At 34.8% G+C, this 72,089-nt stretch overlaps 5 protein-coding genes across 7 annotated transcripts; 2 read left to right on the forward strand and 3 right to left on the reverse strand.

The window, feature by feature from the left end:
• Nucleotides 1-15,110: 15,110 nt before the first annotated feature.
• Nucleotides 15,111-33,683, forward strand: LOC106100163 (MAP kinase-interacting serine/threonine-protein kinase 1-like). Of its 2 annotated transcripts, none has more exons than XM_013278916.1 (7): nucleotides 15,111-15,491; nucleotides 23,639-23,827; nucleotides 26,273-26,514; nucleotides 29,226-29,495; nucleotides 29,886-30,107; nucleotides 30,424-30,623; nucleotides 30,895-33,683. In XM_013278916.1, exons 1-7 carry the CDS (start codon nucleotides 15,455-15,457, stop codon nucleotides 31,175-31,177), a joined length of 1,443 nt encoding a protein of 480 aa, XP_013134370.1. In that variant the 5' UTR covers nucleotides 15,111-15,454; the 3' UTR covers nucleotides 31,178-33,683. The 2 variants fall into 2 exon arrangements, with proteins under 2 accessions (XP_013134370.1, XP_013134372.1); XM_013278918.1 differs by lacking the exon at nucleotides 15,111-15,491 and adding an exon at nucleotides 23,091-23,166.
• Nucleotides 33,684-34,621: 938 nt separating this feature from the next.
• Nucleotides 34,622-47,872, forward strand: LOC106100157 (protein transport protein Sec24A). 2 transcript variants are annotated; one of them, XM_013278909.1, is made up of 16 exons: nucleotides 34,622-34,800; nucleotides 34,959-36,369; nucleotides 39,018-39,120; nucleotides 39,619-39,745; nucleotides 40,653-40,840; nucleotides 41,298-41,451; nucleotides 41,909-42,066; nucleotides 42,454-42,527; nucleotides 42,870-43,021; nucleotides 43,580-43,733; nucleotides 44,092-44,267; nucleotides 44,820-44,930; nucleotides 45,375-45,559; nucleotides 45,892-46,148; nucleotides 46,350-46,586; nucleotides 47,196-47,872. In XM_013278909.1, the coding sequence occupies exons 2-16, from the start codon at nucleotides 34,976-34,978 to the stop codon at nucleotides 47,305-47,307; spliced, it is 3,582 nt and encodes a 1,193-aa protein (XP_013134363.1). In that variant the 5' UTR covers nucleotides 34,622-34,800; nucleotides 34,959-34,975; the 3' UTR covers nucleotides 47,308-47,872. The 2 variants fall into 2 exon arrangements, with proteins under 2 accessions (XP_013134363.1, XP_013134362.1); XM_013278908.1 differs by having other exon boundaries at nucleotides 34,966-36,369.
• A 3,266-nt stretch (nucleotides 47,873-51,138) lies between these two features.
• On the reverse strand, nucleotides 51,139-52,194 carry LOC106100159 (UPF0728 protein C10orf53 homolog). Its single transcript, XM_013278911.1, has 3 exons — nucleotides 52,014-52,194; nucleotides 51,793-51,878; nucleotides 51,139-51,447 (listed from the first exon to the last, which is right to left on the reverse strand). The coding sequence occupies exons 1-3, from the start codon at nucleotides 52,102-52,104 to the stop codon at nucleotides 51,175-51,177; spliced, it is 450 nt and encodes a 149-aa protein (XP_013134365.1). The 5' UTR covers nucleotides 52,105-52,194; the 3' UTR covers nucleotides 51,139-51,174.
• A 228-nt stretch (nucleotides 52,195-52,422) lies between these two features.
• LOC106100158 (cytochrome P450 6B6-like) lies at nucleotides 52,423-55,221 on the reverse strand. The gene is made up of 2 exons (XM_013278910.1): nucleotides 53,781-55,221; nucleotides 52,423-53,019 (listed from the first exon to the last, which is right to left on the reverse strand). The coding sequence occupies exons 1-2, from the start codon at nucleotides 55,138-55,140 to the stop codon at nucleotides 52,835-52,837; spliced, it is 1,545 nt and encodes a 514-aa protein (XP_013134364.1). The 5' UTR covers nucleotides 55,141-55,221; the 3' UTR covers nucleotides 52,423-52,834.
• A 9,387-nt stretch (nucleotides 55,222-64,608) lies between these two features.
• On the reverse strand, nucleotides 64,609-67,924 carry LOC106100125 (dual specificity protein phosphatase 14-like). Its single transcript, XM_013278867.1, has 4 exons — nucleotides 67,702-67,924; nucleotides 65,896-66,124; nucleotides 65,492-65,628; nucleotides 64,609-65,289 (listed from the first exon to the last, which is right to left on the reverse strand). The coding sequence occupies exons 1-4, from the start codon at nucleotides 67,794-67,796 to the stop codon at nucleotides 65,100-65,102; spliced, it is 651 nt and encodes a 216-aa protein (XP_013134321.1). The 5' UTR covers nucleotides 67,797-67,924; the 3' UTR covers nucleotides 64,609-65,099.
• Between the last annotated feature and the right edge of the window lie 4,165 nt (nucleotides 67,925-72,089).

Below are 72,089 nucleotides of genomic sequence, written 5' to 3' on the forward strand. Positions count from 1 at the left end.
AAGAAATTTTTATTGCATTAGTAAGCATTTTAAACCTATGACACCCACTACTACATAACTAGGGATGAATAACATCCGTGGGTGTTAAGAAATGACGATATTAAAATCCTTTGTAAAATATCACATATTTATTTTTAACCCTGACGATATATTTTAATGATTTCAGAGCATTTGCGATAACCTATGTATTTATAACATACATAATATAGATTTTATATAAAAGTTCAGGTTAAAAGTTATCCAAATAGAGTCAAAAATAAAGAGTAAACATCCAGAATATTATGAGAATTGTATAGAATAGTGAGAAGGTACGAATTATACGTGACAAGCTTAGGAAGGAATGCATGGAAGTATAATGTAAGTATGAAGTATAATGCGTAAGGTGACGTGGTTAATGCAGTAACGACTAAAATGAAGATAGATATTACGAAAACCTGGTGCGTGTCTAGAATAAGATACAGGGGGATGATGAAAAGCGTAAAAAATAGTCACCAATTGGTAAAAGTTATTTCACAGATCACGTCATATTGCTTTAGTGGCAAGGAATGATGACTTTAATAATATTTTTGTACATTTTGTACAGCGTGAGTCAGACGTCTTGTATGACCGGCCTTCCTCGCGCTTTATGCATGTCTCGGTATGTGACAATTGCTCGTCTAGCTTTTACGCGGTCAATTATTTTATGTATTTGTAGAAAAATGTTAAATACATAGTGATAGAATTGACATGTAGAGAACAAGAGTACAGGTGTTGCCAATGTGTCAAATCTAGACGCAACTATCGAAAATATCTCATGCCTTATGAAAATAGACTTTTTTTGAAAAATAAGACGCAGTCCTATACAAGTGTTTCAACAATATAAATCCAGCATTAATCATATCATGTTTTGTACTAATACTAGCTATTGCTCGCGACTTTTCCCGCGTATAATTAAAAAAGAATAAAAATGGTATCCTATGTTACTTACAGACAACGCAGCTTTTAAATGGTGGATTTTTTTTAACTCGGCCCAGTAGTTTTTTAAGTTATTTAATAAAAACAAAATTACATATCTTTCCTCTCTATAATATTAGTAAAGATTATAAATCCTAACTTTGGATGTTTAATTGAATGATTCTCCAGAAAGGCTCAACGAAACTCAATAAAATTTACAACATAGTCTGGAAGAATACATAAGGAGGAGGCCCAACTTTAATCCCTTTTCCTTCCCACTCTTTTTCTTATATGAAAAGGATGGGAAGGGAACGTGGATTTGACGGTGGAGGAGACGCATAGAAAGGGGAAATATCCTCTTTATGTGCGCAACGCGTCCGCTATAACGAATGTCTATGGGCAGCGGTCGCATTGCCATTTTGGCGGATTCAGATGGCCGCTTGCTTGTTTGCCACGTTGTAATAAAAAAAGGCTATTTACTATTTTTTTTGCTCGGAGGAAATGAAGGTCAAAAGCTAGTATGACATAAATATTATCGCTCATCACGCTTACTTTATTAACATCGTGTTCATAACTGTTAAGTAATGTTTCTTTCACAATCGTATCCTTCACTGTCGCCATACATTTCCACAGATTAAATAATTGTATAAAAACATATTGTTGTCCCACTCATTCTGTTTGACTAAACAGAGATAGCAACATTCTACAGACGTCTCATTGTCATAAATGGAATCGCATCAACCGACTTCTTCAAGGTCAAGCAATGTTGGCCGACTTTTATTTTCCTTTTCTTTATCACTATCTATATTTACACTTTAATCTGCACTGTAAAATGTATTTTAGTAGCACAAACATGTAAGTACGGAAACAAAGAAATTGTATATACTTTCAAGAATATTCTTAAATTGAATTTGTAGCTTAAACGGCTGAACGGATCTCGCTGAAATTTGGCATAGACGTAGAGGATAGTCTGGAAGAACAGATAGGCTACTCCCTTTTGTATTTTTTAATAACACGCGGACGAAGTCGCGGGCAAAAACTAGTACAATTGTAACTAAATTTATTATTCGATTTATTGTAGTGTTAAAAGTAAAAATAATTTTAAGTCGGGCGTATCAATAAAAAGTGACATTGAGCGTCCCTTTGCGACTGACCCTGTGATATCAAAGCTGACTTTACGACTAGTTTATATTGAATAAGATTACTGCATTTAATCTACATTTCAGTTGGCACATCAGGAAGTAAAGCACTGTAACATTTTACGTGCCAACTCAATTCTCGAGACGTATCGTATGACGAAGATTGACGCAGGCACAACAAGCTAACTGGAAGCAGGTCACGGCTTGTAAATAAAATAACTAACGCTCAGAGCATGTTTGACGCATCATACAACTATGTACATAGTGAATATAAACATACATAGGTTAGTTATATACGATGTCGCATGAAACGTGACTCTGTAATAGTTCACCTTTAAGGGTCACCGATTTGTTAACAAACGATAAATTGTCAGTACAATCGTGATGATAATAAAGCTTTTACGATTGTTTATGGTGTATAAACACAATTTATTTGCTTGAACCTACTTTTCACATAACAGGCGATCATAGTAAATTCAATGTACACGCTTGTATCAAAATGTTTTATGCGATGTTTATTTCCAGTTTATCTAATAGAACATTCTGATAAAGTCATCTAAAGTCAATATGCATGTTATTCATTTGTTCTCGAATTATCTGTAAAGCAATACAAACGCTCAGTTTAGAACTGAAATATTTTTCACTAGAGTCTAACTGTTCAGTTACAATTGTGCGTTTATAGACAACATTTTAACTCTCAGTTGAATTGTGCAGTAATATTTTGCCCTCATACGCACAGTTTTAATTGTATATATTGACTCTTCAGTTATGTTAGCATTAAGCGTATGCAGCAGGCTTAACTCTTCTATAATTTGGAAGTCCAAATATTTGCTACGATTTGAATAAAAAAAAAGATGTGTTAGAATACTTAAATTTTCACTATGCTTTTATCTATTCATACTCATATTTCTCTATATGTTTAAAACGACCAACATTCCCACTAAATCAAATTAAAAGAACCATTAAAATGAAACGTAATTTCTTAAAATGTAAACAAGTAAGATATTTTTTTATCAACGTATGTTTGTAGCAACCGGTTCTGTTGAGTCCGGTACCCGTCCGACCTTCACCAGTATCGCGTACCGGCAAAACATCCACAGATAACGCACAATAATCTCACACAGGCATAGGCATGTTTTCACTAATTTTAAACACGTGATCGGATTATTAATGTTATGGAAAACATGACATTAGCCTAAAGAGCGAAAACAGAAAAAAGAAGCAGTAATAGCTTCATCTCAGTCGTCATTACCTTCTTGATCATGTCACCTTTCACGAAATCCAATTTTGCTTGTTACCTTTAATTTGATTTGTAACGACATTATTTGTAACTATCGACAAAAATATATTAATTTACCAATAATCGTTTACAATAACATGACAGCATTATTCTTGCATATTGTTCGAAATTCAAAAAGATGATTCGTTTGAAAATTGTTACGTAAACATGATGGTAGTGATTTCTACATTGTGTTCTTTATATCGACTGTTTATTGCCTTTATATTTAACTAGCTGTTCCCTTGCGGCGTCAGCCGCATAAAATTATATTTCACTGATTACATTTGTCAAATTATTAATAGCAAATGTCAAAAAGACATGACATGACAAATCTTAGCAGTCTTGCTTCCTTGATGTTGGCAGCAACTTATGGTCTCTTTCCCACATTAGAGTTTTTATCCAAATTATTTATCCCCTAAGTTTAATATTTAATAAAGCGTAAAAATATATAACCTAAAGCATGATGTAAGAGTAGGGCTTTTATTAAATAAAGCATTATTCAAAAATATGCTGTAATTGCTGACATCTTAGGCAACAAAGAAGTGTGTGTTTACGCTTTATTATAATAGTATAGATACATGCATTTTCTATCAAAGTATTACTTCCGTACATTAAGTAGAGCAATATTATAATTGTTTGTGTTCGTAGTAACATTTTTAATATTAAATTAGTCATCAAAGGTTATGTAATGCTTTAATTATATACTTAATTTTATTTCCGTTGTTGGATGCAAACCGGAAATTTGTAAAAATCCTCTCATTTCAGGTCACGTAATAAAAATAATTCTTATACGTAATCTGTAATATTACAGATAATGTATTCATTCAGTTATTTGCATAATTTAGTACAATATACAAGATATTTCAGATTTTGTTTTAATTTGTATCAGCGGTTGAACTATTTGTGAGGTATTCTGCTTCTTATAAGTGTGTATTATGTTGTATTAAGGAACTAAAATTGGGCCTCCGGTAGTTATAGAAGACATGTTATAACCAAGAGTTTTGACAATGAATCCTCTAAACTTTTAGATATATGAGTATATACGAACATTAAAGAAGCAAACCTTGTTTAAGTTATCGTTAATGTAATGAACATTTTATTCGTAACACATTTTGACAAATATTTAGTATACTGATGAACATAAGTGTTACTTCCTCTTAGTTTTACACGCGGAATTCAATGCTATATGAGATCATGCCAAGGGCAGTACTACGGTGCCCTTAGTACTTTAGTACTTATCACTTTATCGTGTTTTTTTTTTGATTAAAATGATGAGGCGTGTATTGGACCACGTATTGGATGGGTCCTTTGCATTAGAGTAGTATTTCGTTTAGTTTAAAACTAACTTAAAAGTTACAGGAAATAGATATGGATTGTTATAGATACAAAATCGTTATATCATCAGTATTATTATCTATTTCCTTATATTTTTTTAAAGTTTTGCTTAAATTCATTTTTTCCTTAGTAATTCGTATCTCTTGTTTACATTTTCGCTTCTATCAAATCCGGACTATCAGCAGACAATCAATCTTAAACGCTTGGAGCGTATAAATTTCATATAAAGGTCGATACAGACTAGCGGAAATTACTATTATTATTATTAACAAATTGTAAAAAAAACAATAAGGTTATTTAGTTATAACTTTGCATTTAAACTTTCCTAACAATGAAAATAACGTTAGTGGATTTTACAATTTTTTAAAGTAGTAACTAATTCGATATAATACTTGTTATAACTACATATTTAATGGCATCGTATGATTGAAATAAAATTTTTATTGAAGTAAAATATAAACATTTCGTATAAATTATTAAAATCATAGTGCATTCAGACCCTAAACTCAACTACGCGTTATTAATTCTCTTTTGGTCTGTTTGTTTTTTACAACGCAGATAGTTCCAAACCTGTTTGGTCTTATCCATTTACGTTGTGTTACCTAAGCTGTGTGTTTATTTGAGTAAGTTTTGTCGTACATCCATATATTTATTAAAAAAAAACTGCCATAAGAGACAATATCTGCTCAAGCATTATTTAATGCCACTTAACATGATGCGGCTAATTTTAGATTTGTAGATGTTCAATTATAATAATTATTTCTTACTAGTTTTAGCTTGCGACTTGGTCTTCGCAAAATTAAATAATTTAGTAAGGAGTCTAGTGTCCTTCTGACTATGCTATACATCTATACGACATTTTATGAAGATCGGTTCAGCAGTGTAGGAGACACCTTCTAACAAGCATCCATCCAAATATCGCATCTTTCGTGTTTATACCAAGTACGAAGTATGATAGCTATTTTTGTTTAACGTAGCATGAAAAATATTGCCATGTAAAGCGGAAGGAATGCAATTTAATGCTGGTTGTACAGAATTTCAGAGACAAAATTTCTTTCTTTTTCTATGACGTCACGAATCTTTTTACCGAAGCGGCAGAAGGAAGCGACAAGAGCAGCAACACTTACGATAATTACATTTACGAAGTAAACATGTTTTTGTTGCGAGGCAAAAAGTAAGTGCGTGCAAATTGTTCGGATCGCGGTCAGGGACGTTCGTCTTGTGCGTACGGACCAAAATAGTGGAACGGATTATTTGAACTTAATTGTAATCTTTTGTCCTATTGTAATAATTACATTGAAATATGTAATACTTAGAGCTCGCACACCTTTGACTAAACTATCGCATAACTATTTAGTCTCTTTCATTCCTATGAGTTTATATGCACACTACTTGATTTTTAGTTGTGCAAGTAAACATTTAAATTGGCTGAGAAACTGCTCTCAGCATAGCTATGTATAACATTCTAGCTGTTCCCGTGCGATTTCATTAGCATAAAATTATTTTATTGTTTACATGTGTCAAATTGTCAATTGAAAATGTCAAAATGACATGACATCACAAAACTTAGCAATCTTGCTTTCTTGATGTTGGCAGCAACTTATGGTCTCTTTCCCACATTAGAGTTTTTATCCAAAATATTTACCCCCTATGTTTTATGGCGTGAAAATATATAGCTTAAAGCGTGACGTAAGTGTAGGGCTTGTTATTAAAAAAAAAGAATTATTCAAAAATATGCTGTAATTGCTAACATCTTAGGCAATAAAGATGTGTGTGTTTACGCTTTATTATAATAGTATAGATAATGTTGGTATATTAGGAGACAAAGGATTGAAGACAAAAAACAATCAAGTGATACAACAATTAAAACCTGCAATCAGAACACTGCTTTGGATATAACTTGAAAGCTGATTGTACCAGTTGTCATTTATTAATATACTAAAGGCCAAATACAGAAAGGAATCTTAAATGGTTCAGTATTTAAACGCAAGTTATGATTTATTTGACGTCAAAGTAAGTAGTTTGTAGTTTGAGCGTGGCCTTAATTCATACGCTATTACATTTAAATGAGTTTCAGTATTCGGCCGTAAGTATATTCATTATACATGTTTGTATAGCTCACGCTACAACTGTCCTCGCTTTGTACAGCTTCCACACGTGTTTGACTGTAAGTAGCTTCTTAGTGATGCAGTTCCCATAAGAATATACACGTGCTTCTCTACTAAAGTGTTACGGAGAATTGCTATTGTAACACATTTATAATACTGTTATTGTTGTCTCTGTTCTTTTAATATAGTACAATAGGGATGGATTGTTGCAATACAAATGTATACAGTAAAGTTTGCATTGCCAAGTTTTTTAACTTATTAGTGAACTCTTATTGGAATGTATTACGATTTTTTTTATAGCTTTAATATAACGTAGATAGCAATTCTAGATAAGGAAAATAAATAAAGTTTACGTTATTTTGACTCGAAATAAATTACTTAACCTTAATTAATTTGACATAAAAAGTAAATTAATGTCACATATGAAATGGAGTTAATAAAAAAAAAGACCTTGAATTCTTCCTGAGCACAGACCAAGTACATACAGAGTAAATCTGAATACGGTTTAAGCCGAGTGTTTCGTTATGTAACCCCTATGCTCGTGACGTCACAGCCTTCGTATTAAATCTGGTTGGACCGGTTCCTATAAGCTGCTTACAGACGGGAGCGGGAACATCGTAACCTTTTTGTTATCTTTTACTCACTGGTCTTAGTCGATTTGTATTTATTTAGTTAACGCGCATCATTTATGTATTTAATGTGTGTTTACTGGTTACTAAGGAAGTCACTTATTGTAGATTTAGTGTGCGATGTACACTGAGACTATTTAAGTTTAACTCTGAGTATGAAATGAAGTAATCACTCTAAGAATACTTTAAAAACAGTTTCTGAACCTAAGCTTTGAATGCTCTTTGATTTTTGTTACTGTATTGTTATTTCTAAAGGAAACAATAATCGAGGTCGTTCATTTTATGAATCCCTAAAATATGTCAAGTAAATAGTTGGTACAAACGACTTCTAGATAAATAAACACGTAGCCACTGCCTTCGAAGACTGAAAAACATTAAACGAAACATGACAAGTAAATGTATTGTATTGACTTTCCGTAAACTATTTTTCACGGAAGAGTTCGAAGTACGTGTACCTTTTTTTCTTCCACAACAATACTTTTTGCTAAACTTATTTTCCGGTCACAGTGCTTAAATGTTAAAAAAAATCAATAACTTGCAAATCAAAATTAAATATATTTCGTTGTTTTCTTCCGCGATTCGTTTTGGTCCGCGGTCGCCGCATCACTTACGATGGTGTCAATGACCCCGATCTTTTATCACTAAGATTCCCCTCGTAAATAGAAATGGTAATGTTTTCGATGTATCTGAATTTCCGATTTTTATGTCCTTGACCAAGGAACGGCACGAGGAAGCTCGCAGGTGAAATAATAAAGCTCGTGTCAATATAGTTGGACAAACTTTTCTGGCCTGGTAAAACTTATAATAGCCCACTAGCGCCCCCTGTCAATGACAAAATTCTACGTGTAAGTTTTACGTTGTAATGTCTAACTCAACTAATATTGATGATCTGCAGGTCAGTTTATGGTTCACATATATGAAGCAGATCTTTGTACAGCCTCTTAGTTTAGTTAATTTGTAAAGCGGATCAAATCTGATTTCAAACGTCTAGTTTCGTGTATTTTTTAACGAAATACCCGCTATCGTTGGCCGGATTAGATTCATACCGGGCCGTATTAGTTTGTCGCACTATACTAGCTCCGGAACTATTTGTCACTGACAACACGCGAATGACAAACGTGACTGTTTTGTAATGCATTTATCTGACGTCATTGTTTTGTATTTCTAAGTAATTATTCTCAATAGAAATATCGAAATGCAATATACATCGCAGAGCGTATTGTAAAGCCCGACGCAGTTTCGGTTTTAGTAAGATTTTTTATTAATAAATTAACATCATTATGAACATAAATAAGCAAACAGGTCATCTAGTTCAAAGTATATTTACTGTAAATCACAACAGACATTTAAATAACCAAAACAAATTATTTTATAACCTATCTGGCTTATTTATTTACTTTTATAAGTGACATCATGAACTTTATATCAGTTGAAACTACATTATCACTATCACCAGAAGTTTGACGCAAATCACAAGGAAATATTTGATAAGCCTATAGGTATTCGAGTTGATGTGGACATCAGTATTGATTTAACTACGACCTCGTAGTTGTTTTTGTATGTAACTCTTTTAACCTCATACAGTTATCTTCAGACTTTGAAAATACTATTTTTTTAAATTATGTAACATATAACACTTTTATAGGACAAAAACCAGTTGAGGCACGCAATGACCACGGAATTCGAAGTGAATGTTTCTCAATGCAACTTGTACGAAGATTCTAGAAACATTGCAGACTAGTCGTAGCCTATTAGAGCATGGGTGTAAAAATCAATCTGGCGCACCTATAAGTATATTTACTACTAGCTCGTGTTCGCGACTTCGCCCGCGTGAAATTAAAAAAATAAATAATGTAGCCTATGTTACTCACTAATAACGTAGTTTTTGAATAATAAAAGAATTTAAAATCGGTCCAATAGTTTTTGAATTATTTCAATGCATAAAAAATACAAGTATTTTCTCTTTATTATATTAGTATGGATATAGATTGGCCCGGCACCGGAGCGCCTAAGCTGGCTCCTAACCCTGACTATTTTATAAAACCTCTGACCCTGTTATCTTTTCACTAATATTATAAATAGGAAAGATTCGTATATTATATATATTGAAAAACTACTGGGCCGATTTAAAAAAAATCACCTTTCAAAAGCTACGTTATCACTGAGTAACATAGGCTGTTTTTTTTTTAATTTCACGCAGTCGAAGTCGCGATCAACAGCTTGTATTTTATACTTAGCTTTTAAACAAAATGTTTTAATAAAGTACAAATACCGACAATGAATGTGTATGAATGCTATCATTGACAAGATGACAAATGTAGATATTAGCGTGCTTGTAGAGGTTGTCGGCTTGTACCGCTCCACCGAGCCCCATCGAGCCCCGCATGTATAATACATCGTAACCGAGGTACGGTCCGCGCAAAAAGTACAAATCACCAATGCAAATGTAGTTTTCCGTAACCTTGAATCCGGTGACCGAACGTTGGTACACTACGGGACAATAAAACTGGTATATGACATTGAAAATATAAAATTTAATTTTAAAATTTCTTAATATACTGTCATGCTGCTGAATACAATTTGAATTTCTTTTGGGAAAAGTGGATTTGACGGTGGAAAAGACGCATAGGAAGGGGAAATGTCCTCTTTATGTGCGTCTCCTCCTCCGTCAATTAAGGGTAGACAACGCATCTGCAATTTGGATGTTTATGGGCAGCGGTCGTTTCCTATTTCGGCCGCTTGCTAGTTTGCCATCTTATTATTATAAAAAAATATGGTTAGTTTTCTTTAAAAGCTTGTACCTATATTGTTTGTGCCCAATTCAATCTGATTTAATAGATTCAAATACAATACGTAAACATAGTAATAAAAATGATGTACGATTTTATGAACTTCAGTGTAATGCCTACATGAAGCAAAGCAGTGAAAAATAGACTCGTAATATATTAGAAACGAACCGCCTAGAGCCCGCTTAGCATATCATTTTGTAAACAATGAATGTCATTTCGAGGCTTACAGATTTATTCAATAGCATATTTACGAGGTGTTTTGTTATTAAAGACTAGCTGTTGCTCGCGACTTCGTCAGCGTCTAATTACGACAAATAATAAAAAGTATAACCTATGTTACTCACTGATAACGTAGCTTTTTAATGGTGTAAGTATTATGAAAGCCCTGTTGTTTTTGAGATATGTTATTACATACAAAAATACGAAAATACAAATCTATCCTTTTTATAATATTAGTATAGATAGTTTTTAAAAGCGTATAAATATGACTATGCTATAACAAATATGTTTCTATTTATTTGATAAATAAATCTTCTTTGATTTAGAATACCTTTAGAATACTCTACGTGAAGTGCGTATAGTGATGTTTATATAATTTTTATATGTAAATTGTTAAATAATTTTTGCACTAAGTAAATAAAGACAAAGACTTTACATTATCTAATATTAAATTAGACAGTAACCGAAAACAATGTTATCTCTAATTTAAGATTGTCACTATCAAGTAATCGGTCTGAGATAAAAAAAAATATGATTAGACGTTATAAAGAACTTAGTGACTGTAACATTTTTTTTATTCAATACTAGCTGTTGCTCGCGACTTCGCTCGTAACATAGTTTTTAATGTTACGAGCGAAGTCGCGCTTATAACATAGTTTTTTAATGGTGCAAGGATTTTTGAAATCGGTTTAGTAGTTTTTCAATTCTTCAATTCAATAGTTTTTCAAAAAAAATTCAAAAATGATAGATACAGATGACAGCTTAGTAACACACTTCACTAATTTCACTAACATTAGTAAGATTTTTGGATGGAAAAATAAAGTCTAAGCGAGCCTGTAGATTGTACAATTAAATTATTTTAATTATTAAATTATTTACTGATTTGCAAGCAAATAATTTGATTGTCCCAATTGTATGTTTGTCAATGAAATGTTGGTTTATCCTAGTAATAAAAAAAATAGTATGTAACAAGAACTATAATGAACCCATAGTCATTCATTATGTCATTCGTTCAACAGTATACTGCATATTAGTTGAAGTAAAACGTGACTTTGTTACAATAAGCAATACAAATACAATATTATTTACACTAAATATTCTTGTATTCTATTCATCTACGTTAACGTTCACATTCAAAATACTTAAACGGTTAGAAACAAGCAATGTACAGCAATAGTTTTAATTACATACTCGTGATGTGTGAATGATTATAATTCTCTACAATTATCATATGCATTGACGTCTTTGTTGAGCAAATAAAGCTTAAAAGTGATGTTAGAGAAGCAATGAAAAGGACCATTTACTATATTTGTCGAGTAGTCATTCAATTACAACTCGTGACTTCTTAAATGGTTCGCCTTTGGGCCTTGACTTCAATATTTCACAGATTAACTCTGAGCGTTTGCGATACTTGAGTTCGTTCATCTTTAGTTTTCATTTTCCCGACCTCTTGTAATAATTGGTGAAGTGTCAAGTTCAGTATTTCAGGCTGATGTGACGAGAATCCAAGGTGGCACATTGGTTCGCCATACTTTATAAAAAGATGTTGAGGAAATAAAAAAATAGCCAATGTTACTCTCAGAAAATGTAGCTTTTTAATTAGGAAGTAATTTGGACATCGGTCTAGTAGTTTTTGAGTTATTTCATTACATACAAAAACACAAATATTCCCTCTCTGTAATCTATAGCTATACTAATATTATAAAGAGGAAAGATTTATATTTTTGTATGTATTCGTTCAAACTCCACGCGGACAAAGTCGTGGGTAATATTAAGCATAGATGAGACCAATTCTAGTTCATTCGTTGTTACAGAAATTCTATTTACAAAATCACGTTGGAACAAGTTTGTTTCGTATGAATAGCATCCGAAATCTATTGATTTTTTTGCTAAAACTTGTTGCAACCCAAAAATCACCACAATGGATTACTTAAGACGAACATTCCTTAAGAGTCAGGTGTTCCGGATTGTATACGTGACCCCTCGCACACAAACCGAATCCAACACAAAGGAATACGAAAAATTGATCCAAGGGAATACCCCCACGCAAACCCCTAGCAGCCATAAACGTCTTTATTTTCCATCAATACAATCAAATACTAACTGTAATACATAAGTTTACAGTTGAAATTCAAATGTCACGGTTGTAGATATTTTTTTTTAAATATGGAACCCGCGTTCTCCGTCATTTTTAAAGGAGGCTATAATAACAATTTTGTTTTGGGTCGCTAATGTATATTAAAAAAAGCGAAGTGAAATAATATAAGTTGATAATTAAGTTAATTCATTCTATGATTACCAGTAAGCCTCTTTACCGTACGCTATCGCCTATTACATGACTAAAATATTAAATTAAAAACGTGATTACTGTTATTGGCTTTTAACATTGCTTTGTTTTTTTTTATTGCCTTTGTAGCGTTCAACCAACACAAAATATTTTCTAATTGTTTCGGGAATCCAAAAGAAAGATCAAACAGAGGAAGTCATAAGGACAAATATAGGTTAAAGATTTTTAACGCTTAATAAATGCGCGGTCAGCACATTTAGTGTACTCAAGTGTTACAAAGACGAAGTAGTAATATGCGGCAACATTCAGAATACCTTTTGTGAGTCCCTTTGTAACTTTATAACAAAGGTAAAGGGGAGAAATGTTTTGTTAACTTTTATAATTTAAAGCAAGCAGTTTAATAACTGTTTTATGTTTAATTTTTTTTTGTGTTTATAGTAGCAGTTGAGGGACATATTAGAGTACATATGTTTTCTTACGATAGAATGTTTAAAAAATACTTAAAAAGATAAAAAAGTGTCTTAGCCGTATCTACCCAAGAAATATAAGAACATAAGCTTTGTATGCTCTTACACTAATTAAGGTTAGCCGATGGGAGAGGCCGATAAAACTGTTTGCTAACAAAACATTTGCTGATCAAAATATGAACGATTATCGAAATTACGAACGTAATTCTTGATAAAAAGTAACAAAACAAAAACTCTTAAGTAGGTAGGTATAACACCTATCACCTGATATTAAAATTACTGACAGATTTATCACACGCAAAACACCTTTGTTCCCTCTACAGCTAAACATTTACGCAGGCATAGGTATTTGCAGACCATAAGAGACTTATACTCTTCGTCCATCCGATCCGAAGGTTTTCTCATTTACAACATAAATATCGTTACCCTTCTCAAAAAAAACTGTTAAAAGTGTATAATTAATCAAATTTAAGTAACATTGAGCCTATATAGAAAGTGGTAACAAAGGCAAAAAACAAAATAAACAATAAGACACAAAGTGTTGTTTAGTTTACCAATGGTTATGGTTAGATCCCAATGTAAACTTCTGGTTTATAGTATGGACAATGCATTGTTTTGTGGCTAAATAGCTATGGTTTGATAAGTTCTCGATAAAAACTAATAATACTAGTCAGTTTACTGCAAATATAGATATAGCAAAACCTCTCACTGCTCGATGAATAGAATTTCGATTTCAAATTGCAAAGTAGGGTCGAAATGAAAACGCCCAGTCATGTTTCGTTTAGCTTTATAAATATTAGTCTATGTATTTTTAAGTTTTAAATTAGATTGCGTTTATTTCTTATAAAACATGACTTTATCTACTATGTTGTTACTCGGAGATAAACTAACAAAATCACCTGATGTTTGAGTTCACTTCAGCTGATCTAATCGTGTGGGTGTAGTATAAAATAGCATAAACCGACTTATATGTACAAAGTAAACTGCCCTATTAAGTATGCTAACAACAGATCTTTGTGGAACTTGCTTCGAGTGCTATTGAATTTAAAATCATTCTGATTGTGGACAAATTGTATTTAGAAGCATACCGACCAGTTTTGTTGGGGTTATGTTATTGTCGGTCACGTAGGCATTAGAGCGAGAGATCCGAGGAATAAGAGAGATGTTTTGGTTCGTAGAGCAAAGCACACTAGCGAGAAAGAGACAGATGGGTGGCGTGACAACAAAGATGGCGGCGCCGGTTGCCGGTGGGCTGGTCGGCTCGGCCCGTACCACGTGCGTACTGCGTCGTACAGCGTACAGCAGCTCCCGAACAATGTTTGTCAACAAACGCCCTGTGAAGGTCATTCATAGAAGGGTTAGAGACAAAGGATCTAGTTACAAAATACAACAAGAAAAAAAAACAATAAAATTGTAGTTACCCTGTAAGATCCATTTTATCCTACTTAGGCGTAAGCAAGAAACAAGACTAAATACCTAAATTAATGAAGTAGGTATAATTTTGTATAGTAGACGGAATCTTTTATGTTTTTAATTCGATTCTTATCGAAAAATTGTCGAGTAAACATAGAAAGCAATTTTAGCACCGCTGATGCAATGATCAGTCCGTTGCTGTTGTATTACAGTGTCTGATGTTAGATATGTTATTTTGTGTGTGGGATATTTATCAAAAGGTTTTTGTTTTGAATTATGTGCGTGTATAGGTAAGTAAATTTTGATGCAGATGCAGTGATGGAGAGATGACGAGGCAACATCCATTGCCAGCCTAGCGACGTACACGAAGAGAAAAAAATAAACGACAAAAAATGTAAACACGTCAGCGTGCGAGAGAGTACGCATGCGCGGGCGGGAGACCACAACGACGCAGAGCTCGAAGGGGAAGCGCGGTGCGAGGGGCGCGGGGCAAAATGCGCCGCACCGCTGCTCCGAGCCGGCTGCGGCTGTTCATTTCGTCAGTTGGATTTCAGAACATCGAACGGGCGGGCGTGTGTAGGATGGATAGCTAAAGATACCTCAGTTTTTTTTTCATCCCGTCTTCTTACAGTGTTTGTTTAATACCTTCCGGCACACTATCCGTGAATCCTTCTCGACGGCGGTGCTTTTAAATTATTTTAGTATTTTGGCGTTAATTTTCTATATCTTGTCTCAACGCCTTTCCGATTTCACGTCGAGAAGGTGGCCGCACAAGTTTGAAAGCGGCTAAACAAGAGTACCAACACCCACTCGTTACATTATTGTCGCTGTATCTAAACATCAAGCAAACATCAGAATGGTTAAGAAGATATCTGAAGAAAGTGTAGATAGTGGTAAGTTACTTCTTTTTGATATCGAGTTTATAATTGCGAGTAACCGAGCAGGCGAGTGCGTTTCATAATTCACGACTATTGTGTAATTACTCCGTTAGCAGACAAGTTACGTGTAATTCCAGTTGGAACTCAATAAGATTGAAGCCAGTCTGGATGGAAATCGGTTCGTTTTCATTCGTTTATCTAGTTTTTTGTAATGTTATCAATCGATGACCCGTTTAGTGTTGGCCTATATAACTTTTGTTATTTAAATTCAGAAAATGATGGATTTATTAAGCTCATAAGCATCGGTTTGGATTGTATAAAACAAACATATTTAGTTTCTAAAGATTCAAAAAATATTATTTTGAAAAAACCAACCAAATAGGATAAAAATTGCAGTTTTGAGCAAATTATGTGAATAATAGGATAAAAATTGCAGTTTTGAGCATATTATTAAAAAGAAGTGAAACCGGCAATCCTCTATAGTTCTTCTAATCCAATAAAAGATGGGAATCTTCATCATTGCAGTTTACTACGTAATGTCGACGTTGCGATTCCTACCACATCGACAATTGGATTTATTTTATTACTAGCTAATGTATCAGCTTCTAATAATAAACAGCACCATAAAGTGCAGAAAAAAAATGATGCAAAATATCCATATGTTTGATTTTAACGCCGTCCTATTTTCATCCGTCGATATCGCTGACTTGGAAGAGGTCAATGATCTGTTAATCGCGCTAATTTGTCATCGCAAAGCGAGATTACCTAATTGAAAACGTATTTATACTTAGCAGACGTTCAATTAATTCATTCGTTTGTTTTTACATTTTTTAAATAATGGATTATGTCTTGTTGGAAGATATTCAACAGAGCAAATTCTAGCAGTCTCTAATGTCGGAGTTCATATGTTGTCCGGACGATGACCGTTCGCGGAACCCCGTTTGTTTCAAAATAAGGGTATTATTTCATAACTTGAATCCAGGATGTTTATATAAATATCTGTTGCCAAGAGTTTTTACGTCTATTTCAATGCTACTTTAGAGCACAAATGATTACAATAATCAATCAATAAATCGAACAAAATAAACGTTATTTATTTAGGTTTTACTACAATTTCCTTTTCCGTGTCTATGCTGGAAGTAAAGGCGGAACTTTAAATCTGATATTCGTTACCTTGTAAATAAAGGTTTGGGTGTTTTATTGTTGTTGGATTATACGTCAATTTTAACGAGAAATGTAGAAATGATTTACAGTACATAAATACAATCAGCGCGAATGACCCTGCTTTAATATTATCAACTGCACTCTTTATCTTCATTCATAACCTACAAATGATGTTTATATGGCCTTTTACAATCTTAGATGTTTGCCGGAAACTTTATGATTGTAGGAACAGTTTATTTTCAAGAATTCTAATAAGAAAATCGAAATAGAGTTAGGTTGATGAAAAACGAGAAATCCTACTTCTTAACTGAGGCCAAATGTCTTACTATCTTACTTCTTACTAATACTATAAATGCGAAAGTTTAGATGGATGGATGTTTATTAGAGTTTGTAGCCTAAACGGCTGAACGGATCTCGATGAAATTTGGTATAGATGTAGAGGATAGTCTGGAAGATCACAGCAATTTGTTTTTTATTCTTCGCGGACTACTACTACTAAAAAGCTAGTTATTTCTAAACTAGAGTAAATTAATATGGTGCGTTAGTATGCCCGGTTTGTAAAACGAAGATTTTTTTATAATATCCACACATGTGATCATATTTTTCTGCCACACATGTTTAAACCGGTAAATGCCGGAACAGCTGATGGTTCGCAGGATTCAAGCTGATATCTGAGTTAATTGATACCAAATGTTTTCATGCGTCACATCTTTGCTGGATTTTTTGTTAGGCATCTTATTTAGTTTAAATCCAGTTTGATGAATTATTAGTTCCTGTGCCTCTTTTATTTCAGCGTTGTAACTAATGTAATATATTTTGTACAAAATAATGCGGTAATAAGCGTCAAAGCTCAAGAGAAATTCCTTGTTTTTTGGAGAGTTTTATAACTGTTTCATATAAGAAAATTCCTTTCACATATTTCATGTCTAATCACGCGTTTTATAGGTGAATTCGTTTAATTTTCAATTATGGAATGCGTTTATAATTTGATAAAGTTTCATTATACTCGACGAAATGATTCCAACATGGCCGCTCGGGCGAGACGCCCCGCGTCTACGGCCAAGGTCACCTCCTAACACCGAACTGCGCACTCGACTTGCATTCACACAAGTACTATAAAAATGGAGTAAGTTGGTATATGACGTGGCATTCGATTGAGAGTATATTTAAGAAGTCAGTTTTTGAATGAGGGTTACGGATACGGTTTTGTTATCTACTGGTTTTTACTACATTTGTACTGTACGCCTTTTTAATATTTCAATAAATACGACATAAAATGCACATTAAATAATGATGGTTTGTTTATCAATATTCTCTAGTAAAATGTGAAAAAAAAAACTATTCTTTCACTTTTCATAAAGTCAATTTGCAAAATTATTAAGAAAACTGTACAGAATATTGGATTGTTTAGATTTGATTGCATCTGTGATGTTTTTATGGTCTGTGTGAATTCTGAGTCAATATATAGTGTGAAAAATGTTTATATGGAGAGTTTTTTAAACATGGAAATTCCTAATTGCATGCAGAATGTAAACTTGGTAATGTTATTATACATTTGTTTGTGTTATCGAATCGGAGTAACCTTGACCGTGACGGACTTAATGCCGCGTCATGCAGCCTCCCCGCGCACACCATACCCCGCCGGCGTACAGCGTTGCGTCTGGTTTGCGAATCGATTTCTTGTTATGCACCAAACCCCCTGACATTCCCCTCTCTTGTATCGCCTACGTACCAATACCTTTTGAAATACTTGAAAGTTATCGTTTATTTTTGAAACGAAGCCTCTTCAAAACAATATATAGTTAATACAACACGTAAACGGTTTATATCAAAAGTAAATTAAGATAGCGGCGTAAAAGTTGCTATGACGACTGCACATCGCGACATCTGCAAACTTGCGTGTTCTATTAGATTACTTACACTTTTCATATTCATAATTTTTGCCATTTGTTGCAATCAAATGAATCGGTGAAAGCGTAGGCAGAATCAAAAGTGCCCGTGATTGTTCCACAGATAACGGGGCGTGTTGACAATGCCAGACCTACTTGCCAATTAGTTCAGCTTTCGTTTCACGATCAGATAGACTTTAAATATTGAATATTTTATTCCTGCATACAATTTTGATGCATCTCGCTTGTCTGTTTGATTAATATCCTACTTTTCTATTCAATTGAAATAATCAATAGTTAGATATCTAAATGGATACATGTATATATGGTACATTCGTGCTTTTCTTTCAAATCTTTTGTGATATTACAGAAATTAAATTAATTTACTAAACTAGCTGTTCTCGTGCGGCTTCCTCCGCATGAAATTATGAAAGTTTTATTTTAATGTTTACATTTGTCAAATTATCAATAGCAAATGTCAAAATGACATGACATGACAAACCTTAGCAATCTTGCTTTCTTGATGTTGGCAGCAACTTATGGTCTCTTTCCCACATTAGGGTTTTTATCCAAAATATATACCCGCTAAGTTTAATGGCGTGAAAATATATAGCTTAAAGCGTGACGTAAGTGTAGGGCTTTTTATTAAAGAAAGAATAATTCATAAATATGCTGTAATTGCTGACATCTTAGGCAACAAAGAAGTGTGTGTTTACGCTTTATTATAACAGTATAGAAGTATAGATTGTAAAATGTTTCTACACTTTATATGTATGTGATTTATATGGACGTCTTAATTCTAAAGTTATTTAATACAGGATCCGTTACAGTAAGGGCATAAGTATGCAATTAGAAAGCCGTTGTACCGCCTTAGGGTATACAAAAGTATTGGGTTCGCGTCGATCGCTAAACGAGAGTGCATTCAAATGCCCGACAGATTAGAAAGTAGAAATTCAATACTCGAAGGCGCCATGTTGACAATTGGCGATTAAAAATATAAATACACTAGCTGTTGCTCGCGACCGTCCACGTGAAATAAAAAAAAACTAGTTACTTACAGAAAAATTAGCATTCTAACGGTGACAGAATGTAAAAAATCGGCCCAGTAGTTTTTCAGTTATTTAATACGTGCAAAAATACAAATCTTTGTAGTTCCTTGCATATTATGTTTTCACAAACGGAATAGCTTGCGGCATAAACTTCGTAGTATTCTTTTCTTGTATAAAATGCTGTGAAAGCATGGTCCTACAGCTATCGGCCAACAGTAATACTAATGCTTGGGTTTAGTTATAATATAGCTCTCTAATCACTAGAAAGTAATTGTCACTAGCTTTTTCCACTGATTTCACCTACAGCGCTTGTAAACAGCCTACTCGTTATTCATCCACAAAAAATATTTCAACGTATTAGATTTCCAAGTTTAAAAATATTTAAAAGAATTAATTGGTGTTCGATGTTTTTTAGCGTAAGTTAAATGACTTTTAAAACTATATCTTAGTCAGGTATTTTTATCATGATGTAGAATACGGTGCAGGGACAAAATTAGGTAACTTTCTGATTAGATAGAAATTAAGCGTTTCCATTTATTAAAGTATTTGTTACATACAGATGAGATTTGTATTTTAATTTATATTTTGAACCAATTTCTATTTATCTCATATGTTAATACTGCAAGAGTTAAGGATTTCGAAAGACTGTTGAATCGATTCGACATCTGTGTTGCGTAACCGCCACGTTGCCGGCGAGTTGCCTCGTTCCACCACGTGGCGCCACTGAGCTCACGCGCTGGCACACATGCCTCTTGTCTTTGCATAGATTTTTTTGTCCCAGTGTAATTAAATTATTTGTTAGTATGAGTATGTTTTTTGATTACTTCAATTATTATTTAAATTTGCATAGTACCATAATCGATTGAACGTTTTCGGTGCCTACAGAAATTGATCTGTAAGCACACATTGGAGTAAAGGAAGTCCACAACCACTAATTCACGTGGATTTTGTAAATAAACAGTGACTAAAGGTGGATTTCGTTTTACGTAATGGAAAGATATTTAACATGTTTATTTTTAATCGTACATTTTAGATAACATCGCTTTTATTCGCATTAAAATTGCCGAATTTATTCGTCACAACGGAAATGGACTAATTAAAAACAACTAAATTGTATGCTTCATTATAATTTGTCCTTGTTAGTTTGAAGTTTAAATGCGACATTTGTTTAATCGTGATCAAGTTAATGTGGGTGCGCCGTTCTTTGTTGAGCCACGATTTAGTTTTGTACAACAATGATCAGGAGTCATTTTATTATGGTTTTTAACGACTCTTTGTTATGGTTCGTTGAGTTCCGTTGGAAACAACCAAAACTAGTAGATATAGAGAGTTGCGTATTAGCAAAAATAAGGGCGTAATACACGAGCTACTAAAATATATATTTCTTTTAATTTACAGAGCGTTTAATTGTTAGTAATAACTTGTGTTTGTAGAGAAGACTTATTAACAATGCTATATTTAACGCAATGTGCCGTTCGTATAATTAATATAGGAATATAGAGCAATTTGTAAACAGGAAGTGTGCATATGAAACTGCCGATTGCGAGATAGTACCGCTGTTATTCAATTATTCATATGAATGTTTCTAATGTGCAAAAATACATTTCAATTCACATTTCAGATAAATATTAAAATCATCGTATTAATTTGTCCAATAGCAGTATTGAGGAATAAATGTTATCTCAATTGTGTTGTCCATTGTACCAACCAAGTTGATATTAGATAAGGTAGCCTTGGGAATCCGACTTAGTTACAGTAAAAAGTCAAGGATTTACATGAACTCGATTGTATTTTTATTTTAATATCTTACTAATATTGTAAATACAAAAGTTTAGATGGAGGGATGTTTGTTAGAGTGTGTAGCCTAAACTACTGAACCGATCTCAAAGAAATTTGGCATAAATATAGAGGATGATAGGCTTTTCACTTTAGTTTTTTTTTTAAATCCAGGCGGACGGAGTCGCGGGCAAAAGCTAGTAATTTTATATTTGTGTAGAATGGAAAATTTGTTGAATAAGATATTTTTAAGAATAATAAATACTACAGAGCGTTGGATATATATACAAGAACTGTATTTTTACCGCGTGGAAGTTATTGATAAACATGTTCGTTTTATTTTTATCTTTCCGTCGTTAGCATAGAGTATAATTTCGTATAACAATATATTTGTTGATAGCGTATATATGTCACGTATTCTTCAGATACTGACTTGTAAATTACATCTGTATTCAAAACATTAAGTAAAATGTAAGGAAGACGGTATTGTGCGTTAGCATTATACAAAGAGATACTTATATCGTACTCAGAGTAATTTATGTTAACTTAAACATCATTTAGTGTGCACTCGTAAATCCACACTAAGGATGACTTAGTAACCAATAAACGACTCTTGAGTGTTAATTCTATAAGTACTAGACATTCAGTGCCCCTGCTTTAGTGTTGTATGTAATGTAGGATGAACAGCGTAATTGTATGTATAAATGGTTGCTTTGTTTCACTAATTATACAAGTAGCAACTCTATTAGACTAACTATTGTTTAAGAATGGAAGTTACGCATATAAACATGGAAATTATTAATCGTTTATGTATAAAATTATCTTTTTTCTAAGATAAGTAAGATAGTAGATTATTATAATTATATCAGTATGGAATCTTTTCTTAACCTTGTAGTGTCTCAAAATCGCAGTTTTGAACAAATGTTTGTCTTACTATTTGTTTATCATGCATCTCTAACCCAATATCATGAATGAACTTTAAATTTATCCCAACATTAAATGTTACTACTGACTACTGACTAGTATAAAGTAGGTAGAATCCGAGACCTCGAGCGGGAATGGTACGTGGGCAGCGGCCGCTGGGTGCGCCGGTCACCGACCCCGCTTTGTTTGCCAACTCAGCTGCAGTCACGCCACGCCACTGTGACGTCACAATATCGTATTCACCGATTGACGACATGTGTACCCTTCGATAAAAACCTTTTTGTTCCTCAGCCAATACTATTTAATAATATACAAAACAGTTTATATTGTTACAAAAGCTTAAATTATAACGCAATCGTTATACAATGCATATGACGTTTTAAAAATAAAATAATACATTAGTCCACCAATGAGTATACGAATTTAGATCAGTTGTACAAGACCTACAAAGCGTCCAACTAACGGCTATTCTGTTACGGTGCATTCAGTCTACGTGCTGGTAAATGCGTATGGACAAAATATTTATTTAATTACATCTTGTCGAATGTAAATAAATATCTGTCGCAGTTATATTCAAATTTCGAATACAATGACATGCAAGCAACGGTTGCCATGGTGATAGAAGAGCACAACGACAAAAGAGTTGGTATTACAACGACTTTTTTTTGTTGTATCTGTGCAATTTTTACACAAATGCAAATTGACAGCAGCGTCAGCAGCATAAATGTTAATCAGTGAAATGTGAAATAAAAAATTACAATTTTTAAAAACAGTTTGTTATTAATTATAACGGAATTATTTAGATATGAGATGTAAATTAATTATCCAATTAAGTTTCTATAAACTAAAACAATTTGTAAAATAGGTGCCATAAAATGAGTATTCAAGGTAAATTTTTAGTGAAAGGTTAGAATAGAAATTTTACAAACCTATTCGCGAATACATTACTAAATTAGTCGACAAGAAACTTAAAGCCTACGAAGGCGGCTTGGATTTCTCGTTCGTCCTTACCATTATTCTAATTTAATGGCTATAACTGGAAACTAGTTTCTTCTAGAAGCTATTTGTTGATTTCGTGACTGTTCAATAACATGATTTTGTCTTAAACGACGAATACCTTTTAGTATAGTACCGACTATTGGATCAATTCATTTATTTCTTCTTCTTCTTGTCCTATGTCCTCGAAGTGGGGCAGAGGGCATCCACAGTGCGCTGCCTGCTCGCTCTATCCTGGGCTCTGCGTTTCATTTATTTGGTCCGTCTCAAGTCCGCTAAATTTTTATGCAATTAAAGAGCATCCTTTTTAATTTTTATTGGTTTGTTAAATTAGCAGCGTTAAACGGTGATATGTGTGTTTTAGGTGTGGGCCGCTGCAGCAGCCAGTCCGGTAGCGAGCGTGATTCGGACGGCGGCGGCGCACGCGCTGAGCCCTCCGCGCCCATGGCTATCGCCGACAGCGAGGAGCTCCAGCGCCGCAAGGAGGAGGCCCGCAGGAAGCGCCGCAGGAAGAAGCGCTCCGGCAGCTCCGTCGTCACTTCGTGCTTCCAAGGTTAGTCTCACTTCCTACGCGGAACAATCCATTCAACTAAAAGATTACGTCTCTGTTTCTCTTAATATATGTAACTCTTTACGTATGGTCGATATGACACGTTCAGCTACAATTTTACCGTAGTCACTGTTTTTCTGTACCCTCCCTCCTTCAAGTAAATTTTAGACTTTATTATTTCGTAGAAACCGATGATCGTTTGCTAAATTGCCACGTTTTAGTATACAGGATGATTTTTAACGGATGGATCAACGGTTTTGTGGAGTTTGAGGACCTCAATAGCTATCATTTATACGCAAACTTTGTTGTCTGATTACATATTTTTGTAAAAAAATCGGAAAAATCAGATTTCCGACATAAATTTGACCGTACATCCAAAATAATGTGTTTACAGTGGTCAAAAAAACGACCGTCCGTTAAGAATCGACCTGTATATAAACCTTTAAGTAATATGTGAGCTTCACATTGGTCAAAGTAGTAAGTAGTACTAAGTAGTTACGTGAACAACTTCAAGTGAATAAGTTGATGTTAAACAAGAAAGTTCTAGAATTTCCATTTATAATTAGAAATTAAATTGTTATTCAAATGGAATCGACCTCATTTCGATTAAATATTGCGATTTGATTAAAACAAATCATCGGAATAAAGACATCGATAACCTGAATACCTAAGTAAAATATAATTATTATAATTTATAGCTTTTTAAATTCTGCTGTCTTACCCTGACGGAGTATAATTGTATTGTATTATAATTATGCTAATACCATACTATAGATATAAAAATAGAACGATTACAATTTACGTCATACTGAGTAATTAAATTATGTATCCAAACACAACTACGATAGACCAAGTGTCCTTAAAAATGGTCATTAGTGTTGACGTGACAAACTTCCTTAATTATAATTTTTAGGTCAACATTCGTCAATGTTTTTACGGCAATTACATCTACAAATATAGTTTAACGTAGGAGTTTGTTTTAGCCATGTCTAGAAGACTTATACGAAGTCAATAATATATGTTAGTCATGACATATTCAAGTATAGTTAAAAAACAGGTATACAAAAATCAAAAGTATTCTCTCTACTTATACGGATATTATGAGGTCATTTTGTCGCCCACTGACCGGGTCCCTAATCCGCCAGTCTGTGTTGTCTGCAGACGTATTAGTCATTCTGCGATTAATTTTGTTTGTTGTATTATATAATGTTGATAATTTTTTATACTGTACAGTCAAGGAATTAAATTCGCTACCCATTTAATAAAGTACATACATTAATTTTTCGATTTATTTGTAAGCGTCATTTCACAGATAGGAAATAAACGTCCTCAAATGTGAAATGACTACATAGTAACAGTGTGTTAGGTAATTGCCGAGCCAGACATAACGAACGCAGTAGTAGGGCTTCAGTCGGATGTTTTTGCTTACCTTTGACTGTTGTATAAGCTATACGCATTCGCAACGCTATTGTTCTGTTACTGTACTAACGTAAAGACGAATATTTGTCAACATTTTCACGAGAAAATACACATCAATATAATTTAACTAAATTCCTTGCAGTTGAATTTTGTATACTTTAATGCATGAACTGTGGAATAATTTCGATATTACCAACACTGATCAATCTTTTAGTCGTGAGAACTGTGAACTCTGTTGGAATAATAAAAAACTAGAGTAATAGTTCACAAGTGATTAAACGTTATTCAAATTTTTATCTGCCTTTGTCGAGTGTACTCCGCACCCTCGCCGAAATGAAATTGCTTTTGTCCCTTCATACATAGTCTTGTTATTACGTTGATGGAAATTAGGGCGCAATTCTCTGAACGGATACGATTGGTCAAGGGTACCCTAGCTTAAAACGGTTGTACTTGTACGAACAGCTTATGTAGGTACAAACATATTACGTCATTTGCAAATAAGTAATGATAAACATTGAATGACTTCATTATTTACTAACGTTTTGGAAAGTTGTTGAATTTGAATGACTCACACATGTTTTCGGCATTACTTTTCTTAAGATAAGGGTTGTTTTTATGAGAGATGAGATTAGATACAGATTGCCATTACATTAAAAGAAGTTCAATATGTATTAAAATATATATTTTTTTATATTATAAGGTGGCAAACAAACAAGCGGCCACCTAAATCCGCCAAAGTGTCGAAGTGACCGCTACCCATAGACATCCGCAATTGTAGATGCGTTGCCTACCCTTAATCGACGAAGGAGGAGTCGCATATAAAGAGGATATTTCCCCTTCTATGCGTCTCGTCCGCCATCAAATCCACTTTTCCTTCCCTTCCTTTTCTCAAAAGAAGAGGGTGGAAAGGAAAAGAGAAAATGTATTTATTTTATAGTATAGTTTTGATTATTAAGTACATTAGTCTAGCTAGTTAGTTCGTGTTTTACGTAAGTAATATTAGGTAGTAATAATATTGTTTTTACGCAGACCTGTACAAGCTGACAGGGGAGGTGCTGGGCGAGGGCGCATACGCGTCGGTGCAGACATGCGTCAACATCTACACGGGGCGAGAGTTTGCAGTGAAGATCATAGACAAGGTGCCCGGCCACGCCCGCGCCCGGGTGTTCCGCGAGGTGGAGACCTTCCACTACTGCCAGGGACACCCCAACATCATCCAGCTCATTGAATTCTTTGAGGACACCGACAAGTTCTATCTTGTCTTTGAAAAGGTTAGTACAGATATAATATTCATTTTACGATATATTGGCTATGGTGTTAGGTACTCTTAAGATCGAATTCACAACTGTTGTGCGATTGTCGATTGTTTCGCAACCCATTCAACTGTTTAGTTGCACAACTAAAAATCGATTAGTGTACCTCCATATAAGCTCATAGGAATCTAAGCGAGACTAAACAGTTGTGCGATAGTTCGTAGGGTGTTCGCGCTCTTAGTCGATATTTTAAGTCAGTTAAGGTTACGTCAAAAGTACCTTTACTTTTGTATTGTCGTAAATTATCAAAACTTCATTTAATTTGCATTGTTTAATGTTTTATTAAATTACTCTGATAGGTTTCACATAATGACAATAAGTCACTTATGTAATTGTTAAAACTATTGCGTATTTCATCGAGTGTTATCTGAAATTTATTAGATTACTATGAAATCTGATTATAAATATTTGACTCTACTAAAGTATTTTTAGTTTTTTTACTATTATCTATATCAATACACATAATTTTCCATCGATTTGTTATCAAATCCGGCATGGTATCTATCGTATGTTTCTTCTAACTGATTTTTGATGATAAAATGTACTTTGAAATTTTTATCACACATTCAAGTAGTAAGGACAAACGACTTACTTAAACAAACTCGTAACTTTACTGTGTAATAGTTAGCTAATGAACGCTTTGGAAACTGTCAACATTTAATTTTACAAATACCTAGGCTTATATCGGTTCCAGTTTTAACGAAGCGATCAATACGGAGACGGACGCTAGTAGTTCGATGCTAACTTGGATCGCTGTTTGTTTTTCCCTTAGCGTGTAATCTCAAACGAAGCTAAGTTTATCGTGTGAACGTGACGTAAACACTGCGCCACTAGAATGTCAAACACCTATAGTTTCTATACAGTTCATTCCACCGTTCCAGAAAGTTCGACGCTTCACGCCCACTTAGATACGCTTTTCTTGTAATAACAACACATGTTCTTTGCTATTTAAATTGTATTAATTGACACATTTCATACAAGTGTTCTGCTTGTTTTAGTTTTGATGTGTAGAAATAAAAAAAAAATTTACAGGGATATCCCAGATATATAGTCATCATCTCCCCCTATCGTACTCCCGTGGTGTCGCAACGGGTTTTCGTCCTCCAAATTCATCATCCGTCATCTCAGTCATCACTCCCTTCTTGATCATGTCTCCTTTCACGCAATCCTTTCATATTCTAGGTACTACTACATATCCCTTTTTATTGTAGACACGTAAAAGTCTTGTTAAATAACACTACCAAGTAAAATTAGAATATGTCATTACTTATATGAGGGGCTTACGCAGTCTGAGGCATGTCAACATGAATGCAGATTGTTGCGTCACCAAACACTTCCGTGCCAATACGACAGCGCTCGAACTTTCTTGCAACGTTTTTAGAATTTAATGGAAAATGATGAGAATATATCTTGTCGACTATCGGAAGAGAGTTTGATTCGAATATAAGCGGAAATCTCTATATTCAATCTCAAATCATTTCTGCTGATTTGTGTTGTTTCTTATATGAAATTTAATATATCTATACTATATTAAATCTGTTCGTTATAGATTGGATTGGTGGTCTATAGAATCTATTGGTTAGAGAGTAAGGAGAGAAATAACTTGCCCCATTCAGATATAAAATCTTAAAAAACTAGCTGTTGCTTGCGACTTCGTCTGCGTGAAAAAATCGTAAATAATATAGCCTATGTTAATCAGTGATAACGTAGCTTTTAAATAGTAAAAGAATTTTTGAAATCGGCCCAGTAGCTTTTTTTAGTTATTTCAATACATACAAAAATATTAATCTTTCCTCTATATTAGTATGTATAATTTTGGTTTAAAGATTGAATATTGACTTAGGTCGTAAAAAGCGAAAATTAAAAAAAAAACAATGTTACCTAGACAGACATTAGTGAGTCACATCGGGGCGCGTGTTGCCGCTTGTTGACACATTGAACACTTTTAGCGTATGATAATGTTTCATTGTTTGGGGAATGTTCCGCCGATTTACCTCATTGTGATGTAAACAAATGTATGTAAACATAACTCATGTCGGGGGCGTCATTGTTAGCACAATAGTCAAGGTGACACTGCGAATATAGACAATAGCGTTTTTGATTGTTGGACTTTTATAACGATATACCCATTGCTAAGTATGGATTAAACTATTTGATTTATATATGAAATTATAGAGAAATCTCTCTGTCTCGCATCATTACCAGCTCACTACACGTCCCCACCGAGGGGCTCAGGCCCTACCCTTAGTAAGGGGGTGTAGTCACCCCCTTACTAAGTGGCCTAGTGGCCATAGTCAACCACGCTGGCCATGTGTGGGTTGGTTGACTATCTATCTACCTTGTTTTATTTATTTTTATTTATTGAATTAAACCATCAGAACAAAATTATGACACATCATTACGATACATTTTACATAGTACAATAAGTAACAGGCAGATAATTAATCCTTATTATAGACGACATACATAGAAAAATAACAACAACAACAACAACAACAGTACAACAGTAGACAGACATTTTTTCGTTATTGAACCCAAAAAGTAAAATTTAAATTAAATTTAAGCGATAACGTCATAGATATTTTTTATCGTGTCGTATTGTTCGTAGTGTTTTCAACAAATACTGTTGTTTGAATAAATAATTTGAATTTTATTTTTTATTGTTACAGATCAACGGTGGCCAGCTCCTGTCTCGTATCCAGGAGCACCATTATTTCTCGGAGCCGCAGGCAGCGGAGATTGTGCGCGAGATCGCGAACGCGCTGCACTTCCTGCACGGCAAGGGCGTGGCGCACCGCGACCTCAAGCCGGAGAACATTCTATGTGTGCACCGCGACAGACTGTGCCCCGTCAAGATCTGCGACTTCGACCTCGGTAGTGGCATCAGCTTCACCTCCAGCCTCGCCAGCCCGCTCGCCACGCCGCAGCTCATGACACCGGTCAGTTAACACACTTACTGTCACGACAATTTACTACAAAAATCTTTTACATGTCATATTAAAAATTATGTAAAGACTCCTTACTACTGTCTGTTCTAGTAATACTTGACTACAGTGAGTTTTAATGCTGGTTTTTCTTACTAAAGTTTTTTAATTCTACCCAAACGGAGTCAGGCGCGAAAGCTAGTACATAATAAAAAATAAAAACTTGTGCTTGTCAACTATTTGTAAGTTAATAAAATAAAACCTCGCGTCGTCGTCGTCATCGTTAGTCGACCGGTTCAAACCGGTTAAACATACTTGAAGTTACGAAATACCCTAGGATGTGAACATTCCCATATAACTTCATTTAAACAAACAAACGTAATAATTAACAATGTATGATTGTAGGTGGGCAGCGCGGAGTTCATGGCGCCGGAGGTGGTGTCGCTGTTCGCGGGCTCCGCGGCGACGCACTACGACAAGCGCTGCGACTTGTGGTCGCTGGGCGTGATCGCGTACATCCTGCTGTGCGGCTACCCGCCCTTCCGCGCCGACTGCGGCAACGACTGCGGCTGGGAGCGCGGCGAGAACTGCCGCGCCTGCCAGGAGCTGCTCTTCACCACCATACAGGTACCTGCCTAGAGCTACTTACAGTCAATTAAGTTTATTAATACTTCGCCCCAAACCTGAAATTCATACTATATTACAAGACCGTTCCTCTATGCTAATATTATAAAGAGGAAAGATTTTTGTATTAAAATAACTTACTGGGCCGATTTCAAAATTTCTTTCATCATTAAAGCTACGTTATCAATGAGTAACATGGGGTTTTTCCCCATTTTTTAAAATTCACGCGGGCGAAGCCGCGAGCAATACCTAGTCATCAATACAATCTTGTAGAGAAAGTACATTGTCTAATGTGATTAATTGTATGTTTGTTCTCCAGGAGGGTAGGTACTCGTTCCCGGAGGAGGAGTGGGCGAACATATCGTGGGAGGCGAAGGAGCTGATCGGGCAGCTGTTGGTGCGTGAGGCGTCGCACCGGCTGAGCGCCGAGCGTGTGCTGCAGCATCCCTGGCTGCGGCGCGCCGGCCCCGCCGACTGCCGCGCCGCCCCGCCGCTCAACACGCCGCGCAACATGCAACGGTAATACATCTTAATCTATGAATATGCCTCAAATTATTAAAAAAAATTATTTTGAAACTTAAATATCACGAATCTTTAACATCATCTATGATATTAACGTTGCCAGGGATGTTAGGCGAAGAAGCAGCTGTCCTCTTGAATCGGAAGATGTAAAATATATTAAAAATATTACCCCGAATAAGTGCATGTTAATGGTAGCTACACCCCTCCTAGAGCTTACATCTTAAAACTTTTTGTGTTAATAAATATTTGTTAATACAAATATTTCCAGTAATATGTCGGCTCGCAACCTGTCGAACTTCGCGGAGTCAGCGATGGCGGTGAACCGCGTGATCCAGCAGCATTTCTCCATGAACTACTCGTACATGGAGCGTCCGGCGGGCGCGCTGCGCTCCAGCAAGTCCTGCCACCCCAGCCCCGACATCCTGGAGGACGAGCTGCCGCGCTGCGTCGACGACTGCTGCCCCCCACTGGGCCTCTCGCCGCCCGCGGAGTCGCAGCTGCTGCGTCGCCGTCTGCAGCAGCCCACGGACAAGTCTGTGCAAGTGCACTAACTCCCCCCACGCCGCAGACCCCCGCCACCCCTACCAATGATACGCCCTCGACGATCATGCTACCGAGCTACAAGTGAAACTTCTACTAGACAGTTCTATTACCTAGTTTGTGAGCGGATGATTCCAAGTATACCTTGTAACGAGTAGTGTATTTGTAACTTTAGCTGTAAGCACATGGCTCGGCTTTATGCTTAAAGTGTTCGGTTTGGGATCTGAGGACTCGAATGTATGCTAGTGTAGCTGTACCCGCCGATTTGCCTCAACATTGTGCGGTTGTGCTACTCGGTCTCCCTGTGACGTCACACCTAGCGAACGAACGTGCGCGTGCGCATGCCACCGCGTCTGTGTCAGTGTCACATTCCATCGAGCGACGCAGTACAAGATTCGACCCCCACCGCGTTGTACACCCCCCTGTAATATATCGCTTGCGACGCCAACTAAAGATCCTTGTTAGAACAAAAAAAAAAACTAATTTCGCACTCGACTTTGTTAATAAAAAACTTTGAGTACAATTTATACCTCTAAAGTCTATGCAGAGTTCATTTTTTTAAATTTTAATTGTCTGGTGTGAAGTTAGAGTAAAAACGTAAAAAAAATATTTGGAGAGTATATTTAGGTGGCAATGATCTCCTGTTGGTGTTGCAAGCGACCTGAGACAGTTATCTAAACAGTGGCTGCAACGTCTGTTTAAAAATGTAGATCTAGGAAGATGTGTCGATCTTGTCGCAGCATTGTTGAAGCTGATTTACTATGTTATAATTTGAAAGAAGGGCTAAAATGTACCTAATAATTGCTGTTTTTGTATTGTTTTGTAGATTATTAATATTTGTTAAAATTACTTACTGACATGGTTCGAATTCCAGTGGTTTTTATATGATCAGCCAAATAGTGATGACTCGTAAATACCGTTCTGTGAAAAGCAACACTTTTAAAGGGAATAGTTTGCTGTAAATGCTTTTCGCTCTGCGTAGTGACGAAAATATTAAATCAGCAAAAATACTCCTTATTCAAGTCTACTTTTTGAATGCTAATTACATGAAATGTTCAAAAAAGCATTAATTTGAACGGCGAGTTTCTAGATGTCTGCTTTCATGTTACTTTGACTTTCCGGCTTATATTTGTCCCAAGTCGAAAGTGAAGTTGCAGTACTTGTGGGCGTTGCGGCCACTGCACCGCGACGGACACGCGACGACGTGACGGTGACGTGACGACGTCGTGACGGCGACGACTCTTGCTATAAGACACGTCCGATCGCGACTCTACTGTCAACGGTACTTAGAGCTGTAACAGTTTTATTTGAGCCTTTTAAAGATATATTTTTATGGATAAATAAAAACGACTGAATAGTTTTTATCTATATGTAGATTGTATTTGTGAGTTTGTTGCGGAGACCGTTGGTCGATAAAATCGTATTATATGAAACATAGTTGTGCTGAACTGTACATTATATTCGATAACAGATTATTTTCATTTTGTTTTCTCTCCGGATTTATGAAATCCGCTGTACAGAGAGGAGCTTATTGTGTGATCGACTTCCGTTCGTGGCCTATCCTTTTTTTTTTTGTAAAAAAAACGAATGTGTTAAATTTTGTTACTTTTCGATAGCGTGTTCGGAAACTAGTCTGTTATGTGATTGTTTTTGCATTTTTACCAACCAACCACATCTCATTAATTAAGATTGAATCGAGCTAAGTTTTATACGGGAGTCAAGGGAAATATGTGACATTTTGGATTAAGAATGGTTCGAGACTACAGTCCGACACATGTATATATTTATGTTAATATAAAAAAAAATACTAGGGTAAAAACATTTGTCTCATTTAGAAGTAAACAAAATCTCTGCAGTAGGATCTACTTCAAAGCATTTTGAATCTTTTAAATTTTAGACTTCACAACACCCAATGTGTCTTCCATGGTTTTGTTATAAATTTACACTAAAAAATCCATCAAATCAAATTAAGGCAGATGTACATTCTTTTTTCTAATTCTGTAATTCAATGTTTTTAATCAATCAATCTGTATACATGTTTTTGAATGTAAGCAAGATATGATTTGCTTTTTTTCTAGAATATAACTTGGTACTTGTGAAGGGGGCACCTGTGGACTGAATTAAAAAGAAATGTCATATATTTTGTTCTACTTGAAAAGTGTTGGTTAAGTGTTGCATGGTGTTCCATGGAGCTGCCATATAATTGTGATCAGTTTGAATACTTTTTGTAATAACGGAGAATGAAGTGTTGAGATAATGTTAAGTGTAGACCTGCTAGTTTGTAATCCTGCATGGAAGTTTGATTGGAGAGACGCGCAGCGCCACCTATCTTAGAATGTTATAATTTCTATTTCCACAAATTTTATGTCTTTTTTTTTATTATTATTGTAATGTTATTTGTAACCTTTCCGGTGGCTTGATCCAATCAAATTGAAACTTACGCAGTACTTTGTTAAAATTTTGTTTCGACTAAATCATTGATTTAAAACTCATTGAAATACAAATGTTTGAATTTCCAAAAGTGCGTTTTAATTATCTCAATCCCAATTTTACCAAAGAAATAAACAACTGCTTTAATATCTACATTATGCAGATGGAAATAGCAAATTAATTTAGCTGTTGACAGCAAAAGTCTAAAAATACCGGACTAGATACAATTTAAAAGTGTTTGTTTTCGTTCCCTATCCATTCCATTCCATTCCCTGATTAAAAACAAAACAAAATCACACAGAAAATGTAACAATATGATCAGGCTATACTATAAGCTGTTGAGCTTTGGGTCTATTCGATTTTCGGCACTTTGGCGCTGACTAGCGGTTGTCAATAGTGGGAAGAATTCGAACACATGACAGGGATAGAGTAAACTGTCGCCAAAATTGATAGGCGCTTTTAAGTGGGAATGAAACAAAAGGTGACTTCTCCAACAAAAAGCAGCGAGTTGTCCTTAATTGTATAGACCAGTGAGTGTAAAACTAATTTGTAATGGTAAGAGAATGGCATTAAAAAAAGAGAGTGTTCTAAGATCAAGCGCCCAAATGACAAGTTTTCTAAATTCGGACTCGGGCTAAACAGTTTACATTTATAAAGAAGGTGCAATATTTATAAACTATTATTAGCGATTAAAAGCGGCGTTGAAATGATGTAGCGAATTGTAAGTCGTAGATCGCAGAAAAGTTACATTGCGACCATTTACCAAAGAGGATATAAAATTTACCTGAAGTTAAGATAAGTATTTCAGCGTTAAATCGATTCGAGTTATTCGGAAAACGAATCATTTAATTGAATATAATATAAATCATCTGATGCGTATAGAACACTTTACTATTTGTGTCAGTCATTTTTGTTTATTAAAATTAAATAAAAACGAACAGTGAAAAACTTAAAAAAACGATGACATTTTATTGTTAGTTGTCTTTGTAAACGAAACAGTTTTGACATGTCAAGTCAAATATCAATTATTTATTCCGGTAGAGGGCGCTTTTAATCGCTCGGCCACGTAAGTCAGGGTCGTATTTTTCTTCACTGTGTTATTTTAATACGTTAATTCCACCTTGCGGGATAATATGTGAGAATGTTATAGCATTACAAAAAGTGTAAAATAAATTTCCCGTGTTGTAGCTTCCCCTGGACTGCGGTAAGTCACTTTAAAGTTATGTCCTTCTGTCATCTTCAGTGAATTAGCATTAATTAAAAATCCTTGTCGATAAGAACTATTTTATCATAAAATAAACATAAAGCAAACACATTGCATTCAATGTTTCATGATATAGTTGAACAAAGGCTTTTATATCGTTTTCAGATTGACAAATATGTCAAACTTTCAACCAAGTCCGTACAACAATATCTCGGGAGTGCCACAGACAAATGCGCAGCCCGGGCCACAATATGCCAACCAATATAATCCAACGTCACAACCATCAATATTAAAGCAAGACGCTAACTCAAACAGTCCTGTGCCTGGATTCATTAGCCCGACTAACCAGAGCAAATTCAATCACTATAATCAAAGTGCAAGTAGTTCGCCTGCCTTCAATCAGTCGGGAATTATGCCTCAGCCATCTCCTGCCTTCAATTCATCACCATTGAGACCACCAATCAAACCTATTATAGGAAGTTCAAATCAAAACATGTTTCAAAACATTCCTTCATCTTCAGCTAATCCCAATTCTAATACTTTGCCTTACCATCCTAAATACCAAGAACAGCATCAAATAAATCATAATACTCCACCTCTTATTCCATCTAGTCAATTCAATCAACCACTTATGAATGGTCCACCCTCACTACCACCACAAATAAACCAACCAACAATGCAACATACAACTATAACTTCACCACCATCAACTTCCTACAGTCCTGTTATTAACAAGCCACCTGTTAATTCTACGAACTTACTAGGGCCAATGAATCAATCTGTGCCACCAGCTTATTACCCTCCTGCATCAGTACCGCCTGGCCCATTGACTAGTCAACCTAGTACTTCATATTCAGGCCCTTTACAAAATAGTCCTTCAATATCAGGTCCGCCCATGACTCGACCTCCCATCTCCACTGGGCAAATTGGTCAAATAGGGCATCCAAGACCAACAGGAGTAAATGGCCCAATTGGTCCCATGCCTGGCCAAATAAGGCCTAACACTGGTATTGCATCTGGGCCAACTTCTCTACCCCCAATAAGTGGGTTGATGAAGCCTCCTATGGGGCCACAAATTGGTAATCAACAATATTCCACTCAACATAACAATGGATTAGTAGGGCCAAATGTATCAATGGGTGCACCTGGACCAAGACCACAAATGTACAGTGGTCCTGCGAGCTTACCAATGGGACCGTTGCCACCACAGCCTAGTGTAAATCAAATGAGTCAAAATCCTAATGCTGGCCCGCCTACTGGACATTTACCGGGGCCACCTAAATCGAACATACAGAACAGATACCCACAAATGCCTCCAAGTGGGTCTAGCCAGCAACCTCTGCTGCCCCCACAGCCTGTGGGCAAGCAGTATCAGACGCCATATACTGCTCAAGCTATGACACAGCAAATGGGCCAGTTGAGTGTGACGAAGCAGGGTTTTGATCAGTTATGGGGTCATCAGATGATGGATTTACTTCAATGCCGACATATACTGCCTGAGTACCCTGAGGATCCTCCAGAGATAAGGCTCGGCCACCAGTTTGCGGATGCACCAAATTGCAGTCCTGAGTAAGTACTTATTGTTTCTAAATAGTTATTTGCCATGGAATGTAGATAAAGTTAATTAGTATGCCAAATATTGTATTATACTAATTGCTTTTTTATGTTATTTCGTTACAATCTTAATGTTATAAATGTGAAAGTTTAAGATGGATGGATTGATGTTTATTTGAAATCATGATGAAATTTGCCATAGATGTGGAGCATAGTGTGTCAGAACACTTAAGCTACTTACTATTGTTTTTTTTTTAATTCTTTATGGATGGAGGTGCAGGAGAAATCTGGTTATATTTTTAAGTCCTGGTATTATAGTTTTTAATTTCAAGATATTGACATACAATGGATTAGTACAGATATGTGGAATTGGCTAGGAGTTAGTATCATTGTATGCTTTGTTATTTGCAAGGACATTTCACAAGATATTTCTATCACTTGTTTACAATTATTTTCATTGTTGTGACTTAGATTTGTGAATTAAATGCTAGCAATCCATTGTAATAAATCTTTACATATTTGAATTTCAAAATTATTTCATAAGTGTTATTTAAATTTCATCATTTGAATAATATGTTTTATTAAGTAGAGAATCATGTTCCACAATAATGCATTTAATTATTGAAATATTGTTAGTATTATTTCAATAAAGTAAATCTACCAAAAGTTATTAGCAATCTAAATTAATATTAAATAAGGTATTTTTAAAGTAGAGTCCCGTCTTTATCCCAAACATTATTTTTAGAAAAATTATACAATATTCCTATAACACAATAACAAAGTTCATTCATTATATAATATCTAATGTATTTATTGATTGTTATGGAGTTCAATATTCTGTATCACATGTATCATGGATTGAGTGTAAGAGGATATGCTTAAGAAAGGAGTAGATTCAGATATAACGGCTGATAGAGATGTATGGAATGTGCCAACCCTCCATAAGGGATAAGGGCAAGTTGATGATGTGTCACATAAGTCCAGCTTTTTGTTATCTAGCATGTTGTATATTAATTGATAACATTATTTACTATATAAGTCAAGTGCCATTTTATCTCGGAGATTTATGATAGTCACTATCTGTTGAATTGCTTAATATGATAGATTTTACTATAATCCATAAGAATTACAAAAGTTGAGAAAAACTCAGAAATATTTTTAAAACAATTTAAAGTATTACTAACTGCTTCGCTCAGAATTCCGAAATCTTTATTAATAAACTTAATCCCCGCTAAAAGACTTTATGTATTATTTAACAACAAGCTGTTCCTCGCGACTTTGCCCACATGGAATAAGAAAATATTAAAAGATGTAGCCTATGTTACTCACTGATAACATAGTTTTTTAATGGTGAAAGATTTTTTCGAAATCGGCCCAGTAGGTTTATCTCTTTAGTAGTTTAAACTGTCCTCTTTATAATATGAATAAAGATTAAGTGGGATATTAAAACAAATAAAAAAACTATAAATTAAATGAAACCTATAGCGATAGCTGAGTTGTACGATTCACCTTCAAATATGACAATCTAGGCGCGTATCAATGTCACTTTCTAAAAAAATTACGTGGCATTAAAAGTAGTTTGTCTGCGTAAATTTAAGTAAGCATAAACTGTGATAATTGTTGTGTACAAATCATTGAAATGTCCTTTTATCTTAACTACCTAATTAAAACCTATTAAAGTAGTCTTTTAATGAGCTGCTTTTTTTTTAAATAATTAACAAATTTACTTTAACAATGTTTACGTTTCTTTTTAACTTAATATAGATCTAATCTTTTAATTGGCTTTTAAGATTAAAAGACCTATTAATTGATAATAAAAACATTTTGTTATAATTAGAAAAATAAATAAGAAAGTATGTGAAACATTCATACAATATTTTACCATAGGCTTATAAAATACAATAAAAACAATACATAATAACCATGTCTAATTTATCACAGTTACAGATTAAAAAATACCCAACAAAACTGTATTGTATTTCCCATGTATTGATAATTCTTAGACTGGCTAATGTACATAAATTAGCATTATGTAGATTTATGTGTTACCGTAAGCAGAGTCCATTCCCACAACAAATTTAAACATTTCACATCATAAATGTTAGATATATTAATATTAAATTTAGATGTACATTTATTTATGCATCGTAAATATAAAATCTAGGTCATCCTTTTTAATCAGGAGGTTCTCTATAACATGTGAAAAAATGTTTTTATACTATACTAGGTTTTAATTAAAATAATTTGAATTGATAAATCTTTATTTATGTATTCTTCCAATACTCTAATTGTACTAACATAACCCTCCAACTCTAAATGCAGCAATGTATTTACAGCAAACTTATTCACATAAGAGCTGTGGTTCAAGTGACACATTATTTATCCAAAGTAACATATCTTATCCTATGACATTACTTGTATAGTCTACAAAAAAGTTTAAGTATTATAATAAATCTAATAAGAATAACAGACACAATATTAATGTTTTTTGAACATAGTACAGTAACCATTTAAACTTGGTTTTTAGAATCAAGTATTGCGAGGCAGGGAAGGGATCAAATTAAATTTGTCATTCAATTATAAATAATGAGATGAAAGTAATTATTGTTATTGTATGTCTTCATATAATATTTCAAATGATGTAATAATATTTTTGTTTACAGTATCTTTCGATGTACAGTAAACCGAATACCGGACACTAATTCGTTGCTACAAAAGTGTAGACTACCTTTGGGTATTCTTATTCACCCATTTAAGGATCTTAATGTAAGTTATTTTTATATTTTAAAAATAGATTTTCAATATTTTTATTACTACATACTTCCTAAAAGAGACTGTTAGTGGTCGACTCCTTAAAGAAATAGAGGATAAGGTTAAGTTTTTCTAGAGTAAAATAAATATAACCAATACACTACACAAAAAAATACCTATCGAATTAGACTCCTCCTTTTTGATGGCTGTTAAATCTTTACAAATAAGATCGTATAGCTGCCCACCCAGACTAGGTCTAGATCACCTGGCGACGTTTTAGTCTTTATAACATGGGAAAATTCTTTACGCATACTTATCTTATTAGTGGTAAAGTTATGTCGAGCTGGCATCGACTAAAACTCCTACGGTGGTCGACCGCAACGCTAATGTGGGGTTACGTGAATCAGAACGCAAGCGTGACCCCACAATGCGCTACGGAAACTGCTACCAACATTATGAAAATTATTTCAATGTTTTTTTTTCACAATATTAATGGTTGTCTATCATTTACAGAACCTGCCAGTAATCCAGTGCAGTACGATAGTGCGGTGCCGCGCTTGCCGCACCTATATTAACCCTTTCGTCTACTTTGTGGACGCTAAGCGCTGGAAATGCAACCTCTGCTACCGTGTTAATGACTGTGAGTGATGCTTTATAAAAAAAATTAAACCCAATTTTCACTGTGACATTATAGACATATAAACCTCGAAAAAGCGAGTCGTACTAGTGGAAAAGGAAATTGTTTTTTCATATATCTTTCAATTGTAAGTTCTGTAGTCAAAACTGTTAAGACATTTTAAGGATAATTATTAAAATACTATGTTATGAATCACCGTAAGTTCGAATATCTTATGAAATCGACCTTTGTGTTGGTTAAGACGAGTCAGTTGATTACAAGGAACTTTGTACTCTGGTTAATAATTAGTTTGATGTTCATAAAATAATTTCATATATTCAGATTTACCTTAAATAACATATGGATGAAATAAATATTAAGATGTATTCAATATGTCTATATGTGAAATACTTTATTTTAGTCTCTTGTATTTAAAAACATTATAATGTATTACTTTAAACTGAACCAGTTTGATAAGCACAGGTATATCTGACCCAATCTTTACCTTTTCTTCAGTCATTTGCATTTTATTTTTAGCTTATGAGCCCATAACTGGATTTGAAATGTATTTAAGCTATTTCTCAAGACTTCGTCCACGTTAAAAACATGTCAAAATATAAATATATGTTACTGATAACGTAGTTTTTTAATGGTGAAACAATGTTTCAAATAGGCCTAGTAGTTTTTGGTTTATTTTAATACATACAAAATCCTACTTCTTACTTTCTTACTAATATTATAATGTTTGTTAGAGTTTGTAGCCTAAACGGCTGAACGGATTTCGATGAAATTTGGCATAGACGTAGAGGATAGCATCTCATTTGCATTTTTTTAATATCACGCTGACGGAGTCGCAGTCCAAAGCTAGTGTTAAAGTACATAAATATGAATAAAACATGTAGTTTTTAAATACAATTAATTATATTCTTAGTGCCCGAAGAGTTTCAATACGACCCAGTGAGTAAGTCGTACGGCGAGCCGACGCGCAGACCAGAGATCAAATCCGCAACCATAGAGTTCATAGCGCCCGGCGAGTACATGCTGCGTCCCCCGCAGCCCGCTGTCTACCTCTTTCTGTTTGATGTCTCGCAGATCGCACGAGAATCCGGTTATCTACAGGTAATCATTCAATCATTCAGTTGAATGATGCCAGTGGAAGAGGTTTGTTTTGTGAATGACATTCACGGTAGACCTTTCCATGAATGGACCAACTTGATGCAATACTACAAAGAATAGACTTTAAATGGAAGCAATTCCGCGTATTGTTAAATGTACAGGAGGTCTAATTTTAGTCCTCTTTCCCTAACCACCCTTATTGAATGGGACGGTAAAATTTATTTGTCAGAAAATGGGATATATAGCCAGGGGAAATATTCTCTTACTATGATGTCTATGATCGGTTGCTTTGCTATTAGCGTATTCTAGCCACTCGATAATTTGTAACTTTTTACTATAAAAAAATTAAAACAAAAGTGTATTATTTTACTCTTTTTTTTTTGTTCACCTAAATAAAAATACATTTGGATATTAATATCTATATGGCATTATGTTAAATGTTTCTTGTCTGTGTTTTCAGGTGGTATGCGACACTCTAAGGGAGAAGCTGGACGAGCTGCCCGGAGATGCGCGCACGCAGGTCGGCTTTATTTGCTACGACGCGCACGTGCATTATTACCTGATGGCGGACGGACTTGCCAGGCCTAAGGAGCTCACTGTTATCGACATTGATGGTAAATACCACAATAACTGACATTGTTATTATTTATTACTAACTGCTAAGTTAACTATTAGCCTGTGTTCTAATGGTAAGGTGTATACAATAAGTGTAATAGCGCAGTGACCGCTTCGCATTTCCAGATGTATTACCTATTTTTAATCAACATACCTATACCCTTTCTGTTTATCCTTCTCTGTTTCAAATATATTTGTGTACTTTACTGTACTTGTTTCAAATATCTTGGAGGTTTCGAACCTGATTCACTTCAGAACACAATATATTTGTTACGGGGGTCTATTTATCTATCCCTGAACGCGGGAAGCGTTAAATTTGTTTGACATTGCTTATACATAACTCTGCATTTTTTTTATTCGGTGTATTGCCTAGGAATACCATTAGAAATGGTACTAGGGATTATTGTGAGGTTTTCGTGTGGTAGCCGAAGTAGTATAAGTGGTGTACGTACGCAGACGTGTTCCTGCCGTCGCCGGAGTCGCTGCTGGTGAACCTGGGCGAGTGCCGCGACACGGTGTGCGAGCTGCTGAGCGTGCTGCCGCGCAGGTACTCCGTCCCCGGCGTGCCCGGCTGCGCGCTCGGCGCCGCGCTGCAGGCCGCATACAAACTTATGGCAAGTATACGACCATTTGGGCGTCGCCATACGACATGGGCGTCGCTTTACGAAGATATGGGCGTGGCCATACAACGTTTTGGTAATTGCCATGCGACGATATGGGCGTCGCCATAAGACATAGGCGTCGCCATACGACGATATAAAAGGGGAAGTTGCACTTTTGTATGGGAAGTAATAAATTTCATTATTATTCGCTATAGCGAGGAAAAACACAATTATTTATAAATTTATATTTTTGTTACTACAAAGAGAGAGTTGAAATTACGTATTCTGCTATCTTGTTTATTTTACCACACCAATTTTACCTTGAAATTTAACGTCGCTGAACGACGTAAGGATGTTATATGTTGTCGCGCTACATCGTGTTTTTTTTTACTATTTCAGGCACCGACCGGAGGACGCATAACTGTGTTCCAAACATGTTTGCCTAACATTGGACCTGGAGCGTTACAATCAAGGTAAATTTAATATTTTTCTGCTATTAATAAGTTATCATGTGTTGACGGCAATGGTGAAGCTAAAAAAACTTGCTGTTCTTATTCTGTCAGTGTTAAATTGTACAGTCGCGAAACTTTGCGGTTTTCTACTTACCGTATAATTTCCTTGTTACTTGAAATTAGACAAAACAAGAAAGGGCTTATTTCTTATACAATTAGACGTAAGACGGAGTTGCGAAAACTACGAGATAATAATAAAAAGCCTCGTACAAGTTACATACATTTAAATTCAAGCAACTGTAGCTTTTAAGAAATACAACCAAATTCCCCGATTGTACATAACATAGTGGTTATTAATTTCAGGGAAGACCCGAACAGTCGTTCATCAAAAGAAGTAGCTCACTTGAACCCAGCGAGCGACTTCTACAAGCGACTGGCGCTGGACTGCAGCGGCGCGCAGGTCGCCGTCGACCTGTTCCTGCTCAGCTCACAGTACTGCGACCTCGCCACGCTCAGTCAGTACTGAACACTGAACACTGTACGCGGAACACTGAACAGTATACACTGTACACTGAATACTGAATATTATACACTGGACACTACACACTGGACATTGTACAGTGAATACTGAGCATTGTACATTGAACACTATACACTTAGCTGAATTCATCTACATATTAATAAAATTGGAGTGTCTGTATTTAGTATTGAAAAAATCAGATTTCGCAAAGATTATGTATTTTTTGTTAATAATGGTCGCATTAAATTTTTTTGTCTGTCTTTCTTTCCGCAAGCTGCGCAATCGCGCGCTATAAAAACGAGCGAATGTGGACTCACTGTTGAAGAAATAGTATCTGTTATCTTTTTATTAAAATATTAGATTTTTGATAATTCACTGATGTTTCTTTTAACTAAGCTCTAGGCTTGTGCTAGGAATGGTTTACGACAATAGTCGAATGGCGGGATTCGAACCCTAGTCCACGTGATCGGAATTCCGTAACTTTAACAATTAGATTAGTGGCACTTAATTAAACGTTACCCTTGTTTAACTTGTAATTGTTTTATTTGTGCAGGCGGTATGAGCAAGTTCAGCGCGGGCACGGTGTACCACATCCCGCTGTTCCGCGGCGCGCGCGCCTGGCAGGCGGACATGCTCGCGCGCATGCTCGCGCGCTACCTCACACGGAAGATCGGCTTCGAGGCTGTGATGCGAGTACGCTGCACCAAGTATGTATTCACTATACAGAAAGATAGATTTTACTTTTTTTTCTTATATTTTATCAATTTAGTATATGTTTTCGTCTTATAGACAGCTTTTAAATATTTTTAATTAGCGTAGTATATACAAATATTATTTAATTTGTCTTTATTTGTATAAAATGTGTATTGTCAGGGATATGAAAATAAAATAGTTTTATTAATTTTCCCCTTGGGCTGTGGACTGGTATCTGAACCAGGTTGGCGCCTTTGTGTAATGGACCACCAGGCCCTCGCGAACACAATAAATCTTACAATAACAGAAATTAAAACTATATGCGAGTTGGTGGGTAATGTGTAATGTGTAATGTGTAATGTTAATTACCAGGGGTATAGCTATCCACACGTTCCACGGCAACTTCTTCGTGCGGTCGACGGACCTGCTGTCGTTGCCCAACGTGTCGCCGGACGCGGGCTTCGGCATGCAGCTCACTATAGAGGAGTCAGTCTCCGACTTACAGCACGTCTGCTTCCAGGCCGCGCTGCTTTACACTAGCAGTAAAGGTACGCTTCCACTGGTTGTTTGATTGTTCTATTTGACAAATGCGACAGTTTAGATAGATGTTTGTTAGAGTTTGTAATGTAAAATGGTGAACAGATCTCGGTGAAATTGGGCATAGACGTAGAGGATAGTCTAAAGGAATATATGCTATTTAGTTTTTTTTAAATTCTGTATGGACGGAGTCGCGAGTGTATGCTAGTAGATAATGATAAGATTCGTTCATATAAATTTGGTCATGAATGAGATAAAAAAATATAGAAGCGAAAATAGATTCAGTTTAGGAAGGCTTTTAAGAAAATTTAGACTAATTCTAAATGATCTAGGGGGGGCTGGTTGATGATCATTGAAGAGGGGAGAGGGTTTAGTAGAAAAACTTATTGCAAAGAAAGTTTTAATTAAAGAAATATGTTTAGTTTTTAAGTTTTTTCCACGTGTTTCTGGGCCTTGTAGGAACCTTAGTATTTTTTACTGATTAAAATATGATTTATTACGTATAAAAACATCTGTTTCGCTGAAATTTACCTTAACAATAATATTATGATGTTATTTTCCAGGCGAGCGTCGTATCCGCGTGCACACGCTGGCGCTGCCCATCGCCACCAACCTGACGGACGTGCTGCACTCCGCAGACCAGCAGTGCATCATTGGACTGCTCAGCAAAATGGGTAATTTGGCTTTTTCTATTTTATATCCACACAAATAACATGGCAAATATATGACTTAAATACTACCGAAATCAATTAAATCGAATCTTACTATTATTCTATGTATGAATTGATGTTATTTTCGAAAAAACGTAACTAATCTAGATCAAAATTGGTATAGATGTAGAACATATAGGCTACATACTAAGCTTTTTATTTATTCCGCACATGTTAAGTCGCGAGCAATAACTAGTCATTAATTTACCTATTCAAATTACTTTCCTTTGGACGATGTAATTGTAAAAATAATACTAAGTTTACGGATTACAAACAGGAATGGTGGCCTTCTGTATTGATAAGATACCATAGGGAAGGGACGTAAACGTCAATCTTCCTATCAGTCTTGCGTCGCTACACCGGAATTGTATCGGTTTTCTTATCAGTATGTAATTTTGTGTTTAATAGCTGTGGACCGTTGCGCGTCCGCGTCAATGTCCGAGGCGCGCGAGGCGCTGATGAACGTGGCGGTGGACGCGCTGTCGGCGCACCGGCTGGCGCGCAACCTGCCCGCCGGCGCCGCCTCCAGCGCGCTGCACGCGCCCGCCTCGCTGCGCCTGCTGCCGCTCTACCTGCTCGCGCTACTCAAGCGGGTAAATACTGACGCATCTGACAGTCATTCTTGATCACGCTGTCAATTGACGCTGTACGCCGTCCGTAAGTCGTTTGTTTATATGCGGCTCGGAGGACCATGTTGGGATGTTGTATTGTAGGTTGTCGTGTTTATGGCATAAATTTCGGAGAGATTGCATATGCGTGTACTTACTTTAACTAACATAATCATAGAGTTAAGAATCATTTGACAGCTTATACAAACAGTAGTCGACATCGAAACCTTATAAAATCTACCCACCTCAATTAAACAAATCTATGAGCATTTTAATGTTATTTTTATTGGATAATTGATTGCATGTATGTGCTGTAGAAAGCGTTCCGTACCGGCACATCGACACGTCTGGACGAGCGTGTGGCGGACATGTGCGACATGAAGACGTTGCCGCTGGGGCAGCTGCTGCGAGCGGTCTACCCCGACCTGTACGCAGTGCACGACCTGCATCTGCACATGCGAAACGACCAAAACGACCAGCAAGATCAGAACGATCAACAGGATCGCGACCAGGAACACGACGAGGAGGAGGACGATGCGCCTGATCCTCCCCGGCTGCAACTTACGGCGGAACGGTGAGTTCAAACTAGTTTACAGATGTGTAACTAGATGGCGTTGTTATAAAATGATTCAATTCCGATAGATGGCGTTGTTACAAAATTAAAATTTAGCAAGATGGCACTGTTATAAAAAAAAAGATTAAATTTAGCTAGATGTTGTTACAATTAAGATACATTAATAACATGCCTTATTCGTCGTGATGTACATTATTTCAGTATAAACTCTGACGGCGCGTACCTGCTAGACGACGGGAGCACACTAATGATATACGTGTGCTGCAACGTGAGCCCCGCGTTCCTCTCGGAGGCGTTCGGCGTGAGCGCGCACGCGCAGCTGCCGGAGGAGGCGCGCAGCCTGCCGCGGCTGGACACGCCCGCCAGCAGGCTGCTGCACGCCTTCATTGACAAACTGAATGATGACCGGCCCTACCCCTCCGGCGTACACATACTCAGGTAAACACACAATAATACTAACACTATAGATACGAACAGTTTAGATGTATTGGTGGATGTAAGAAGGTATTTCCAGGACTGGTAAACCGATATCGATGAAATTTGTCACAGATGGTAAACATAGGCTCATATTTATTTACATAGTGCTTACTTTTTTGACCGACTTCCCAAAAAAAGGAGGTACTCAATTTGTCGTTCGTCTGTATGTTTTTTTATGTGTGTTACGGCATATCTCCGCCCCTGGTAGACCGACTTTGATTTATATATTTGATAATTCTGCGTATACGGGGTCACGGGCAACTGCTAGTTACCCATATAGAATTGAATATAGTAAGAGCAAAGTGACCGTTAAGAGCACTTTAGCTCTAGATGCTATAACAAATTTAAAGAATGTCGGCATTATTGCAATATTAAATGAAATTTGGAATATGGGTCAGGAATTAATGTCCTTGACAATAAATTTTACCTTCTAAGGTAGTAATCTACGTACAGATGTATTTATATTATTGCATATGGATGTTAGTACGTGGTAGATTAACAAACATTTGCCAAATTTACCTCAGATTACTTTAATTTAAATAATAATACAAACTGAATATTTAATTCCAGGGATACATCACCAATGCGGCAGATATTCACAGAGCGGCTGGTGGACGACCGCGTGGAGTCCGCATTCTCCTACTACGAGTTCTTACAGCACGTCAAGAACCAAGTGAAATGATCCGAGAGTGAGTAGTGAGTGAGTTCTCACAGCGCCATCTGACGGACACTGGTGATACTGTAGTGATGACGCGACACTGCCCTCGCCCTCGCCCCCGCCCCGTACTGCTCGCACTCGTATATTGTCGTCCCTTTCTCTCATTGGTATGACGTAATACAAGTGTCGCAGTAAACCAGTCGGCTGTATACATTTGTATACATTGAAACTTTAGACGCTTGTATACTTCGGTTTTTTTAATATTCATTATCGGAAGTATATAAATGAATAATTAAATACAATTTTGAAATTAATGTTGTATACAAGTTTTTGAAGCTATACAACCTTACAAATAAACGCGGTATAAAGTTAAATTTAGGAATAAACTGAGTATAGGCAATTTGTACTAATATTTGCTTATACTTAGTTTATTGCTAATTTTAACTTTATTATGCGTTTATTTGTAAAGCTGTAAATGTATATACTTTTATGCAGCTGTACATAGCTATTGTGCTAAGATATAGCTTTCTTGTGAATCGCTTTAATATATACAAACACATTTGTTATCAATAAAATGTTGCAATTTTAATTGTTTTATAATTTTCTATAGATTCATTGGAAACATTAGTTGTCAACTCTGCAAGTTTATTTATAAAATTCAAAATATTTCGCATAACTTTAAAATGAGGCTATCCAAAAATATTGTATTTAAAATACGGATAATCAACTTACAATAAAATGTACTTTTATATTTTAAAATGAGTTTTTGAACGATCGTAAATTATAAAATAAAAATAGTTATCGAGAATAGAGAGAGAAATTTAAGGTATTATTAAAATAATTTTCATTAATAATAATGTAAAAAGCAATCAAATAATATGGATAGTAGTGAATTAATTAGGAACTGTCTGAAATATCGAATACCGTGAATAAACTCGAAATTTAATTCGATCGTGAGATGTGAAAATGGTAGGGGTCACGTTTAGAAAATCAAATCAAATTTTGGTAATCTACATAAAATACATAAGTACTCTTACATATACATAAACTGCTTTATATATCTACATTTATACAGACTATAAAATAACAGGAAATAGAAAATTATCCAAGTTTATGTGTCGTCGCTAAAAAAATATAACAATATTAACTAGCATGTACAGTTGTTTGCAGTTATAATATGAAAATAAGATTGATATTTATTATTTTTTTAGCGACTGTACTAAAAATAGTTCGTAGGACTAAATTCATGATATGTGGTAAGATACTTGCCGTATTTAATATAGTAAGGCACAATATCCGAAAGATGTTATATTTGGGTAGACAGTTGTAAATTAATTCCCAGTACTATATAGCCAGTTATAATGCTATTCAAACTTTATTGCGGCTCGGAACTTTGCACAGATCACAGTGGCATAGATTTATAATCTATACCTCAGTATATAGAAAGAGACAAAAAGGACTCTGAAGGACTTTTTTTGAGTCAATTTTGTTATACAAAATGACATATCTATAGGTTATAAATCTATATCGGTGCTTTTAGGCAATGGAATGTGTTCATGCGCTCGCACCTACGAGCTTCTATAAAGTTTGCATTTTTATATACTTGATCCCGGGTCGTGTCGTGAAAACAATAAATCACTAATATATGCAATAAAATTATTTGTTATATTTCGGTATTAGGTGTATATTAGTTTTTTAAACGTATTTATCTTCGTATAGTTTCGTTTGTAAATTTATTTATGATGGTCTTTAGTGTAATGGTTTCAATGAGTTTCAAAACACATGTGGAAAAATATATCGTCATTACACTCGTTTCCTTTTAAAAAATAAGGATAGCAATATTTTTAACAAATTGATTCGTTTAGAAAATATCTGGCTTAAGTGGTAAACGTGGTTATTTCAAAATGTGTTCAGAAAAATTCATATTTAACGATACTTCGATGTTTTTTCATTACAAAATATTTTTTATGTAATATATTACTTGCAATATAACGTATGCTGTGATTTAGTGGTGTAGCTATATTGTGGCGTTTGACCAAAATTTTATTATACAAAATTCCTTTGAGAGAGGGAGAATTAAAATGCATGCTTTTAATGTTAAATTAAGTATTCTCTGTACCTTGGCGTAATGTATTAATTTTTAATAGTTATACCACGTTTACGAATATTGTAACTTCCAGAATAATTTTAGGTTATGCGACAAATGTCATGACGAAATACGGCTAACGAATATGTGAAACTCAATATATAAATATATCGGAATGTTTGTGTAATTAGCCGTTTATTACGTCATGCTTGTAAGGCTTGTTGTACACTATCGAACATCAATTTTTTATATAAGAAATTAAGTTACTAAATATCGCTAGTGTGTAGACTGGTCTCAGATTTAAAATTGTAAGTCTAAAAGTAACCAGTTTTATGAAATTGTAGAGTTTGGAGTAAAAGAAAAATATCGAAATGTTTAATGAAATGATTTAACTGTAGGGGTTGTTTATAAGGGTAGTGTTTGCGAGTTTTTCTTTCGCTCCAGTCTCACGGCGACGGACTGAACCTGCTACCCAGCCTTGTAACTTGTTTCAATATAAATCAATTCAAAATCAGAATATTGTTTCTTTTATTTTTTTTCATGAAAAAAGTTTCAAATCATTTAAAAATAAGAATGATATATCCGCTAGAGTTGCAAATAAAGTTACGTTATACGAATTTTTTTTTTGCAATATCACAATTATATCGATTTAGAAAAATAAGTTATTTGTGTTGTATTTTTTTGTTTTAATCTTAAATATTAATCGGTTAAAAACGTGGCTTTGCACTGATTTTTACCCTTCAAAAAACAAATGCTGATCTTACTAATATTATAAATGCAAAAGTTTATTAAGATGGATGGATGTTTGTTAGAGTTTGTAGCCTAAACTGCTAAATAGATCTCGTTGATACAAAGACAAAGTAGAGGATAATTTGAAAGAACTAAAAAATATAGGCCATAATTTCTTTTTTTTTTTGTTAATTCCACGCTGACATCGCGAGTTAAAACTAGTACAATTTACTTTGAAAAGGAAGCGTAGGTAAATATCGGATTCAATTATGACGCCTAATACGTTGTCTCATTAATGCATCGTTATTCTGCAGCATATTAATTGCACAGACATTCCAAATAGCGTTGCAACGAGTATACGAAGCACGTAGATGGTAACGGAAGGGACCTTAAATACTTATTATGGACTAATAGACGTGACATCTTGCTTGTCATCACTGTGACAGGTCCATCAACGCAACATTTACATTCTAAGAGCGGGCGCACACTTTTGACTAAACTATTCTACAACTGTTGTGTTATCGTTGATTATTTGGCAGCCAATTCAACTGTGTACACCTCCGTATAAACTTAATCAAAGAGAGACAACAGTTCTGTTATAGTTTAGACAAAGGTGTACGTATGAAAGATTGAAATTAATCTCAGTATTCGTATTTGTAATTTAATGCATATTTTCTTCCTTCGCTTTATTGGTATACTAACGACACTTGTCGCACGTTTAATAAATGAAGGCAAAAGGTATCATGTGTTTTTTCTGACTATGTGATACATCTATGCCAAATTTCAATGAGATCCGTTCAGCAGTTTAGGCTACCTCTAACATCTAACCATCTAAACTTTCGTATTTTTTATATTAGTAAGATTTTATGAGAACAAAGTAACAACAGACTTTATCAGAGTCTCTTATTTATCATTATCGTACAAAACTTATCAATTTAAAAGTACAATAAATCGAATGTATATAAACAACGATAAAGTAACAATGCCTAAAACGGCTTAAAAGTAGTAAATTAATAAATACTAATTAATAAGACATAAAACTCGTTATCGTTGGTTCGAGCTCATTTAATTTCAAATCACTTCTTTTTCTTCAAACTACCACAACAGTAAGTGCATTCCATACAAGTATCGTAGCTGTCTTTGTCCACTTCGAACGGCCAATGGTCTTTCGGCGCGAACTCGCTCCTTCTAAACAGCTGGTTGTCTATAAGTGACCAGAACCATAGGTAGTTTCTAGCGCGAAGGAACTTGGCTGAGGCATCGACCACCGCGTCTACAGCCCGCATACATACCGGGTCTAGTTCCCCTGGAGTGTTGAATAGAAGGTTCTGGATATTGCATCTAAACACCTGAGATACATGTTGAGTTATTTTATACCGACTACCTATTGCCCGCGACTCCGCCCGCGAGGAATTAAAAAAAAACAAACAAAAGTAGCCTATGTGTTCTTCCGGCCTATCCTCTACAGCTATACTAAATTTCCTCGAAATCCGTTCAGCCGTTTAGGCTACAATCTCTAACAAACATCCATCCATCTAAACTTTAAAAGAAATATGAGAAACAGACTTTTGGGATTACGGATTCGAAAAGAGCTAGTGATCTTTCAAATCTTGAAACCTAAGATACTTTATAATAGAACAAAAATATCATTTTATTGTTAGTACTATGATGAGGGGTAGTCTTTAGGTTAATACCTCATGTCCGCACATCTCCAGCATGCAGTAGTTTACGAAATCAACTGGGACAAGATCCACGCGGTAGCCAAGTTTGTGAAGGTGATCTGGAAACCTCCATTATTATAACCCATGTTATAATAATAAACGTCTATCGTAAATCGCAATCGATTAGTTTACATATTTATTGAAATTGGCGTCTTCCTGAGGATATTGTAAATTAGGTATAACTTCTTACAAACCTCTGAGGCCTCTCAGTTTTTGCGGCTTATGAGAGACCGTGTGGAATGCATCATAAGGTCCATAGTAAATCCTTACATAATGAAAAGACATAGCAAATCAATTAAAAATTGGTAAATAATTAGTTTAAATCTCAAAATATTTTATACATGTTTATAACTCAAAATTGAAACAAAATAATAAAATTGACAGCTTGTAAAAATGATCTTTATTTGTCATAGATTAAAAGATTAGAAATTAAATTAAAGACATAGATTAAAACATGTTTACATGTTTATCATGTTTTAAACAAAATTTTATATAAGTTAGTAGTTAAACAGTAATATTAATTACTAAATTACTAATTAGGTAACTAAAAAATGAAACACTTGTTGTTTTAAAGTTTACAATTAAATAAAGGAATGCAAAAAATACTTTTGGATCAGTATTTAATTTCTAAAAATTATAAAATAATATTTAAGTATTGACGCCGTCTTGTTAAATCTTGTTTTGATGACTTCATGTATCATAGATCTAAATCTAAACATTTAGGCAAATGTATAAAGTTATGTTGTTTACATAATTATCTTAAATATTCATTGCACCATAAAGCATAGTTGATATATAATTTTATTAGCTCTCTACATATTCTGATATGCGGTATTTCTGTTATCTCTCAGCGGCAAATTATTGACCCCGCCCGTTTGTAATTTGCCTGGACAAAAGGGGAATACTCGGCAAATTGCATACAAATCGAATTAATCTTTACAGTCTTTAAGATGTTCCGGGAATTACAAATAGGCGATGTAAATTATTAGCAATATTCCGTGTCCTGTAATATATTTTATTCCATATTCAATATCTTTCTCGGTGTAAGCTTCAGTGGTATGCCGCCGATTACTCCTTGTACAATGTTACTCCAGTGGTTGACCTTGAGATCCCTTTGTGTGTGCTGGGAAGGTTCTACTGTGAACTTGTGCAGCAAAGCCGCTAGACCCGCGAGCGATTGCATCTCACCGAGACGAGTTCCTGTGGGATAATGTTGGATGAAAATGTATGAAAGTTTCTCTAGGCATTATAATGTTTTTCCCTTTAAATTTTTAATAATCTGCTTCTTTTGTAGTTATTGTTAAAAAAACCTATACTAAACACAAATGCCTGTACTATACACGCCTTTTCCATCTTTTGTTTTTACTTTATTGCAATTTGGTTTGACAAAAACATTCAGTACATAAAAAGCTAAAAGAAGGCGAAATATTGTCATCATTTTCATTCCCTTTTAATAAAAAGAGACAGAAATAAGTTTGTAAACGCGTTTCGGTGTATAATTTAATCTTATTTGGACTTTGAACCCAGTGACTTTACAATGTTTGCTGTATTCATTGTACTCGAGAGAAAATTTATTTGTGTTCTATCTACGCAATTCAACTTTATCTTCATTGTTTTGCAATCGGCCCTATTTTATATAAGTACCTGCACAAAGTATAAACTTGGTTATTGTTATCATAGATTAATCTAACAGTCCTGATTGTTATTTTCATTCTAGAATTCAATAGATTGATACATTAGTCAGTCACTTTAATGCGAAATAATTTTGGAAATTTTTAAGGAGAGCACCTTTGTATCATATGTATTTTATATTATATTAAATGCAGTGCGAACTAGCCTTAAATGATCTACTTTTGTCTTAAATGAGGTTTAAGTTGTTTGTGTAGAATGAAGGTGATTGCAATGGCCTTACGATCAAAGTCCAATGTCCCTTGCAACCGGTTAAGTAATAAATAACTCACCAATACAAGCCCGAGGTCCGCGACCGAATGGCGAATACATATATTGATTGAGTTTCTTCTCCTCTTCCGGGGAAAATCTCTCCGGACGAAACTCATTTGGATTATCGAAGTACTTTTCATCCATTTGTATTGCCTGTATCGGTATCACTATCTTCACTCCGGGGTCTATTGTGATATCTAACTCTGGTATTTTGTATCGCCGCGCGCACGTTCTGTTTAAGACTCCCAGCGAGGGAAATTTTCTCAGAGATTCTTTAAACGCCATATGGAGGTAGGACATCTCAGCGATAGCGTCATAACATAATTTGTTATCGTACTGTTTCAACTTTTCATCGATCTCCAATTGCACTTTCTCTTGAATTTTCGGATGGAATGCGAGTTCGTGCAGACAGTAGCTGGTCGCCGACGAGGAGGTCTCGAAGCCCGCAGCGAAGAATACAAACACCTGAGCTACTATACATTTTATGTCCATCTCCATATCAACTAGTACCGGGCTTCCATCTGGATTAGATTTTTCGATCGATTCTCCGATTATTTTACCCTTAGATTCTAATTCGAGCAGCAGATCGATGAAATCATTTCTCTCGGACGGCTTATAGTTCCTGTGCTCTCGAACCTTCTGTACAATCTCAGTAAGATTGTTTTCTACAGTGTGGTCTTCAACGCGAAGCAACCTCCTCAACTCCGGAACCACGTCCCATACAGCAACCAGAAGAATGTGTCTCCAAGACCGTGTAAAGATCTTCTTGCCGAGTTCCCTGAACAGGGAGTGCTCGGTGTTGATAGTGTCCATTTCGATTCCAAAGCCGCAGGCGCCAATGAACTCTGTAGTAAAGCGCGCCATCAGTTCCCGCACATCGCACTCCCCGCCCCGAGCCGCTATGCCATCCGCAACCGTCTGCATTTTCTCTGCGCACTTCACCACGAGGGGAAACATCTTCTTTAACTTAGCAGTGGTGAAAGCCGGCGTTAACCTCTGTCGCAGGAGCTTCCAGGTGTCGCCGTCGCTGTGAAATAGATTGTTGAGCAGCGGCTCGTACTTGGGATCTCTGCCGAGACCCCTCGGGTAGAAATAGACGAAGTCCATCGTCATTATATTCCTGGCTATGTCCAAATCTCTCACGATCAGAAGGGGTGTGGATCCACAGTAGTAACCGACGACTTTCTCTTTATCATATTTTGTATATAATTCAGTAGAAAGTTCCGTAATGCTTTTGACGCCGAATACGTTTCTGAAATGGTTTCCGAACAAGGGTATTGGCGGATCATGTTTTATGTTCCTCTTTGACCAATAGTTGTAGTTTCTCGTGGTGTAGATGTAAACAACAACAATAAAAATTATTATTAACAAGGGAAACATGTTGCCCGCGCGAGTTCAGTTTTACAACTAGTCAAATGTAATACGATCCTTAAGCGGCAGTTGCGGTTTAGTAATACTCGTCGCCAATTGGTTAGCACTACACAGTTATAACCTACACAACTTTAAGCAAATGTTATGTTAGAGTCTTTATGTACTAGTATTGTATTGTAAGTGTTGTTAATTTATAGGAACCGTGCTCGACCTGAGATCTGATTTTTCAATGATCGCAATGTCCTAAATATAACCTATTATGTTTTTTGTGTTAATTAATCTAATTCAAATTTATCTGATAACGAACACATTTATTTTGTTAAGGATTATGGCTATACCTAATGCGCCGTTTTCATGTTTTTTTTGAAGTGGTCATTGTAAAAGAAAGTGAATCCTGATTAAACTTGGCATAGATGTAGAGGAAAGTCTGAACAATACATAGGCTACTTACTTTTGTTTTTTTTTTTAAATGTCATGCGGACGATGTTCTGAAAGTATAGTGTATATATTATGTTAACAATTTTTATTTGTCGTTTAATCAAAGTAGCGATGACTTATCGTTATAATTGAATTTAATATTGATAATGTAAAGATGAAACACAATATTTCTCAACGTAATGTTTCGTGGGCGATTCTGTAAAGTTATCGGATTAAAACTTTTTTTGCTCGTACTTGAGATTATAATTAATTTAAAATGCGAGACTTAGGTGTGGTAAATTCTGCTTCAAGACTAAATAATGCGCCTGAAAGTATTTAAGTAGCAAACCTTTTATACGAAAACATGTATAACCGAGTCAGGCGCGGTACGTAAAATAATACCTTAAAAATTACATTAACAATCGGCAATGTCAGGTGATCGTTTTTAAGAGTAAAATAAGCCACATCATCACACATACATATACATCTTTCTTCTCATATAAAAGTGTATAAATATCGGTTAATGGCCACTTAACAAGGTGAGTGACCGTAAAAAAATTCAAATATATTTGAAAAGCTTTAACAGCTGATGCTAATGGCTTGGCGCGTATTGCTGTTTGAAAAATTAAAATATATCTGATAAATAAGAAAAATCTCTGTTTTATATTAGTGTTAATTTCATAAGAGTTCGAAACATCGCTACCTGAATGGTTAACATATTTCTTCTTTTGATCTTAGAAAAGTTATTTAAGAACAATTCACTAAAAGTCATTAAATACAATAAGATTAATAGTCATTTACTGTTATTAGTAAGTGGTGGCAGTAATTAAACGACTTCCTGGTATCAGGGTCGTAAATGATAACTTTCAAAGAAAATAAAACAAATTTTCAAATAGAAATTTAAGAGAACTTAAAAATAAATGTGTGGAAATGCGATTCTGTCGCCAACGGGGTCTTTATAATCACCTTTGCTAGGCTGCCTACACATGGTACTGTGGAAATTTTAGCGTAGCAAAATATTGAACCAAGAAATAAATGTAAAATATTTTTCACCCACCAGAATTAAGACAGCAATTAATAAAAGAGAATAAAAAACTTAATATGTTTATTTTGAGAATGTATTTATTATTTTTTCTGTACAGATAACTTATCTGAAAATCTCGTGAAATTTGATTGTTAAGCTTCTACTTAAAAAAATATATCGTATAATGACATTCTCACGTCCGTAATGACCCTTAAGATTTAACAATCTCAAGGAGAGGCGGCGGAAGTCAGCGACACCTGAGTTATGACCACTTTGTATATTAATACGTTTTGTTCTCGAATTATACGCGGTCTTACAAAATTATATCTGTGCAATAAATATGTGAGCGTTCTTACCAAGGTGATGTGGATAATAATTTACCAAGGTCTTTCTTTATAATAATTGTGGATGACAACTGACATTTCGAGAACAATGTTTATTAAAAAAGTAGCTGTTCCCGTGCGACTTCATCCGCATAAAGTTATAAAAAAATATTTTATTGATTACATTTGTCAAATTATCAATTACAAATGTCAAAATGACATGACATGATGACAACCTTGTTTCCTTGATGTTGGCAGAAAGTTATGGTCGCTTTCCCACATTAGGGTTTTTATCCAAAATATTTACCCCCAAGTTTAATGGTGTTAAAATATATAGCCTAAAGCATAACGCAAGTGTGTGACGCTTTTTATTAAAAAAAGGAATTATTCAAAAATATGCTGTAACTGCTGACAACTTAGGCAACAAAGAAGTGTGTGTTTACGCTTTACTGTAATAGTATAGATGTAAGGAAAATTTCATATACATAGAATGACGTGAAAATAAAAGGATTTCCCCTTGTTGAAAACAAACAGCGCCCTCGGAATGACTTCGTAATTCCAGAGAGATCATTAACGTCAACATTATTCCGACGTTACGATGCATTTGTCATAAATGTTTACGAAGATTGGCGCCTGCATCCAACTGATGCTTTTACACGCCAATGAAAACAAGAAAATCACTCTTTGACTGACCAATCGTTACTTGTAGATACATACATACGTGCTCGTAAACGTTTAAAAGTTTATTTTGGAGTTTAATTAATTATCGTTGTAAAAAACACTTTCATGCTTGTACTACTATACTACTAGCCTACAGATTTGCTTACATACTTATTTACGTACTTTACTGTTTTTTGTTTATTTTAGTTTATGTTTAGTGTGTAAAAAAAAAATGTAAATTAGGTTATGTTTGTGATAATTTTTCTGAAAATAAATATTTTTTCATTTTTTTTTATACTCCAAATGTATTATTAAATGTAAATAAATCTCCTTTCAATCAATTTTGCTATTTTTTTCTACATTTTTTTTACATTCATGTTAATCGGAATGTCTTGTCTTCTAATTGTCTAATTTACGTGTCTAGCAGCACGTGAACTTAATTAAAATAAAACGTGACATGTCACGTGTTTGCCTGCGACGCTTTGACAACGAGACAATCACGTAAATTGAACTGAAAAATATGTAAAGTATGTAACTATACCGCTAGCCAAATTTGTGGCTGAGAATAATTGAGACAATTCGAATGGTTGAAAGTAAATACAGATTTTAAAACTTTCAATACAAATTTTCACGCCTGCAACTCTAAGTAGTAATTAGAGATAGAAGATACTCTTCTTTTCTTAATCTTGAAACTACAATTATGATAATATAGTCAAATCTAAACTTACAGATCTTGCAATTTTGTTTGCCTTTTTACTACCGCACTCAGAGTTTAATAGCTACTTAAACTTCTCTTTAGAGTAGGTTATTCTTAACAAATCTATAATTAACAGCTATGACAGTTAATCTTTTCCCAATCGTTTGTTGTTTGTGTCATCTGTGGTAATACAATTTCTTATTTAGTCTGTGGTTGTTGGTATGCGCGGCAGTCGGCGCTGCCGCTCGTCGTCGCATACCTGCCGTGAGCGAAGTGGGTCGCCCTCGCCCGCCACCGGAATGCGACTATAAACTTTTTGTCTATTTATTTGTACAACTAAAATACGCGACATTGCGCAACTCGACATGTTTTGCGGTATTTTTGTTGTACTTCTGTCGCTGGAATTCGTTACAACTAAACATAAAATTCAACAGCGACTTGGTTGGTTTTTCGTCTGTTCTGTTATTGCGCAATGTTCTTCTTCACACTACTGACTTGATCTTTTAATTTGTCTCCAAGGGTTTTTTAAGAGCGTATTAATTACTTAGACGATTGGTGCAAGTCCACTTGAGGTATGAATAAACGTTTTGGAGCAAACGACGGCTTTAAACTGAGGGCACCAGTTAGTCATGTATACCTAGATTATGGGCTAGCATCGCTCATGACAAACACAGTGAAGTGCAACTACAGCGTTTGTAATTGTGTAAACTATTTACAATTATCTCAATATCAACCATTCAACCAATTAAATCGCAATAATTGCGTCGTAGCTTAAACTCAGCAAATATGCGGTTATTGACCTATGACTGTAAGAATGGGAAGCGTTTGTTAAAACAAATACCATAGCTATAGTTGTAACACAAAACAAACCATTTGCTTGTGGTTAGTATAAATATATTCCACCTCCACATTCCTATATATCAAACAAAACGTTTTAGTTTCGATATAGCGTTTGTGATGTATAACCGTGAATTTACACTGCTTTAAACACGTACGAAAACATATTGCTGTCTCAGTTTTTAAAGAAGAATAAAAGGGAATAGTAGTATGTTTTATACAAGGGTTTCGGCAATGTAAACCCACATTAATATACTCTCTGTGTCATTGTTTGGCAGTGTGCCAACATACCTGGATCTCAGTGCTCAACTAGAGTACCTTTCAACGTATACATGACATACCATTGCTTCTGACAGCAGTGAAGACAAATCAATACCTAAGATCCAAAATTTATTTTAATTACTTTGGACAGAAATGCGTTAACACTCTAAACATCAGACCAGAGATTCCCAACCTTATTTCTTGATCCCTTTTAAACTGTACTGGTTTTAACTCCATGAAGAAATGCGGCTAAAATAATTTTGCATTTATTTCTTCTTCTCATTATCGTCATCATCTGAGGCACTACAGTCTCGGGTGAGCTTGGTCCAGTAAATTTCTCTATGTTAATCTATTTTGGACCTTTTGCTTCCAGCCACTGAAGCCAATATTCTTAAGATCATGTCTGACGTCATCTAGCCATCTAAGCTTCGGCCTACCACGCGCTCTACCATCCGGCTTACTTTCCAACGGCGTTTAGGAAATATGCAAGCATATTCTGCTACTTTTATGAACCTTCAATTTTACTTTTCACCCTCGCTGATTCTTCCGAGGACGTTGAGGTCCATCCGGATGAATCTGTGAATTACTGCACCAGATAAAAAAGAAAGAGAGTATCACTTTTTGTAACAGTTAGTTCAAGCTTGTTCTAAAACTGTCAGATTTAGTTTACTAGGATGATGAGAAGGTCGCTACTGATGTGGAATTACGAACATTCCAGTCCGTCAACGATTTGTTATTTTAAGTTTCGTCGTTAGTGTATCTTTGCTGTGTCTTATGTCTGGAATGTTTTAGATTTTGTTATCACTTTTGTTTAACATTTCCAATGTTTTTAAGATTATACTATAAGCTGTTCCGTTTTATTTGTGTGTAATAATTTAAAATTACTCATTTTACTAATTTTACTCATTTTAGGGGTACTTATGGGCTTAAAAACACATCAATGTCTGTGAGATAATCTTACTAACATTATAATTGCAAAAGTTTAGATGGTTGGATGTTTGTCAGTTTGTAGCCTAAACTGCTAAACGGATCTCATTAAATGTGGCATAGATTTGGCTACTTGTTTTTGTTTTAATTCGGCACAGACATAGTCACGGGCGAAAGCTACTATAAAAGTCAACACGATCAAAATAACTGGAGAAAATATGTGGAATGCATAAAACGAAATATAAATAATATTCAGTCATATTGGAAGTGGAAAACATTCGAGACAGACATTCAGACATCCAGAATGATACAACTAAGAGATCACATTATATAAATAGAAGGAATGTAACGTGGAATGTTGATTGCTCCAGAAAATGTATTTATATACGCGTTTGCGCTGATGATTGATTGATTTTAACGATATATTTTACGTTCTTTATTACAAATACGACCTAGTTCAACACTAGTTAAACAACTAGTGATTTATTGGTAAACAAACAGTCAATCGTCTTTAAGTAATGTATACTACTTGATAGAGTTACTTATTTTTTTGATTGGTGAAATTATAATCGATTTTATTGTAGAATGGCAAATTTACAGGTTTATAGTTGAAGTAGATATTGTTCTTTTTATTAAAAATTTAGTTATATGGTAATAGAAAATGAGCAAAACGTATTCTGACTATAAATAACTAATTCTTTAAATTATTATAAGTGTTATTAAATTACGAGAATAACTGTTATCTGTATTTATTTGTTAAACATGTCCGTCTCGATATATTCAAGTGAAATGTTTGTTTAGAACTGACTTCAGACCTGGCCACTTTAAATAAATAGTCCTTTTGAGTCGAAACAGACGTCCTGATGATTTCCAGCTTATGTCAAATGACAAAATTATTATTTATAGTGTTTTACCGCTATTTTATTTCATATATCATTACGTAGTAAATTTTTAATTAAAAGTAAAAATGTAAAGTGCTCTAGTAGTTGCGTAGGTGCGGGTGTAATTAGCGAAAACATTGAACTTGTCAGTTGTTTTTGCCAAAAAATAACACGCGTTGAACATCAGGTGTTTTGGCAAAACATTTGACAGGTTGACTGGGAAAAAATGTCAAGCAATTATCAACTTTAAAACTAAGACAAAAGGTTGATTTTCGTGTTTCGATGTAACTCATTGTTCGTTTAAAATGAAATTGAAGCTATGTATTTGCGTGTCAGTCATATTTGTGTACTCAGAGTCCTGGCAGGAAACCAATTAGTCTAAATTTAGGATATTACTTCAGCCGTCAGGTGAGAACAATCAGTGTTGGCTTTAATTTTGTTAAAATTGTCAGACTATTGCGTCATTACCGCGTTTTGCATTCGTTCTTATAATTCCACCGGAATAGTTGTTAACATTTTAATAATTTCATTCCAAGACTGACAACTTTCAATAGAAAGAAAAGGCAAACATTATTTGAGATAAAACATAAATAACTTAAAATTTGAGAAGAAGAAAATTAGTAGTAGTAGGTAGTATTTCAATTTTTTTTTAAATTGCAAAACCAGCGCTTAACCACTATCCCGCATAGACCAAGGTGAAGATGTGGTCGAAGGATGGTACGCGTTAGTTTAGTAAGTACCGATTCACGCTGCTCGGAAATAATTGAAACTGCTGTTGCTGTTTCAATTATAGAAGAGTAGCATTTAAAATATTTCGTAACAGAAATACGCATAAGTGAAATATTTAGTTGGTCTAAAACGTCCTAAACTTTCTATGACGCATCATTTATTAACATGAATAGACAGCACAAAGACCTTTGTCTTATTCACTATTTACTCTTGCCATAAATAGATGCAGCTTTGTGGAATTTTACACCAGTATAAATTTGATAGGGGTAAGTTGAATAGAAAAAGGACCTTGTGAACAAGGAACAAGTCTGAAATTGACATTTCAGGAACATCTCTCTCGTCTGTTCCTCATTCAAACATCTAATACATGCATGTCGATTTCATTTTCATAATGTCATGTCATAAATTTCATTAGTCAATTTAATTTCATTCATGATTTTAATATCGTTTATTCAATTAAAATATTTTTATACTACTACATTAAGGAAATGATTTGCTTGTTGTTTCCTTTGTTATTTTAGTGTGAGCTGAAACTATTTCTAGTCGCCACATCCAGGAAGAGCTGACGCATTGTCAGTCGCTGTCACTTCTATCGCTGTAGAGCTACAATGTTGTACGGTTGAAATAACTACGTGGTATATATTTTATTTATTTCAGTCTTAAAGGAGATAACATGTAATTAAATTTAATAGCTATTAAGTAATATTATGGAACCTTAAAACTCAAATTCAATATTAAAGTTAGTTATTATCATGAAGTTTGTATAGATTCTATGTAGTTGCTTTCATTTCGATTGAGAAATTTTACACTAGCAATGTTCAAAAGAAATTAACACTTCAAGGTGTATCGACCAGTTCCGAACTGTAAATTTTAGGTTCAAATGGGTAAAGGTTACTTGAAGAATAATAACTTGTATTTAATCATGGATCAACATCGAACTCAGCCAATGTTTGTTACACAAATGATTCTGTATTCTGACTGATCTCGTATTCAATATCTATTAAAATTTAGACCTATAATTAGAATTTATCACTAAACACATCTGACTAGTCATCACTTTTGAATTTCTTTCTATTGCCAAGCCCCTTTTCGAAATAAACCGTATTGCAGTTTCCGCCCCCGCTCCGGCTATCACTAAGGCGCAGTCTACACAGGTGGGGGGTAGGGGGGATCTATTTTTGTAGCACCGCTCAATGCCACGGGGCCAACAACTCCGACAGCATTAGTCATTACATAGCTTCGGCAATTAGGTAACATGTAAATCATATTTATAGCTTTATTGAGATCAAAACGGTGCAAGAAATTAACTATTGATTATATTCTCGTGTGGAGTTCATCTAATATTAAAGAAAATTTTGTTTGATTGTAATGAAATAACTCAAAAACTACTGGTCCGATTTCAAATGTTCTTTCACCATTAGAAGCTACGTTGTCACTAACATAGTCCATGTTTTACATTATTTTTTTTAATTTCAAGCGGATGGAGTTTCGGGCGTAAGCTAGTTTGTTAGAAACAAGAGACGATCTAGATGAATTTAATGCTTAAAACAAAGGAAGTATCTTGTTATTTGATAATGTTTGGGAAATGTCTATTGTCGAAGTATCAGTGTGTGAAATAAGTGTATGGTTTTCAAAATCAAACATGGAATATTCCTTATTTATTTATTTTGGTCCCATTTATATACAAATATATCACTTAACACAACTTCTAATTAAAGTTACAGTTTATTATATCACAATATATTTATTTATTTTTAAAGTCATACAAGTATGTTATTCATATTTTATTACATTTATAATAAAATAACTGCGATAACTTGTAATTGGCCTTCTCTTTTTTGTATGTTTTATTTTTTTCCAAGTTAGCTGTAAATTATCAATAAATAAAATAAAAAATCTTAGTCAACATATAAAGCTATTACAGATTAAGCTTACACTTAAATGTGTTGATTTTTTGTCCATTTGAAATTATATACTTTTGGTAAAATGACTTTCTTTTTAAATTGCTAACATAAAAATTTGGTTGTATTTTGTAATTTTACAAAATGTCTTCACAATGTTAGAGATTAAGATTACTTAAATTTAAATAAAACTTAAAATAAACTTAACAATACTTAAATCATTCATGCATCAGTCTTGTAAAGAAATAACAAGTCAAATTAAAATGGCTTGTATACTATTTAAAATTGTTTATTGACATTTTTTTACTCGGCAAATATATTGTAAAATAACTTTTAGAATATTATTAATTAAAAACCATTTTGACTTGACATTGTTTACATCAGAACACAAACAAATTTACATCTTTCATACATTTATTTCTGTTTGACGATTTTTATCCAATGCAAAGTTAAAAAAACATAATTAAACAGATATATTATATTAAAACTTTAATTATTATATAAAGCGTATTAAATGAGCGTCGGTGGCTCAGTGGTTTGATCACTTGACTTGTAATCTACAGGTCTTGGGTTCGAATCCCGCCATGTACCAATGTGATTTGCGATTTTTCGAATTTTCATATGTACATAATTTACCCGACGTTCTTACGGTGAAGGAAAACATTGTGATGCAACCTGCACATATCGGCGGAGAAATTCAAAGATATATGTGAAGTCAACCAACCCGCACTTGGCCAGCGTGGTTGACTACGGCCTAGTCACCCCATATTAGGGTAGGCTCCGAGCCCCTCGGTGGGGACGTATGGTGAGCTAGTGATGATGATAATTAAATGAGTCTTTAGAAATCAAAATCATTCAATTGTTTACACTATTTTCAAAGTTTTATAACAATCTTATAAGTGAAAGTGTTTTCACGGTAATTGTGAAACTTACTTTGTACATTCATTAGCAGAAATTAAATCCCATTCGAAGTTAGTTAACCTAAAAACCAGAATTGAACAAGCAGCGAGTGATAGTTTACTCAATTTGTGTGCGACTGTGAGTTTACACTGGCAACACTCATTAAAAACATCTCAGTATCTTCAAAAAAAAAGAAAATAGTTAACATTTTTGTATGAGTCCGCCATAGTAAATTGACTTAGGGCTGTCCCACACCTGGCTGATAGTCTCAGATAGTTTTAAAATGACGTCACTGTCACATATTTCACACGTTGGATTGTTATCAGACTTGCAACTTGGTGGGACAGGCCCTTATACAAAAAGCTGCATTTAAAAACGCTTATATGCATACTAATGTTAGCTTAAATATACTCAACTACTTTCAATAGGTCCGTACCGCTGCCTGAACCATGTCATACCGCTGTAATCCGGCTCGTAGACGTCGGGGATCTCCTTGTCGATAGCCTCGCAGTAGACCATCTTTACAGAAGCTTCGCTGAACAGCCGTTCTTCGAACTTTATCAGCTGTTTGAAGAAACCCGTATTCGGTCGGATTTGTGGTCTGAAAGAGATGACTTTTTAGTCTTTGTGTTTTTTTTTTATAGAAGAGACACGTTAGTAGAAACCTAGTATTAGAGTCTTGTATTCTTTCGTTTTAATTTTAAAAATGGCCTTAGACCTTACGGCTTTGTTAAAGATGTCTTTGCCTTGTTAAGCCAGTGAGCACAAGACGTTAGTTATGAATTACTGCTGAGATTGCTTACCGTCTCAGTTTAAGGTGGTGATATGCGTCTCTGAGCGTCATCCGCTGCCACTTGACGAGGTAGGCCAAACACAGGGTGACAGACCGGGACACTCCCGCCACGCAATGCACCAGTACCACCTCCCCCCGGGATACCACCTATGACAACAATAAAAAAATTTAATAATGAAAAAACAATAAATTCATAATAAATAGTAAACTACTTCTGCGAATGGTCAAAGTACCTATTTGATACAAAAAGCTAAATGATTTGGTTTATTTGTCCACTTTCAAATCCACAATAAAGTAAAAATTACTGCAGTATACGAGATTGTTCTTAATAACTTTGTTGTGTTATTCAAACAAAACTGTATAATCGATGAAAACATCATAAAGCAGTTTATATTTTTTATCAATGTTACTTACATCGTTAATAAGGTCAGCGACTCTCTCCATGTATGGATGCATGTCTGAGTTGGGTGTGTCCAGCAACGGTACGTAGTACCGTGGGGCGCAGTCGTCTGGCGGCGGCGGCAGCTCGGGAGCAGCATTCACAACCAGCCCTGGGCGGAGCGCCCGCACACCGCCTGGCAGCGCGTGCGCACCGCACACGTATACCGCACACGTCACACGGGACACGCCAAGAGGACATCCTCTATTGAACAAAATAATGTAAAATTAGTGTCAATTTATAGTCAACTATTCGAGTAAGCGGACACCTAAGTCCGCTAAAATGGTGAAGCAACCGCTGCCGAAGGACATTTGCAATTGTAGATGCGTTGCCTACCCTTAATCAAAGGAGGAGGAGACGCACATAATGATGTGTTTATGCGTCTCCTCCACCGTCAAATCCACTTTCCCTTCCCAACCTTATAAGAAAAGGGTGGTAAGAGAAAGGAACTAATGATTTTGATATTATTATATTCAATTACTACATCTGTTAAATTAAGTTTTCAATAAAGTTGTGTTATTCAAAGCTTCAGTCATAATAAATGTAGTCAACGGCAACATCTGTGTCAAATTCCTTTGTGGAACACTGAAATAGAATGATGCGTGTTCTGTATCATTAATTCACGTCAATGTCAAGTCTAGAACGCTACAAGGTCGGCCATTTTTGACAAATTGACCGTGACAAGACAATAATTGTTTACATTACAAATTGTACAATTTATCTAATTAGAAACTAAGGGTAGACCCTTAAGAATAAAATTCCAGATTAATCTACCAATAAAATTATTGTCAAAAACAAAAGTAATTGATAATACTATAAACAGTAAACAATACCGTATTTTACAAAATAAGTTATTTAAACGATGTACAAATACAACTACACTCACGCAAAAAACGAGTAAACTAGTCCTATTTGTTTTGAAAATATTATCGAATAGTAAATCTTCATGACGCGTGTCTATGACAAAACAAACATGGCGTCACAGCATTCCATCGTTTTCCCGCCCAAAAGTGAAAAGCGCGCGAACGAAGCGACGCGACGCGTAAACAACGCATTCTTCTCACTTGTGTCACCACTGGCACATGTCCAGCAGTCTGACCTAGCGAACTTGCTCTCATACGTTTTGTTTTCACAATCCAGACAAATTTGGTAGTTCTTTCTCCAGATGATTCTTTGTCACCAAAATAAACATTTGACGGGTAAATGTACAGTTAATGACACTACGTTGGTTTAACACTGATATATTACGTTAAGGTTTTTGAACTTCGCTTTCAAATAACTTTTCTAATAAAAGATAATTAAACTTATCTGTGTTTAGAGATAAGTCTCGTTAGGAATCAGAAATGTATTTCATTAAAGCGTAATATTCCACGAAACATCTTATTTTTTAATTTTTGACCGACTTCCCAAAAGAAGGAGGTATTCAATTCGACGATATGTTTTTTTTTTTTAATTTAACTTGAATGTGTCACACAGTTAGTTATCACACAAATTAGAACTTATTATAAATTACTTTTTAAACCGATCATTACGTATTTTTATGATTACAAATAAAAAAATATGTGCTTGTTATATCTTAGTAAAATCTTTTTTTTTATTGCAAATATAAAAGCCCGAATTAGCGTACAGCTTAGGTTGTATTTGATTTAATTTTTAATTTAACTTAATTGATTTCTATAATTTTAGAGTTGACATTAAAAATTCATAATTTTTCTAAATTATCAAGCTAAATTTTCTGCGTTTTTAATTAATTTTGAATAAAAAAAAGATATTTCATTTACCTATTTAATTCCTCTTTAGTAAGTTTGTTATCAATCTCGACAGTGGGCTCTCTGTCTTCGACAACAGTTTTATCGTCTACCGTCAAGACTTTCATTTTTAACGAATTATTTTTACTTTAAAAACTTTCGTTTAAAATTCACTGCACAAACTACTTCGAACATGTAAAACGCGAAGTTTAGATCGAGACAAATTCAACGTTCTCTCGATACGTCCGTTCCTCGCGGAGTGTCAACTCGTACTGAAGTCTGGAATCTGCCACCTGTGGTCCCGGTCCGAAGCGTCTGTGATATCCGGCATTCCATGATTATTTTGGTAACCGGAGTGTTATTTTGTTTACAGTTTCATTAGCGTTTCTCTTCGATTGTTAGGAATGACATTTTACGATTAATTTTCTTTGTTAATTAAATTTTTGAATTCACTTACTACTGTTTTTTTATTTTTATCCTTAATTTGTTTAATAATTACATCTAATAAATTAAACAGAAATACTTTTCTTTTATATATCACACGTTAGTTTTAATAGAAATCGTTTAATTAACTTTGAAAGCAACAAAATAGTTGATTCTCAACTTTTATATCAGAAATAACCTTTCGGATAAGAAAATAGCGGCGGAGTTATGCCGTAACACACATAAAAAAGTATACAGACGAATTGAGTACCTCTTTCTTTTGGGAAGTCGGTCAAAAAGTTCCTTGGCATATTTTTATCTTTTATAATAATATCTACACTAACCAACCAGTTAACATCAGCAAGATTTTTAAATTCTACGTTATATCTTTACTAACAAAAAAATTACTCCCGTGGGATCGTACTAAATATAGGTGCTACGGCGTAGAGAGCTACGATACAAAGACCTTATTGTTACATTTAATTTAGTCAAGGTCTGTGAGAAGTATTACTAAGATTTTATTACCAAGTGTTTAAGAAGAATAAACCGCAAGTCTTTCTATCAGAAAAACATGCGTCTTTCAAGAATGGTGGAAACGGTAAAACTGGAAACTACAGTTCCCAGTAACGTCAGTTTGTTTATCAGAAAGTTTGATCTCATCGCGTCTCATTCGTCAGTAGCGAATAAGGTCCCGGCCTCAATACGAAATTGTTTGATAAACACGCAGAGTTATGGTTATTGCCTCACGAATGTGACCTACGTAATTACAGTCACTCCTGATGTAAATTCCATTCATGTAGGCCGCTTTATTTGCGTTAACGACGTGTTTTCGAGGGTGGAAATAAAAGTCGCACGTCATCAGTGAGGGAATTCAGCTTTGAGAATTTGTGCATTGTTGTACGATACGAAATTATACGTGTTTAGAAACTGTTTTACGATGAAAATCAAATTTTACAACAACAACAAAATAAATAGCTCATGGATACAATTATCATCTACACTATTATAATAAAGCGTAAACACACACTTCTTTGTTGCCTAAGATGTCAGCAATTACAGCATATTTTTTAAAAATACTTTAATTAATAAAAAGACCTACACTTACGTCACGCTTAAGGCTATATTTTCACGCCATTAAACTTTAAACTAAGTAAATATTATGGATAAAAACCCTAATGTGGGAAAGAGACCATGAGTTGCTGCCAACATCAAGGAAGCAAGATTGCCAAGGTTTGTCAAGTCATGTCAATATGACATTTGCTATTGATAATTTGACAAATGTAAACAATAAAATAAAATTTTCATAATTTCATGCGGATGAATACGCACGGGAACAGCTAGTGCTATGATAAATACGCAATAGGCAACTTACAATGAAACAAATTAAAACGCTAAAGTTTTTTAGGGTTAAGGTTTCATTTATGCAATAAAATAGAGGAACTATTTTCGTCATACAAATATATGATGCCCTTATTTTTTTAATGTGCTCTTTGCATTACAATGGCATATATAATTTTAACGCAAGACTATGGAAACATGAATGAACTTACGCATTGCGATATTTTTCGCGCAAACATGCACTATTTTTGTACCGCTTGTTTCTGCCAATGTTTTTTCTACGCTCACTCGTAGGCGCTCTACGTCATCTTAGGGAGACTACACACACGTGAGTGAATGAATGATTATTTTTTTTATTTACATCACGTGGTGTGTTAAGCATGACTGGACTATATCGACATTTAAAGTTTAAATATACGATATAAGGTTGAAATTAAATTAAAACAAACAGTAAATAAACAAAAATTTTACATATCGTCTATCAGGTAGGAAGTGTAATTTTTAGACATATTAGCAGAAGCTAATCTAATTTTTCAAGATAATACATTCTTGATAGGTAGAGGTAGCCTATCTATACTTCTATACTATTATTATTAAAATAAAAGATTTGTATATTGTATATATAAATAACTCAAAAACTACTGGGCCGATTTAAAAAATTCTTTCACCATTAAAACTACTTCATAGCCTGTGTTTTTTTTTATTTTTTTTTATTAAACGGGGACGAAGTCGTGATCAACAGGCTATTGGCACGTTATTGTTACTTGATATTAATCAACATGAAAAAATCAAAGGGGCGAATGTAAACATCATCTAATGAGACTTCAATCATGTGACGAAGTGGCTAATCTAAATGTGTACGTATGTTATAACGACACTGACTGCTTGATGTTAGCTAAATACGTGCTAATGACGGAATTACTCTTTTAACAGCCAACTAAAACAATATAATATAAACATAAAGCCCACGTACTGATTCAACGCACTGTATGAGATTGAGCAATTTTTTTTACAATTGATAAGCTGCCAGTATTCATTTTGTAGCCAGATTTTTAATTTATAAAAACATTCTACTGGTCCATTAAAATAAATATCCAAAATAAATAAATGGTGTGTACACAGTATGTTTGAAATGTAAGAAAATTCAAAACTGGAATCTGCATTCTATTGTCCTTCTCACTTTCCTTTAAAAAACTGAGATAGCAATGTTTTGGTAAAGATTTTGCGGCAGTAGAATATCAAGGGCTTTAAAAGCGGAATAATAAATCTATAGAGTCGTTTGTTGCACATTTGTAAACATGAAAGATACACGTAATTATGACAACAAGGAATGCGAACAATGCAGTTCCTCGTCTATTTAAACTTTTGATGTACTGTGCTACTTTAATATATAGGATGCTTGTTTGTGTAATTATTATTTATACAGAAAAATATTTTCACGAAATGGTAATAAAAATAAAGAGAAATGAAACAATGTTTTGTTTGTTCTTGCTACAGAGAGATAGATTCATGCATTATAAGTATGTAGGCTTACTCTATGCCCATGGCGAACACCGAACACATGGTCGCGCGCGCATTCCGTCGCGACTCAAATGGAACTGACTCGATTCACAAAATGGCCGCCCTACCAGTGCTCGGTGTTCGCCATGGGCATAGAGTAAGCCTACAAGTAAATAGTATTGTATATACTTTATGTTTTTAGAGTTTCTAACAGAATATCAAAATCATAACTACAGTAGAACCTCGCTAACTTAAAAACCTCTATAACTTCAAAAAATTATATGTTCCCTTCCCAACAGAGCCCAAAAAATCTGCGTCATAGACCCTTGATAACTTAAAACCTCTATAACTTAAAATATTTTGTGTTTCCCTTGGACTTTCAGTTATCGACGTTCTACTATATTTTTTTCCCAGCACCTGTAGCGTAATTACTACACATTTTAAGTGTCACATTATACAGGACGTTATTAGATACGTCTAAGTAAACACCAGAGAAATTATTAACAACACAGTCTGTATTTTAACATGTAGATGCTAGTTTAAACTACGTCTGTTGATCGTAACGCCGCCTACGTTTCGCACGGTTGTTTTATAAGAGCCGGATGACGCAGCATTCTGATACCGGTGATGCTGGACTGAAATAAACCTTAAGTAGTTCTATATCGAGCAGCACAATGCATTATTACTGAGTCACGCTGCTATAATAACTGACAATGTACAATTGATTCCAAAAATATCCTTACAATTTAAAACCATGCGGCCTCATCCGTATGAAATCATAAAACTTTATATTATGGTTTACATTTGACAAATTCTTAATTGCGATTAACACAATAACCTTATTTTCTTAATGTTAGCAGCTTGTAGTTTATGGTCTCTTTCCCACATGAAGGTTTTTTTTCAATTTATTTACCTTAAGTTAATAGCGTGAAGTTATAGAGCCTAAAGCGTATCGTAAGTGTAGGGTTTTTTATTAAAGATAAATTTATTCAAAACTATGTTGTGATTGCTGACATCCTAAGCCACGGAGTATTGTGTGTTTACCCTTTATTATATCAGTATAGATTACGGAGTAAGACATTCAATTGTTTTAATTTAAGACTTGTTATAGAGACATCTAAAGTTTAGATGCTTGTAATGTCTTATAGTTTCTAGGAATC

Source organism: Papilio polytes, unplaced genomic scaffold (assembly GCF_000836215.1).
Source record: "Papilio polytes unplaced genomic scaffold, Ppol_1.0 DF824069.1, whole genome shotgun sequence".
NCBI classification, from domain to species: domain Eukaryota; kingdom Metazoa; phylum Arthropoda; class Insecta; order Lepidoptera; family Papilionidae; genus Papilio; species Papilio polytes.

Excerpts from the sequence above, each read along its gene's own strand:
- LOC106100163 (XM_013278916.1), top strand. The coding sequence starts at position 15,455 with ATGGTTAAGAAGATATCTGAAGAAAGTGTAGATAGTG. Across the intron at positions 23,828-26,272 it reads CGTCACTTCGTGCTTCCAAG|ACCTGTACAAGCTGACAGGG; the intron begins GTTAGTCTCACT and ends GTTTTTACGCAG. Across the intron at positions 30,624-30,894 it reads ACGCCGCGCAACATGCAACG|TAATATGTCGGCTCGCAACC; the intron begins GTAATACATCTT and ends AAATATTTCCAG.
- LOC106100159 (XM_013278911.1), bottom strand. The coding sequence starts at position 52,104 with ATGTCTTTTCATTATGTAAGGATTTACTATGGACCTTATGATGCATTC. Across the intron at positions 51,879-52,013 it reads AAAACTGAGAGGCCTCAGAG|ATCACCTTCACAAACTTGGC; the intron begins GTTTGTAAGAAG and ends GGAGGTTTCCAG. Across the intron at positions 51,448-51,792 it reads TGGAGATGTGCGGACATGAG|GTGTTTAGATGCAATATCCA; the intron begins GTATTAACCTAA and ends CATGTATCTCAG.
- LOC106100157 (XM_013278909.1), top strand. The coding sequence starts at position 34,976 with ATGTCAAACTTTCAACCAAGTCCGTACAACAATATCTCGGGAGTGCCA. Across the intron at positions 36,370-39,017 it reads GCACCAAATTGCAGTCCTGA|TATCTTTCGATGTACAGTAA; the intron begins GTAAGTACTTAT and ends TTTTGTTTACAG. Across the intron at positions 39,121-39,618 it reads ACCCATTTAAGGATCTTAAT|AACCTGCCAGTAATCCAGTG; the intron begins GTAAGTTATTTT and ends TATCATTTACAG.
- LOC106100158 (XM_013278910.1), bottom strand. The coding sequence starts at position 55,140 with ATGTTTCCCTTGTTAATAATAATTTTTATTGTTGTTGTTTACATCTAC. Across the intron at positions 53,020-53,780 it reads CGGACCTCGGGCTTGTATTG|GAACTCGTCTCGGTGAGATG; the intron begins GTGAGTTATTTA and ends ATTATCCCACAG.
- LOC106100125 (XM_013278867.1), bottom strand. The coding sequence starts at position 67,796 with ATGAAAGTCTTGACGGTAGACGATAAAACTGTTGTCGAAGACAGAGAG. Across the intron at positions 65,629-65,895 it reads TCGCTGACCTTATTAACGAT|GTGGTATCCCGGGGGGAGGT; the intron begins GTAAGTAACATT and ends TTGTTGTCATAG. Across the intron at positions 65,290-65,491 it reads CACCACCTTAAACTGAGACG|ACCACAAATCCGACCGAATA; the intron begins GTAAGCAATCTC and ends CATCTCTTTCAG.